Source organism: Miscanthus floridulus, chromosome 2 (assembly GCF_019320115.1).
Source record: "Miscanthus floridulus cultivar M001 chromosome 2, ASM1932011v1, whole genome shotgun sequence".
Lineage (NCBI taxonomy): Eukaryota > Viridiplantae > Streptophyta > Magnoliopsida > Poales > Poaceae > Miscanthus > Miscanthus floridulus.
The window spans coordinates 17,900,304-17,971,591 of record NC_089581.1 but is presented as its reverse complement, the minus strand read 5'-3'; the positions used below and the strand labels follow the sequence as shown (position 1 = coordinate 17,971,591).

The 71,288-nt window shown below is 43.5% G+C and overlaps 5 protein-coding genes across 9 annotated transcripts; 3 read left to right on the top strand and 2 right to left on the bottom strand.

Moving 5' to 3' along the window:
- Positions 1-29,406: 29,406 nt before the first annotated feature.
- LOC136538070 (pentatricopeptide repeat-containing protein At3g04750, mitochondrial-like) lies at positions 29,407-38,628 on the top strand. Of its 5 annotated transcripts, XM_066530057.1 has the most exons (4): positions 29,407-31,376; positions 31,468-31,734; positions 37,521-37,662; positions 38,260-38,628. In XM_066530057.1, the coding sequence occupies exon 1, from the start codon at positions 29,539-29,541 to the stop codon at positions 31,345-31,347; it is 1,809 nt and encodes a 602-aa protein (XP_066386154.1). In that variant the 5' UTR covers positions 29,407-29,538; the 3' UTR covers positions 31,348-31,376; positions 31,468-31,734; positions 37,521-37,662; positions 38,260-38,628. The 5 variants fall into 5 exon arrangements, with proteins under 5 accessions (XP_066386154.1, XP_066386157.1, XP_066386155.1 ...); XM_066530060.1 differs by lacking the exon at positions 31,468-31,734 and having other exon boundaries at positions 37,521-37,598; XM_066530058.1 differs by lacking the exon at positions 31,468-31,734.
- Positions 35,452-37,069, bottom strand: LOC136536166 (uncharacterized). Its single transcript, XM_066528547.1, has 2 exons — positions 36,632-37,069; positions 35,452-35,505 (listed from the first exon to the last, which is right to left on the bottom strand). Exons 1-2 carry the CDS (start codon positions 37,067-37,069, stop codon positions 35,452-35,454), a joined length of 492 nt encoding a protein of 163 aa, XP_066384644.1.
- A 7,320-nt stretch (positions 38,629-45,948) lies between the features above and the next one.
- Positions 45,949-49,333, top strand: LOC136538069 (probable histone H2A variant 3). The gene is made up of 3 exons (XM_066530055.1): positions 45,949-46,084; positions 46,260-46,412; positions 48,795-49,333. Exons 2-3 carry the CDS (start codon positions 46,296-46,298, stop codon positions 49,089-49,091), a joined length of 414 nt encoding a protein of 137 aa, XP_066386152.1. The 5' UTR covers positions 45,949-46,084; positions 46,260-46,295; the 3' UTR covers positions 49,092-49,333.
- Positions 49,334-51,764: 2,431 nt separating this feature from the next.
- LOC136518753 (calmodulin-like protein 4) lies at positions 51,765-53,806 on the top strand. The gene is made up of 4 exons (XM_066512444.1): positions 51,765-51,986; positions 52,954-53,111; positions 53,186-53,266; positions 53,344-53,806. Exons 1-4 carry the CDS (start codon positions 51,914-51,916, stop codon positions 53,494-53,496), a joined length of 465 nt encoding a protein of 154 aa, XP_066368541.1. The 5' UTR covers positions 51,765-51,913; the 3' UTR covers positions 53,497-53,806.
- Positions 53,807-54,364: 558 nt separating this feature from the next.
- On the bottom strand, positions 54,365-58,339 carry LOC136518742 (ATP-sulfurylase 3, chloroplastic-like). The gene is made up of 5 exons (XM_066512434.1): positions 57,476-58,339; positions 55,868-56,273; positions 55,183-55,443; positions 54,895-54,981; positions 54,365-54,810 (listed from the first exon to the last, which is right to left on the bottom strand). The coding sequence occupies exons 1-5, from the start codon at positions 58,045-58,047 to the stop codon at positions 54,670-54,672; spliced, it is 1,467 nt and encodes a 488-aa protein (XP_066368531.1). The 5' UTR covers positions 58,048-58,339; the 3' UTR covers positions 54,365-54,669.
- Between the last annotated feature and the right edge of the window lie 12,949 nt (positions 58,340-71,288).

The window sequence follows — 71,288 nt, the reverse complement described above, 5'->3', positions numbered from 1 at the left end:
GTGCACCTTTCCTAACCAGCACGGGCACATGAACAATCCCCCGGAGAGAGACCCTACCGTGCACCCATCCGGACGACCGGACCTCCCATCCCAGCAACACCCGGGCGTGCAATGCAAGTGCAAGCGGGCCTCATCATGCCTTGCGTCGGGCCAGACGCGCGGCGTCCACACGGACGCGTCGTACGTACGGGCGGGGCGCTTCGCCACGCCGTGCGCGCGCGGAAGCTGACGGGCCCGGCGAGCGAGCGGACGAACTGATGATGGAACTGGGATTCGGCCCCGCCGGCGCGCGCCCACACGCCACACCACCTCGAATCCTCGATCGACGGCTGGGTGGTGGCCTGAAGAAAGCGGTCGCAGCCGACGACGACGTACGGGCGGGCGGGCGGGCGCGGCCGACCGCCGACGCGCGAGTGCACGTGAAGCCGAAGTCCCACGCGGGCCGGCCGGCCGGCCGGCGGGCGGGCGGGCGCGAGGGGACACGCCCACGTGCGCCCACCAATGGACCATAACCTGCCGGGCATGGGCTACTGCCAACTGCAACTCCCGGCCAGTGCAGGCGTTTGCCGTGGACCACAGAGAGAGAGAGGGCGACGAGACGACGTTCCGATCCGATGGCATTTGCTGCATGCAGCCGGGGCCCGGGGCCCAGAGAATTCGACGCGTCGATCGTCTGCTCTCGGCCGGCCAGACCGGGGCGCGCGGCGGCTCATGCCGTCGTGCGCCGCCGGGTTTCCCGCTTTCGTCCCGTCGCGGCGGCGTCGCCTGACCCGAGACCTGGATCGCTGCAGGCTGCTGCAGCAGCTCACATGGTACGGTACCGAACACTGGCACCCGCAGTGATCGATATACCCAGGCCAGTCGGGCTGGCAGGCCATGGCCAATGGCCCATGGCCCATGGTGCGCCTCTCTCGAGTCTCGATCCAACGGTTTGTGGGCGGCGCTGACGTCTGATGGCGTGGTAGCGTCGTCGCTGGCCAGATGCTGACTACTAGTCCGAGCACGGGGCGGCCGGGCAGCTCCTGCAGAGGCCGTGTGTGATGACTGCTGAGTTCAGAGCACGAGCAGTTGAAGATGTTGCCTCCTGCAGCAGTGCTATCTGCATAGGATCCATCCAACTGCCATATATTCCGACTGGTCCACACGGACCACGCCCGCCATATAGCTTAAGCTACGGTTTGGAGGATCGGCGGACTGGGAATCGGCAATCGGGTAAGAAAAAACTGTGCATGACTGCTACTCCGGTGCATGTGCTCAACACCGGTGTACCGAACAGATATGCCTGCCCCTGCATCGTATCGCGGAAAGTCGGTGAAATCCCCGGTCCGAGTGTCCGACGATACGATTCTGATACTTGGATGTTTCTAATGTCGCCCTCTTGCACTAGTACATTCTTGGCAAAAACATCGTGGTCGGATCGGATACTCCCTGCCTCTCACTCTAGAGTCTATGACTTTGGCAGACAGTGCTATTTCTATCTTCCCTCCCTCCTGTGCCGGCATGTTACAGCGTCGACATCAGCGTGATACATCGAGGGGCCAGGTCAGTCGGCCCACATAGTCGCGTGCAAACGCACTGCGCCATGGATCGATGAACAGTGCCCGGACGGTGCTTCCATTCCCTGCCGGATCGGAACCATGACGAAGCCGGACACTGCCCACTGCACGCGGCAGTAGCCACCTTCCGGAGCTGGCTTGAACTGACCCATGGTTTCGATCCACACCTCTGAGAGACTGAAACGTATGAGAGCCACCACGGCTTGGTGGATCCGTCAGGACTCAGGAGAGAGACTGGTGTGGTTATGCTGAGAGGGACTGGTGCGGAGCACGCTCACCAGTCACCACCCCACTACGACCCCCTGTCGCCTAACCAACACGGTGGGATCGGAGGGAGGATCTCCGCGGCCGTTTGCTGCTGCCGATCTGCCATGCACGGCCCGCCGAGCGGCCGGCGGTTCTAGCATGCACGAGCCGGAGATCCGCGCGCCCCCTTTCCGCCGATGCGGTCGGGGCGCGAGCGAGAGCTCGGCGGCGCGCGTAATCTCTCGCCACATGCGTGCTCGATCCTGTGTGGTCGGCGGCAGATGCGTGCTTACCGTTTCAGACTTGCAGGGGATATGTAGCGGTTGCATGCAGAGACCTTGCTCTCTCGGCCGGTTGCAGCTCAACAAAGAAAGGCGACGATCGAGATCGAGGGTCCTTGCAATTTGCAACACACATGCCAGTGCCCAGTGCCTAGTGCTACCGCATGAGAGGATTCGGTTCTGTCGCAAAGAGAGAGAGAGAGGATTCAGTTCGAGTGACAGCAAATGAGAGATTCCCAAATCCAAATGCGTGGCGGATTCTCAGAGCGCATCTGCGCATGCGGATTATTCCCTCCGTCAAAAAAAAAAGTGCATTTCCAGAAAAGAATGTAATTATAGAATCCGTGTCGGTCAAAGTATCTAAAGTTAGATAAAGTTTATATCAAATAGTATTAATATTTATATCTTCAGATAAATTTATTATGAAAATATATTTTATAACTAATCTAATGATACTAATTTTACATAAGAATGTTAATATTTTTTTATATAATTTTAGTCAAAGTTCAAACTGATTGACTTGTCAGGAAGCGAGAATTGCATTTTTTTTTTTTTTACGGATGGAGTATGTAAGTGATGATGGCCGCTTTTTTTGTCACAGTAGATAGAACTAGATCGAGACATGCATGGCGGTTGTATTTTTGACTGATCTACTAATAGGTCCTCTTTTGGAGTAAAATTAATATACAACAGTCTAGAAAAAACTTCGAATTGGGGCAATCCTCCCGGTGAACTGACCAGGTCTCGAAATTATCACAGAGTGTCGTATAAACTTTGAAACTGCATATACTGCTTACCGTGCTACATAAACACATGGTAAATGTATCACGTAGGTTCAAAGCGCTGAAATATCACTTAATTTTCATCTTTGCAGAGCACGTTATAGTCACAAATGTCGACGCACACACAACAGACTCGTGAACCCATACAAGGCGGACCAGTAGATTTGAGATTGAAAATGACAGTTAAATAGACATCCAGGAAAACAAACAACATGCATATACATATCATAAAAGCCTTTTCAGCTACGTACCATATATTATTCCAATCTACTTCATCTCTGCAGCAATCTATGTAACCGGTTATCAATCCGATGAACGGCCAATGGCCACTTGAACGCACCTACAATTTTTTTCCACGTTTTTTCTACGGTCATACAAAGAAGTAGAAGTTCAGAATGGCAGCAATCTGGGATATCTCTTCTCTTTTAAGATTAAAGATTTGCAACTATAGCAGATTGACATTTTCGGTATTTCTAGATAGTATGCTTAAACCCAGTGCAATTTACATCCGGAAACACAGATAGGCTTAGACCTGATGGTCGGGCGGTCAAATTTTTTTATACGGATTGATTGATTGAAAATCAAACTTTTCAGCAGTCTTTTCCCTGAGTTCAGCGCTTCGGATGTTACCATTATCTGGAGACTGGAATAAGAGAAAAAAGGTAGAAAAATAAGCAAATGTTGATCCTTTAAATAGTAAGAATAACAGACATCTCGATTCATGTTCCCATACTTATGAAAAGCGCTACGGGCAAGGCCAATTTACCTCACAGCTTCACCATCACCACATGCTGAACAATGGGTCATGTGAACAATCTCCAAGTTGCAAATCTAAGGTTACTGAATCGGCTAGTCAACCCTACTTGCCATGGTACTAGTCGACAACCAGATCGACCAGTTGGTCCTAGTTTCTCATCAATGCATCATATTACAAACTGAAATGAAAAATCATAAAAAGTGGTCAGTGTGTGTGCAGGTGTTCTCATGCTCATGTGAGCTGATGTTGCCTTAATGAGCAGGTTCATTTTTATTTCACATTGTTTTGGGCATGGATTGTGTTGCGTGCTTGTCATCAATCAATGCATACACTTGTGTGAAATTGCAAACCCATTAAGGGGGTGTTTAGTTTCTCCTCCTAAACTTTAGTCGCTGTCACATCGGATGTTTGGACACATGCATGAAGTATGAAATATAGATTAATTACAAAACTAATTGCATAGCTTGTGACTAATTTACGAGACGAATCTTTTAAGTCTAATTAGTCCATGATTTGACAATGTGTTGCTACAGTAACCATGTGCTAATGACGGGTTAATTAGACTTGATAAATTCGTCTCGCGGAGTACTGACGGATTATGTAATTTATTTTTTTATTAGTATCCGAACACCCCATGAGCGTGACACCTCCTAAATTTTAGTCACCAGATCCAAACACCCTCTAACATTATCTGCTCCTCAACTAGGTTCAGTTAAATAGTCACACAACAAAGTTCTAGTTTTTTTTATAACAAACGACGTTTCATTAAGGGCCTGTTTGGCAGGGCTCTGACTCCTCTGAAAATGGCTCCGGCTCTGGCTCCTCTGAAGAAGCAGCTAACAAGGATAACATGTAAAATAACATTACCTACTAATAGTGTTGGTTAGACTACAATAACGTTTACAAAAGTAGGAATGATAATGAAATATCATCAAACTACGTAATCATGATGATCTAGAAAGGAAAATTGATCTAGAAACGGAAAAGGGCTAAATCAAACACCGTATGGGCCAAGGCCCAAAACGGACTGCACCACTATCTACCTACAAGAAGCCATACATTCTTCTCTAATCTAAAAAAAGTTGTATGCATCCTCATCCTCTCGTATACAGCCGCCGCCATCGCTTGATTTGCGCTCGCACCCGGCGCTTGCGCCGCCGCCCGATCTGTGCTCGCACCCCACGCAGCGCTTCCGCTCCCACGCCGCCGCGGGCTCTCCCATGAGATGCTTGCCCACGTCGCTGCTCGCCGGCACAGCGGTGCAAGCGTCCGCGCCGCTGCTTGCCGCTTCGCTCCACGGTGACGCATCACGCCGGCGTCGCCTCATAGCCGAGCAAGGAGCATGGAGGAGGGTAGCCGCGTCTTTTGCTGTCGTAATCGTCACACGAAGCCGCGAGAAGCCACGATTTGGGCTTCACCTTCGCAGTACAAAAGGGCTCTCGCTCCCCCATGCGGCTCCTCCGGTGAAGCTGTTCTCAGCAATGGCGTTTGGTATGGCTCCTCCAGGAGCCGGAGCCGGAGCCGCTTTGAGAGCCATGCCAAACAGGCACTAAGCACAACGAACTGTGTGGAGCCTGAAAGGCGACATATTTACAAAGGCCAGTGCATTCTTAACCGGGCGCTGGTATACATGAGCATGTGCTGTTATATTTGTGCAAGAAAACACACGCTGTGATGATGAAGGCTGAGACAGAAGTCTATATGCCTGCTAAGGGGGTGTTTAGTTGGAGAGGTGAAAATTTTTAGGTGTCACATCGAATGTGTCGGAAGGATGTCGGGAGAGGTTTTTGGATACTAATAAAAAAACAAATTACAGAACCCATCAGGAAACTGCAAGACGAATCTAATGATACTAATTAATCGGTCATTAGCACATGTGGGTTACTGTAGCACTTAAGGCTTTTCATGGACTAATTAGTCTTAAAAGATTCGTCTCGCGATTTTGCCAAGAACTATACAATTAGTTTTTTTTCGTTTACATTTAGTACTCCATGCATGTGTCCAAATATGCTCTTTTACTGTAGAAGACAAAAAAATTTGGAAACTAAACACTGCCTTAGCTAGAGAATGTGCTGTTATATTTATTTCTCTTGCTATCTTGTACACTTTGATTTGGTTCGCTTCAAGAGAATGTATGAAGTCTTGGGTGAGCGGTTTTATTCTCCGGTCCGGTGGCGTGGACAAACTGTTGTTGTTGAAGAAATTCACCAGGAGTTGATTATCTGTCAAGTAATTTGCCTGCTGAAGACCTAGAGCACGGGCAATTGTCGCTGCCAGAGCCATCGCTGCAGCTTCTGCCATAATCACTGAGATACATTGTCGATGTTGCCTTGGATGGTGATAGTTTGTGTTTGCTTGGTTTGTGTATTGATGATTAGAACCCCCAGGCCTGCGGCTCTGTGTGGTGCTGTAGTTTGATCCGTGGCTATTGAAGCATCCGTTAAGCATCTGGGACATGGAAGTAACGCAGGAATGGTGATCTTGTAATCCGGAGGTCTTCCCTGTTGGATGAGCTGTTGTTGTTGTGCTTTTTGTGTCGTCCTTCCTGCTATTAAATACATGTCTTGGTTCCAGGTTGTGGCTGGTGGTCTTCTTTGCTGCATTTGGCCTTGCTGCACTTGTTCCTGCATCGAAAAAAGCATACCTTGTGAAGGGGACCTGACATTGCACAATCCTTCATTGGATTGTTGACTTTGTTGTTGGCTGCTTGCATAAGCCAAGTTCTACTTTTAGCTAACCAGGACATGGATTTTCCAACAAATAAATGTGCAGTAGGAGAACAAATATTAAAATTACCTTCCTTGTTGAGGTACTTGGAGAAGGCACATTGCAGTTTAGTATTGCCAGAAGACGTCCTTTCTTCAGAGAAGGGCACAACCTTTTCCAGTTTCCTGGCTTTAGTGTCGACAGCAAACAGCCAACCATTCAGCTCGTGAAAACTAAACAACTTGGACGTCATGTAAGTATCATCATGATACATATCCAGTGTAGACCGTTCTCTTCTTCTTACGGACCCTCTGACGGACCCAGATCTCAGGAAACAGGTCAAGGAAACGTGGGTCCGAACGCGAGAGCTCAGTAGAGGCCACGGTGTGGCATCTGTCCCATTGCTCCGAAGAAATACTTGTCCTGAACATGGTGGCCCTCCATCGAAAGTCAAGCGGCTCGGTTGTGTCGCTATCATCTGTTCGATATAGATCCTCCATCTCGATGCAACTGAAACGGCCGTCTCTGAAGGAGACATCACGAATTGGATCCAGAGGAGGCCTGCAACCATCCAAACGCTCCCCGTAGAAGCCCTTGTTGCTGGGCAACAACTGGGGCAGTTGGATCAACCGTAGTTCGGGTTCGTCGTCAAGAACGTTGCACATCATGATACCATGCCGGAGATCAACCCAGGCCAGCGAGCCTCCTCCAATGGAGACCACCTCGGTGGGCTCAATCCGATGCAACCCGCTGCCGCTGCAGGTCCGTAGCCAGCCGGGTGACCTTACTGATAGTAGGATCATCTAGGTGTAGATTAGTGGGGTTTTTCTCTTCTATTCGAGATAAACAAGTATTTCGTCCTAGAGAGAACTAGAGGGAGGGAGAGGGATATAAGGAGGCAGACCATCAATGGGCTTGATCGGAGGAGGAAGCCATGACGTAGGTGTTGATGACGCGGGTGTTGATGTAGGGTAGCAGTGGAGTCCGGTGGTGGTGTCGAATGCGCAGTGGAGGCTCGGTTCAGTGGCGGTGGCGAAAGCAGTGGAGCTTCCCGTCGTTCACAGCGCGTCCTCTCGATCGGATTAGGGTTAGGATGTTGGTGGGAACTGGCAGCCGCGGTGAACCTTGTGTCTCGAGCCCCAGCCCCCACCTCCTATTCATAGCGCTGCGCGATGGGGGCCCACCAGCCAGGAGAACAGCTGGGCGCTCCTGATCAGGGCGCGAGTCGGGGTCCGACTCGGTCGTTGGACCGAGCTGGGTGGAGATTAATCTAATATTCTCCCCCTTGATCTCACCTTATGACTTAAACTTATTTCACTTTATTTCTTTCCCATTCCATCATAGATCAGTGCACAGAGCATATCTCGTCATAACAGTTAGTACCGTTAGATTAACAGCTACATATACCTCTCTGTTTTAAAACCGATTTTCATTTAGGCCCTTAGTATCCAGAAATCATAGGCTTTCCCGTAAACCCATGTCGACTGTGTATTCTCTGAGCGCACTGGGTGGTTAGCCTTTGGTAAGCGGATCCGCAAGTACTTGCTCGGTACTTATATGCTCAATGCTTTTAAAATGATTCTGGATTTTCTCATTTACAATATATAACTTAATGTTAATGTGTTTGACAGCACACTTGACCTGTTGTCATAGGAGTTAACTACTTTAAATGGTTATTGTTGTTGTCTACCATTGTTAAATCCGGGTACAAATTCCCTTAACCACCTTTTGCCTGTTCCTGAAGCCTCATGACAAGCTATACCATGGATATGCATCATTGATGATACTACAACGGTTTCTTTGGAGCTTTTCCACGATAAAACTCCAACTGCAATTGTTAGCTACTACTGTGGATTTCACTACACATCTCGTCGAAGTTTAATATTTGTACCCACAACTATTTGAGAGTACATGTTCTATCTTACTCAACATAAGCCCTACAATACTTCGCAAAATTGCAAGACATTTTTAACTCCATTCCAGTGATCTATATCTTGATTGAATTTTTGTTAAAACATCCCAGATACGTGAGCTACGTCAGGTAAGTTCTTACTTTACACTCATTAAGCTTTCAACAGCTGAAGCATATGGAACCATATTCATTTGATCGATCTCATATCGGTTCCTGGAACACCGAAAGTTCCCAAATCAACCCTTGACTATAGGAGCAGGCGTAGGTTTACTTGCATACATACTTTATTACTTTAGAATCTTTTCTAGGTATGCCTATGCTATATGTCTAATACCTCTTTTCTTTTATCTCGGTGAATTTCAATTTTTAGAACCAATGACCCTTCACCAAGATCATTCATATTGAAACTTGAGGACAAGAACTTCTTCTTCTCCAATGACAGATTAACATCACTACTAGTGAGTAGGATATCATCTATACACAGGATGTGAAAAATGAATTTTCCATTCTTGAACTTTTGCATAAGCGCTATTATCCTCCTCATTCTCTTTAAACCCAAACTTTCTTATTGTTTCATCAACTTCAAATACTATTGTCTAGAGACTTGTTTTAACCCATAAATGAATTTCTACAGGCGGCATCCCATACGTTCTTTGCTTCCACGATAAAACTTTTGGGTTGTGCCATGTAAATGTTTTTCATACAAATCCCCATTGAGAAATGTCGTCTTTACATCTATCTGATATAATTCTAAATTGTAATGTGCCACTAACGCCATTATGATTCTAAAAGAATTCTTGCATGAGACTGGAGAAAAAAACTCTTATTGTAATCTATTCATTCTCTTGGCATAAAGCCTTTTGCTACAAGTCGTGCTTTATATTTTTCTGCATTCCCTTTGGAGTCATATTTTATCTTATAGACCCATTCACAGCCTACTGTTTTGGCTTCATTAGGGATTTCTTCTAAGTCTCAAACATCATTGGTATTCATTGAATTCATTTTAGCTTCCATAGCTTCTTGCCATTTAGACGAGTAAACGCTTCTCATGACTTCTTCAAATGAGGTGGGATCACCCTCTATTTAAATTTCTTCACTAATATAGACTTCATAGTCATCAGAAAAAAAATTGGTTTACTAATTCTTTGAGACCTTCTAGGGCCTCAGCTACTGGCACTTTCATATGGGGTTGTTGTTGCTCTTCATTGCCAAAAGACAATTGATTCTACAGACTCCTGTATCACAAGATTCTTGTTTACATTATTCATCTTTTTCGAAGAGCTAACTACAGGTATTGTGTAAGTCATAAAACATCAACATGTATTGAGAAATTTGTTGCTCTTGAATCACTGGAGTGGACACGCAGTCCCTCTTCTCTTCAAGTCTTATGTCTCTACATACCTCCACATACCATGCTCTTCCAGATTATCTCATCTTCTATAAAGATAGTGTATCTTTAAATTTCTTATTTGGGTTTAATCTGTTAAAACCTTATATGGCGCTTTAAGTATCGCCTTAATATCTTTGTGGCTCGTCCAGTATGAATTCTGGCTGACTACGCTATCTTCCTATCGAAACTGTAAAAAGTTCAGGAATTTAGCTATTTTCTGCTTAGGGGTATCATTGTTGTGACCGTTGTACTCCTCCGATGATCACATTCATCTTAATTAATCTTTATCTCGCTCTTAATGAAGAGTATCTTTCTTAATTGATCTTTATCTCACTCTTAATAAAGAGTATCCTTCTTCATTGATCTTTATCTCACTCTTAATGAAGAGTATCTTTCTTAATTGATCTTTATCTCACTCTTAATTTCTCTCATAATCCTCCCCCTCGAAATATAGCATAAACTTTACTGCCATAATTTTGAGAACTATTCGGAAAACCTGTGAACGAGGAGACATTTATGACTTACTTCATTCACATGATTATGTCATGCAAACAAAGTTATTTCTTGATTCGTATAGGAGTACACTTTCCTCATTCCACTTTAAGAACTCAACGAGGTCTTTTATTAGCAGTACTTTTACAAGTCATGCTTGTACGTTTTTCTTATCCTTTGGTTAGTATTGATCATGACGGTGCTTTTCTATTATGCCATGGTCAATACTAGGATAGCATAAGAGCTACCCCAACTTCTCTTGCTATGCGGGATAAATCTATATACAAACACGCATGCTTAATCCAACGTTGGTTAAACTAGACATGTATGTTACTTATTGCAACTCTTATCATAATGATAGAAAAAATATATACTATTTACTATAACGAAAACTTAGTCATGACGACTAAAACATTCACTTATACTTTATTTTCCAATTAAATCTTCCAGTTGGTTCCAATTGAATCAGAAAATTAATAAACTAATAAAAATAGTCCAAAACTAGCTTAACTCAAGCCTTTTCATTCACATAGCCCAGCATTGCAGCCCATTGGCATGCAGCCGAGTGATCTCATCGGTTAAAATTAAAACATACAAGGTGCTTCTGCATCAATTCTATATCACTGTTGGGCGGAAAATAGAATTAATGCACAAAACTCATAAATTAACTTGAAAGACATGTAACTATTCTTCAAAATTAAATTCGTCCATTGGTTCGAATTTAATTAGAAGATAATCAACATCATTGCAGTGGAAACATGAGGATAAAATATATTCTATTAGTTTAGGAGCATTTCTGGGTCCTTATCTACTCTCTGAAAAATTGGCAACGTTGGTGTAAAATTTATTAGATATTTAAACTTCAAACTCAAACTCATAAATAAAAAATATAATATTGCTATCATCAACTTTTGTTAGAAAAATAACAATATCATAAATATAATATTCTTCTATATTAATTCTATATCACAGTTGGGCAGAAATGGAATTAATGCATGGAAAACTCATTAATCAACTTACAATATTGTTATCATTGATGTTGGTCACAAAATAACAATATCATCATTTAACTTAAAACAAATTGAACTACTCCTCCAATTTAAATTTTTTCGTTGGTTTCAATTTAATTAGAGGATAAACATAATCATAATTTACTGAATAAATATAACTGCTCTTCAAATTAAATCCTTCTGTTGGTTCGAATTTAATTAGAAGATAATCATCACCTTCTTTGCAGCACATACATGAAAAAAATCTTGAAATAATGCTTATTCAGAAATATCACTGTGTACTTATCTACTCTCTAAATAAATTATTCTGTTGATTCAATTTGAGTAGAGATGAAACATTAAAATAAATTCAACAAAATGTGCTTCTGAAAAGGATAAAACTTAAAATCAGTGTTTATTGTTCATTTGGCCTGGCCCGGGGAACATAGTCCGCGGCCCATTCCGTAATAGCAGTGTGTGGCCCAGCGAAACACGGTGGCCTAGCGACCTGCTTCGCGCGCCCGCTCCCCCATGCCCAGGCCACAATCTGGTGAAAGCTCTAGTTTGGTTTTGGTGAATTGATGAAACCCTAAGTGCTAACCTAGTTTATCAAGTGATTATGAGATAGATAGCACACTTCAAGTGGAGAAGCTAGTAAAGATCATAACATGACAATGGTGATGGCATGGTAATGATCAAGGGCTTAAACTTGAAAAGAAGAGAAAAACAAAAAGCTCAAGGCAAAGGTATAATTTGTAGGAGCTATTTTGTTTTAGTGATCAAAACACTTAAAGAGTGTGATCACATTTAGGTTAGATAGCCGTACTATTAAGAGGGATGAAACTCATATCAGAATACGGTTATCAAAGTGCCACTAGATGCTCTAACTCATTGCATATGCATTTAGGATCTAGTGGAGTGCTAACACCATTGAAAATGTTTGTGAAAATATGCTAACACATGTGCACAAGGTGATACACTTGGTGGTTAGCACATTTGAGCAAGGATGAAGAAGACAGAGGAGATATCAGCGTCGATCAAGTGACCGGACGCTGGATCTGAATGCACCGGACGCTGACTACCTATGTCCGGTCGCGCTGACTTGGCGGTACAGTAGCTAGGGTATACCACCGGACGCTGGGCTGTGTCTGGTTGAGGTGGACCGGACACGTCTGGTCGAGGAAAAACAGATTTGGACCCTTATTGTACTCGACCGGACGCTGGGGCTTCAGCGTCCGATCAGTTTTGCCGGAACGTCCGGTCAGCACTTAGCTGTTGTGATCTGACGATTTAGTTTTAACTCAGAGTGACACATGGCATAAATCAATGGACCGGACGCTGGGTCCAGGGTCCAGTCAGTGTGACCGGAGCGTCCGGTCAGAGCGCAGTGTGCCCAGTGAAGGGGTACAACAGCTTTATTTTGTGGGGTCTTCTATTTAAGCCCTATGGCCGGCTATGGCTCATATATTTGGCCATTTTCATTAATATAGTAACCTTGTGAGCTTAGCCAAAGGACTCCCACTCATCTCCATCATTGATTCATCATCATAGTGAGATTGGGAGTGATCCAAGTGTATTGCTTAAGTGATTGCATCTAGAGGCACTTGGTGTTCGTGTTTCGCTGCGGATTTCACTTATTACTCTTGGTGGTTGCCACTACCTAGATGGCTTGGAGCAGCGAAGATCGTTGAGCGGAGGTGGTGATTGTCTCCGGCTCCGGTCGTGGTGATTGTGAGGGGTTCTTGACCTTTCCTTAGCGGAGCACCAAAAGGTACTCTAGTGGATTGCTCGTGGCTTGTGTGATCCTTATCTTATGTTGGTTGTGCGGCACCCTATTGAGGATTTAGCGTGTGAAGCCAATTAGCGCGTGAATCTCCAAGTGAGTGAATCACCACAACGAGGACTAGCTTATCGGCAAGCAAGTGAATCTCGGTAAAAAATCATTGTGTTCATCAATAATTCCGAGGTGATTGGTCTTCATTGTTATTCATCCTTGTGATTGATTGGTTCCTTCCTCTACATGATGGTATAACCTTCTTGATCACTCTCTTTACTTTACCGCAAACTAGTTGACAAGCTCTTTAGTGTAGCTAGTTGTGAGAGCTTGCTTGCTTGGTTGGTGTGGCTCTTTAGTTGGCCTTTCAGAGCACACTAACATAGGGTAGTGTCATAGCTATTGTGTGAATAGACACTATCTAAATTAGAATTGTGGTAGGTGGCTTGTATTTTGAGTAGGCTAGCACAACACTTGCTTCGCCTTGTAATTGTCTAACCATTTTGTTAAGTGTTATTGTAGAAATTTTATTAGGCTATTCACCCCCCCCCTCTAGCCATTAGGACCTTTCAAGTGGTATCGGAGTCAAGGTCATCGTTATTTGAGGCTTAACAACCTTCGGTGTAGAAATGGCTCAAATCAACAACACCAAGAAGTCACCCTAATTTGATGGCACAAATTATCTCTATTGGAAGGCTAAGACGAGAACATATATCAAGTCAATCAATCGGAAGATTTGGAAGGTGGTAGAAACAAAAATTGAGATAGAAGATGAAGAGGCTCCCACCACCGCCAAAGAATTGCTACTCCAAAACAATGACATTGCTCTTAGTGCCATCCATGATGCTTTGGATGAGAGAACATTTGAGCAAATAAAGAATATTGAGAGAGCTCATGAGGCATGGAAGAAATTGGAAGAATCATTTGAGGGCACCAAGGCAATCAAGGATGCAAAGGCATATATTCTCAAGGATAAATTTGCTAGTTTCAAGATGAAGGAAGATGAGAGTGTACCGGACATGTTCCATCGGATAGAAGTGATTGTAAATGATCTCAAGGCACTTGGTGAGAAGATAGAGGACAAGGAATTCTCAAATAAGTTCTTGAGATGCTTACACTCAAGATTTGGTACATTGGTCACTATTTTAGTGAGGTCCAGTTTGAATACAATGACACCAAATCAAATCTTGGGAGATATCATGACCGATGATACTTATAGAGATGATAATGAGAAGGAAAAAAGAGGGAGAAGAAAGAAGAAAAGAAGGATGACAAGAAGAAGAGTGTGGCATTTAAAGCCACATCATCCAAGGGCAAAGCAAAGCAAGAAACATCAAGTGAAGAAGATGAATCATGGGATGAGGATGATGATGATGAGAAGATGGCTCTATTTGTCAAGAGATTTGGCAAGTTCATGGTGAAGAAGGGCTACCATGCTAGAAGAAAGAAGTCTTCATCTAAGAACAAAGAAGAGTCAAGAAGGTGCTTCAAGTGTGGAAGCAGAGATCATCTTGTTGCTCAATGCTCATACAATAGTGACCATGATGATGACAACAAGAACAAAAAAAGGATAAGAAGGAAAAGAAAGAGAAGAAGGACAAGATGGCCTTCAAGAAGAAGAAGGGTGGTTCATATGTAGTCACTTGGGATAGTGATGCTTCCTCAAGTGATGATGATGATGATAGTGATGATCACAAGACCACCAAGAAGAAGGTTCTTGCAAGCATTGCTATCAATGAGAAGCCTTCTCTCTTCGAATCTTCATCATGCTTCATGGCTAAGACCACTAAGGTATAATCTTGTGATGATAAAAGTAATGAAGAACATGTTGATGATAATGAACATGAAAATGAAAATGATAGTGATAGTGATAATGATGAACCTACTAAGGATGAATTATTTGATATGCTAGAAGATACTAAAGAACACTTTGACATTAAGAGAAGAGAATGCAAGAGCTTGAATAAGGAGATAAAAGCCCTTAAGCAAGCTCTTGATGAGCTCAAAGCAACTCATGAGAAGCTAGAGGAAACCCATGAGAAGCTTGGTAAGGCTCACAAAAAGCTTAAAAAGGCTCATTCTACTTTGCTTAATGAACAAAATAAAAAGAAGCATGTTCAAACTTGTGATATAGGTGTAACTTATGATTTAATTGATACATCACTATCCATACCTATCATTGTTGCTCCTACTAACCCTTCTTATAGTACTTCCACTTCTACCTCATCTAGTAGTGATGGTCTCACTTGTGATACCTCACTAGTGGTTGAGAATGAGAACCTCAAGAAGGAGGTCATTAAGCCAACTCACATCTTAGCTAAGGCTTATGGTGGTGAGGACCGCTTGCTTATATATTTGGGTAGCCAAAGAGCTTCTCTCTACAAAGAGGGATTGGGCTATACCCCCAAGAAAGGCAAGGTGACCTTTGCTCCTCACAAGACTAGTTTTGTGAAGAACAATGGTCAGTTTTGCACTAGTGTCATAAAGAGCAAGAATGCAAAAACAAAAGCAAAAATGCTAATGTATCCTCCATTAAGCTTGATTCATGCTATATGCTTACTAAGGGTATAAATGGTGTAAAGGCTAAGTTCATTGGTAAACCATAGATGAGCTCAAAGAAAAAAGCCATTTGGGTACCAAAGAGCCTAATAACTAACCTTCAAGGACCCAAGCAAGTTTGGATACCTAAAAAGAATTGATCTTCTTTTGTAGGTCAATTATAAAGCTGGAGGAAGGCATTGGGTTCTTAATAGTGGGTGCACTCAACACATGACCGGTGATGCAAGAATGTTCAACTCAATCAACACCAATGGCAATGATGGTTATGATAGTATCACATTTGGTGACAATGGCAAAGACAAGGTCAAAGGACTTGGTAAGATTGCAATATCCAATGACATAAGTATATCCAATGTATTGCTAGTTGAGAGCTTGAATTTCAATTTGCTATCCGTGGCTCAATTGTGTGATCTTGGATTCAAATGTATATTTAGAATAGATGATGTAGAGATCATAAGTGTAGATGGCTCTAACTTGATCTTCAAAGGTTTTAGATATGAGAATCTATACTTAGTTGATTTCAATGCTAGTAAAGCTAAATTATCTACATGCTTGTTCATTAAGTCTAGCATGAGTTGGTTATGGCATAGAAGGCTTGGTCATGTTGGAATGAAACAATTGAATAGATTAGTTAAGCATGACTTAGTTAAAGGCTTGAAAGATGTTGTGTTTGAAAAGGATAAGCTTTGTAGCTCTTGTCAAGCCGGCAAACAAGTTGAAAACACCCATCCAAAGAAAAGTATGATGAGCACTAGTAAAGCATTTGAGTTATTGCATATAGATTTGTTTGGGCCAACATAATACACTAGTATCGGTGGTAACAAATATGGATTTATGATAGTGGATGACTACACTAGATACACATGGGTATTCTTTCTAGTGGACAAAAGTGATGTATTTATAACATTCAAATCATTTGTCAAAGGCATTCACAATGAGTTTGAAACAACCATCAAGAGAGTTAGAAGTGACAATGGTAGTGAGTTCAAGAACACTAGAATTGATGAGTTATGTGATGAATTTGGAATTAGACATCAATTCTCGGCCAAGTACATACCTCAGTCAAATGGCCTTGTTGAGAGAAAGAATAGAACACTCATTGATATGGCAAGGTCTATGTTTAGTGAGTACAATGTTAATAAATCTTTTTGGGTCGAAGCTATCAACACGGCTTGCTATTGTAGCAACCGCCTCTATTGTCACTGATTGAAAGAGAAGATACCATATGAGCTCTTGAATGGTAGAAAGCCCAACATTGCATATTTTTGGGTCTTTGGTTGCAAATACTATATCTTGAAGAAAGACACTAAATTGGGCAAGTTTGATAAGAAATGTGATGAAGGATTCCTACTTGGTTATTCCACTACAAGCAAAGCATATAGAGTTTGAAATTTAGATAGTGGTACTCTTGAGGAAGTTCATGATGTTGAATTTGATAAAACTAAGGGTTCACAATAAGAGAATGAGAACTTGGAAGATGTTAGAGGCATTCAACTTTCAAATGCCATGAAGAACATGGATATTGGTGAATTGAGGCCTAGGCAAATAAATGATGATGAAGATGATCAAGTGCAAGTACTCTCTAACTCAAATGAGCAAGATGATCTAAATCAATCTAGTGCAAGTGACTCTCATAATATTGATCAAGATCAAGTGGCTAGTACATCACCTCAACCCAATGATCTAGCAAGTGCAAGCGATCAAGTTCCAATCCTCCAACCAACTAATGTTGCAAGAGATCATCCTTTGGACACTATAATTGGAGATATTTCAAGAGGTGTACAAACAAGATCAAGATTGGCATTATTTTGTGAACACTTCTCATTTATGTCATCCATTGAACCAAAGAAGATAGATGAAGCTTTGAAGGATGTTGATTGGGTGAATACTATGCATGAAGAATTGAATAACTTCACAAGAAATCAAGTATGAGAATTAGTAGAGAGACCAAAGAGACACAATGTGATTGGAACCAAATGGGTCTTTAGAAATAAGCAAGATCAAGAAGGGATAGTAGTAAGGAACAAAGCAATATTGGTAGCACAAGGATATACACAAGTTAAAGGTCTTGACTTTAGAGAAATATATGCCCCGGTTGCTAGATTGGAAGCAATAAGAATTTTGCTAGCCTATGCTTGTGCTCACAACATCAAGCTCTATCAAATGGATGTTAAGAGTACATTTCTCAATGGTTATATCAATGAAAAAGTATATGTTGAGCAACCTCCTAGTTTTGAAGATGATAAAAAGCCCAACCATGTATACAAGTTGAATAAGGCATTATATGGCTTAAAGCAAGCACCTAGAGCATGGTATGAGAGATTGAGGGATTTCCTACTCTCTAAAGAGTTCATAATGGGCAAGGTTGACACCACTCTTTTCATCAAGAAGATTAGAAAAGGCTTATTTGTGTTACAAATCTATGTTGATGATATCATATTTAGATCAACAAATTAAGAATTTTGTGATGAGTTTGGAAAGATGATGGCTAATGAGTTTGAAATGTCCATGATTGGAGAATTGAGTTACTTCCTTGGTCTTCAAATCAAGCAATTAAAGAATGGTACATTTGTGAGTCAAGGCAAGTACATCAAGGACATGATCAAGAAGTTTGGCATGATTGATAGCAAAGTCATTAGCACACCAATGGGAACCAATGGCAACTTGGATAGTGATGCAAGTGGAAATACGATAGATCAAAAGTTGTATCGGTCTATGATTGGAAGCCACTCTATGTGACCGCATCAAGGCCGGATGTCATGTTTAGTGTATGCATGTGTGCAAGATTTCAAGCCTCACCAAGAGAAAGTCATTTAAAGGCTACAAAGAGAATATTGAGGTACTTGAAACATACACCAAATGTTGGTTTGTGGTATCCCAAAGGAGCAAAGTTTGAGCTAGTTGGCTATTTCGACTTGGACTATGCGGGATACAAGGTTAAAAGGAAGAGCACCTCGGGCACATGTCAATTGTTGGGAAGATCACTTATTTCATGGTCATCAAAGAAGCAAAATAGTGTTGCATTATCGACCACCGAAGCCGAATACATATCCGCCGGTAGTTGTTGTGCACAAATACTTTGGATGAAGGCCACTTTGAGTGACTTTGGAATCAAGTTCAAGAAAGTGTCATTGTTATGTGACAATGAGAGTGCAATCAAGTTAACCAACAATCCAGTGCAACATGCAAGAACAAAGCACATTGATGTCCGCCACTATTTCATAAGAGATCACCAATAAAAAAGGGACATTTGCATTGAGAGTGTAGGCACCGAAGATCAACTTACCGATATATTCACCAAGCCATTGGATGAGAAAAGGTTTTGAAAGCTAAGGAATGAATTGAACATATTGGATTTCTCAAATATGTGTTGATGCACCCCCCCCACTCATATGGCATGCCTCTCCTTCGAGCAATCTAAGGTAAAATTTGATTGGCATGGCATACATCCTTGCTAAGGACATGTTTAATGCATCTAGTCATATTTTCAATCTTATTAGGACCTTTCAAATGGTTCTATTTTATTAGGCTCATTCATAAAAATCAAATGAATTTAATGTTTATATGGTATCACTATTGCTTCTATGCTTAATTTGATCTAGTGATAGCATATGATATGTTTATGGGCTTATAAACCTAGTGTTTGATCTAGAAAATGAGCTCTAAGTGTTTAACTCAACATGATACAAGATAACCCTTATTTGGAGGTGTGAAAAAGCTTGTCCTTGGATCAAACCGAGTTAAATATCTTTAGCAAATGATCTAGATTAGACCAAATTTGGGAAAATGATCCTCACCCTATTGATTGACATTGATAATCTCAACCCTACAAGTAATACTATCTATATTTAGAACCTTTGTGGTCATTGATGACAAAGGGGGAGAGAAACAAAGATAATAGTAAAAATAATGAAAAAGGGGGAGAAATATCATAAAGGGAGAGAAATATAAAGATATCTTGAGATATGACAAAGGAAAGATCAATTAAAATTTTGAAGCACACAAGTAAGGGGCTTGTATGGTGCATTTGTATGTGCATTTCATAGGTTTGCTTTCATGGCACAAGTATTGAAGTTAAATATCTATGCTTGTGTGATGTATGTTAGCTGTAAGATTGAATGATAAAATGAAATCACTAGATAACTTTCATTTTCAAGAAAATCTTTATAAGTGGTATCTTTCTAAAGTATGTTTCCAAGTGGTATTGAGCTAACCATGGTGCTAAGGATGGTATATTGGTGCACTCCGATTGGTATCACGCTTCAAAGGTCCATCTCTTATACCTTAGCATCATTTGGTAGACATTGACTCCTATATTTCCTATCTAAGCATATGTGCAAGCTATAATCCAAACTCTTAGCACATATATAGGTGGAGCAATTGCTACCATTTGGGGTTTATGAAACTTATCCATATCATTTTATACATAGTAAATATGCTTGGGCAAGCAACATGGATTCAATTGAATTTCAATTCATATCTTTGTATAAGAGTTGTCATCAATTACCAAAAAGGGGGAGATTGAAAGCTCTAGTTTAGTTTTGGTGAATTAATGAAACCCTAAGTGCTAACCTAGTTTATCAAGTGATCATGAGATAGTAGCACACTTCAAGTGGAGAAGCTAGTGAAGATCATAATATGACAATGGTGATGGCATGACGATGATCAAGGGCTTAAACTTGAAAAGAAGAAAGAGAAAAACAAAAAGCTCAAGGCAAAGGTATAACTTGTAGGAGCTATTTTGTTTTAGTGATTAAGACACTTAGAGAGTGTGATCACATTTAGGTTAGATAGCCATACTATTAAGAGGGGTGAAACTCGTATCGGAATACGGTTATCAAAGTGCCACTAGATGCTCTAACTCATTGCATATGCATTTTGTTTTGGTGATTAAGACACTTAGAGAGTGTGATCACATTTATGTTAGATAGCCATACTATTAAGAGGGGTGAAACTCGTATCGGAATATGGTTATCAAAGTGCCACTAGATGCTCTAACTCATTGCATATGCATTTAGGATCTAGTGGAGTGCTAACACCCTTAAAAATGTTTGTGAAAATATGCTAACACATGTGCACAAGGTGATACACTTAGTGGTTAGCATATTTGAGCAAGGGTGAAGAACACAGAGGAGATGCTAGCGTCGATCAAGTGACCGGACGCTGGATCTGAATGCACCGGACGTTGACTGCCTACGTCCGGTCGCGCTGACTTGGCGGTACAGTAGCTAGGGTATACCACTGGACGTTGGGCTGTGTCTGGTCAAGGTGGACCGGACTTGCTTCTCCGGCCCCGTTCTTTGCTCTATCAAGCTCGGGGTGAGCTACTGGTGCTTCCTGTGCACATCGAACCACTCATCCGTTGTTCTTTTGATCTAGCTTTATGCTCCAGTGCGTTCGGGGTGAGCTCCTGGTTCTTTCTGAGTTGTTTGTGTGAGCTTCTGGTTCTTTTCGAGTTGTTTGTGTGAGCTTCTGGTTCTTTTCGAGTTGTTTGTATGAGCTCCTGGTTCTTTCCGAGTTGTTTGTGTGAGCTCCTGGTTCTTTTCGAGTTGTTTGTGTGAGCTCCTGGTTCTTTCCGAGTTGTTTGTGTGAGCTCCTGGTTCTTTCCGAGTTATTTGTGTGAGCTCCTAGTTCTTTCCGAGTTGTTTGTGTGAGCTCCTGGTTCTTCCCGAGTTGTTTGTGTGAGCTCCTAGTTCTTTTCGAGTTGTTTGTGTGAACTCCTGATTTTTTCCGAGTTGTTTGTGTGAGCTCCTGGTTCTTTCCGAGTTGTTTGTGTGAGCTCCTAGTTCTTTTCGAGTTGTTTGTGTGAACTCCTGATTTTTAGCGGGTGGTTTGAAAATGAATTTTTCCTTTTTCAGAAATGATTGAATAGTGTTGTAATTTGTTATTTTGTGTAGATTTATTTAAAGCTCCAAAAATTATGAAAATTTTTGTGTAACCTCTCTGTGATGTATATTATTTAAGAAAAATATGAAATGATGTTTTTCAGTACTTTTTGAATGTGATAAAAATTGCTCAATTAATTAATAAATGAGTTTTCATGAATTTTCTAGGCTTAATTATTTATCCAAAAATTATGAAAATTGTTTTGCCACTTAGTTATCATGTGATGAACCTTTACAAAAAAAATTTAGCTCAATTGTAACAAGTTGATTTATTTCATACTTTTGAATTAAATAATTAATTCATAAAAGCAAATAGTAACCTTTAATGATTTAGGTTTTGATTGAGTTTTGGATTGAGTGATGACCTTGGGTCATTAGTTGGTAATGATCCTTGGCAATTGAAGTAAGTGTTACGAAAAAGGTTTAGTTAGTTTAACTTGTAACTGTACCACGAAGGAAAGTTGTATTTGAATTATTAATTTTACATCCATCATCAAGCATCATGTTTCGTATTCCGCATCATGTTAAACATGGCATTGTTACTACGTATAGTGAACGAAGGTGAACACGTGGTAGTTAATCAAGTTGCGGAGGAGGTTAATCTATCTATTGAGGTCGGATCGAATACTTATGGAATGTCGCAGGAACCGAACTTTTCAAGGCAAGCCCCGGATGCATACAACCCTACCTTATGTTTTACAAATTAATTTCACTTTTGCTTTTCTTTACTGCATTAAGTGATTAGGAGTTAAGTAAAAGCCTAATTAGTGCATTACCAACATTGTTTTTTTTTCCATATCTATCTTGTTACCAGATTTATTTTATAAATGACTAGTTATGCTTAGTCATGCTTAGCCGGGTGATTACCTGTCACCTGAGAATTTTAAATAGATCTTTGGTTACTTATGTTATCATGAGATATGAGCATGGGAAGAAATAAATCTAGACCGGGCGGACTCGGTGTGTGAGAGCCACAAGACATGGAGGTCTTGTGAGTAGCTTCTTTCTGCCTGTGTCAATTAAGGTCTGTACCATTGTTGAATTGCATGAGGTGAGACTTTGTAGTACTAACCACGTACTCCGGTAAGCCTTAACTTGGTGATTCTAGTATGAGAATGGCTACTCGTGCACTAGGAGTGGAGAGATGGCGGGAATAGCGTGTACCCACGTGGCCATGGGCTGGAATGGTGGAGTACTTTATTCTCAGGTGGCACAGACCTGTTCTTGTTTTAGAGGACCTGAGGGTAGGTTAGTATATGTAGGTCAGGGACCTGCATATGTCGTGTGGTCTGGAATTCCCAGCTGGGTTTATAATCGGTTCGAATCGTCGTTGCTCCTCGGTTATGGAGACTCAACTCACTGTTCATCATCGTAGTTTAATAACTGGAACTTGAGTAAGGTTTGAGAAGATGTTGTATATGAAGCTCATGATCTCATTACAGATCATGGCAGATTCATATGTGGTACTTATAAAGTTTTACATGTTAAAGTAAAGAATTTTGTTAAAGAGCTTTTACGCAAAAGAACTTTGACTATTGCTAAAGCCATACCTTGAATCCCTAAGCCTGCATTCCTGAGTCTTCTCAGTGTTATTTTGGTTAAGTCTTGTTGAGTACTTTTGTACTCAGGGTTCGTTGACCCTTGTTACAGGTGAGCCTCATGAGCAGATCTATTTTGGATCGTGCTGCATGATTATTGTTCGATCTGACGATGAGAAGTAAATGTGTGGTCCTTGGGCAGGGCAGTTTTATTATGTGTTTTGTAATATGTAATAATGCCACTCCACTACTAATATGGTTTGTAATAATTATCAAACTTAGTTTGTAAGGTTTGAAACAATTGGTTTGTAAACTAAGTTATCGTAAGACTTCCGCTATTTTACTCTGGTGTATCTATTTGAATAAACTGTTGTATTACTATAATGACTCTGTAATGGGATCCTGCTCGGAAATCGTGGATGATTCGGGGTTCCTCGAGGACACCCGACAGTCTTCTTAAGTTATCGGGAACATATGCATAGTCGTCAGAGGTCATTGGACAGTGACAGGTGCACGTGGGCCCTATAATTTAGGAGGTTCTACCACACTATTCATCCCCCACTAGCCATTAGGACCTTTCACCTGGGCCTAGGCTAGGAATTCTCCTTCCTGCCTAGGCCTAAAGGTGACCCACGCTCTACTGGCCGTCGATCACGATCCAACGGCCATACGCACCGATCGGGAGAACAAAAAAGGCCCCCCTCCTGGCCAGCCTCCCCCAAACCTAACCTCATTCCTCTTTCTCCCCCTCGACCCTCTCTCGCCGGCAGCGCTCAAAGACGACGAAGCGATGCTCGCACATGGTAGCCGGAGGAGGATACGGTGCCGCCGCGGGCCCCCTCGGCAGAGCGTGTGCCCTCGATTGGTAGAGCGCGCCACCATCGAGTGGCCTCGCACTGACGCCCTAAGCCTGCACGCCTGTGCACACGGCGCGGCGGAGTGTCGGCAAGCCAATGGCTTAGTCGGCCCTTTCTTCCCGCGCGATGGCGGTCGCGACAGCAGGGAAAGAACCTAGGTAGGTCCCTTCCTCCTCTCCATTCTTGTGATCTAGGGTTAGGGTTTAGGAAAACTTGAAAATATTTCATCTTCTTCTAATTTCTTTTCACTTTGATACCCCAGACTTGATCTACACACTAGGAGAACCCGCTTTGATACCATTGATAGATTTCTCAGATCATCTAGGCATAGATAAGTGAGGTTTTTCTCTTCTATTCGGAGTTTTTCTCTTCTATTGACCATAACGGTGCTTTTCTATTATGCCATGGTCAATACTAGGATAGCATAAGAGCTACCCCAACTTCTCTTGCTATGCGGGATAAATCTATATACAAACACACATGCTTAATCCAACATTGGTTAAATTAGACATGTATGTTACTTATTGCAACTCTTATCATAATGATGAAAAAATATATACTATTTACCATAATGAAAACTTAGTCATGATGACTAAAACATTTACTTATACTTCATTTTCATATTAAATCTTCCCGTTGGTTCTAATTGAATCAGAAAAGTAATAAACTAATAAAAAACAGTCCAAAACTGGCTTAACTCAAGCCTTTTCATTCACATAGCCCAGCATTGTAGCCCGTTGGCATACAGCCGAGTGATCTCGTCGGTTAAAATTAAAACATACAAGGTGCTTCTGCATCCATTGTACATCACTGTTGGATAGAAAATAGAATTAATGCACAAAACTCATAAATTAACTTGAAAAATATATAACTACTCTTCAAAATTAAATTTTTTTGTTGGTTCGAATTTAATTAGAAGATAATTAACATCATTGCAGTGAAAACATGAGAATAAAATACATTCTATTAGTTCAGGAGTATTTCTGGGTTCTTATCTACTCTCTGAAAAATTGACAACGTTGGTATAAAATTTATCAGATATTTAAACTTCAAACTCAAACTCATAAATAAAAAATTATAATATTGTTATCATTAACTTTGCTATCATCAACTTTAGTCAGAAAAATAGCAATATCATAAATATAATATTCTTCTACATTAATTCTATATCACCGTTGGACAGAAATAGAATTAATGCTTAGAAAAAGTCATTAATCAACTTACAATATTGTTATCATTGACGTTGGTCAGAAAATAACAATATCATAATTTAACTTAAAATAAATTGGACTACTCCTCTAATTTAAATTTTCTTATTGGTTCTAATTTAATTAGAGGATAAACATAATCATAATTTACTGAATAAATATAACTGTTCTTCAAATTAAATCCTCCCGGTGGTTCGAATTTAATTAGAAGATAATCATCACCTTCTTTGTAGCGGAAACGTGAAAAAATTCTTGAAATAATGCTTATTCAGAAGCATCACTGTGTACTTATCTACTCTCTAAACAAAATATTATATTGGTTCAAATTTGAGTAGAGATGAAACATCAAAACAAATTCATCAAAATATGCTTCAGAAAAGGATAAAACTTAAAATCAGTGTTACTGTTCATTTAGCCCGGCCCGAGGAACACAGTCTGTGGCCCATTCCGTAATAGCAGTGCGCGGCCCAGCGAAACACGGTGGCCTAGCGGCGAATCTCGGCCCTATGGCCTGCTTCACGCGGCGCCGGCGCCCACTCCCCCACACCTAGGCCGCAACCTGGGCTTGGACCGAGAATTCTCCTTCCCGCCTAGGCCTAAAGGCGGTCCGAGCTCTGTCGGTCGTCGATCATGATCCGACGGTCGTGCACACAGATCGGGAGAACAAAAAACACCCCCTCCCGGTCGGCCTTCCCCAAACCTAGACTCATTCCTCTTTCTCCCCCTCGACCCTCTCTCGGCGACGGCGCCCGAAAACGACGAAGCGATGCCTGCGCATTGTAGCCAGAGGAGGATACGGCGTCGCCGCAGGGCCCCTCGGCGGAGCGTGCATCGCCGTCGAGTGGCCTCACGTCGATGCCCAGAGCCCGCGCTCCTATGCACACGGCGTGGCGGAGTGCCGGCGAGCTGGTGGCTCGGTTGGCCCTTTCTTCCCGCGCGACGACGGTCGTGACAGCAGGGAAAGAACCCAGGTAGGTCCCTTCTTCCTCTTTGTTCTTTTGATCTAGGGTTAGGGTTTGGGAAAACTTGAAAATCTTTCATCTTCTTCTAATTTCTTTTCACTTTTCTACCCCAGACTCGATCTACACACTAGGAGAAATCGTTTTGATACCATTGATAGATTTTTCGGATCATCTAGACATAGATCAGTGGGGTTTTTCTCTTCTATTCGAAATAAACAAGTAGTTCGTCCTAGAGAGAGAACTAGAGGGAGGGAGAGGGATGTAGAGAGGCAGACCATAGGTGGGCTTGATCGGAGGAGAAAGCCATGACGTAGGTGTCGATGACACGGGTGTTGATGTAGGGTAGCAGTGGGGTCCGCGATGGTGTCAAAGGCGTAGTGGAGGCGTGGTCCAGTGGCGGCGGCGAAAGCGGTGGAGCTTCTCGTCGCTCACAGCACGCCCTATCGATCGAACTAGGGTTAGGATGTCGGTGAAAACTGGCGGCCGCGGTGAACCTCGTGTCTCAAGCCCTAGCCCCCACCTCCTATTCATAGCGCTGCGCGACGAGGGCCCGCCAGCCAGGAGAACGGCTGGGCGCCCACGATCAGGGCGCGAGTTAGGATCCGACTCGATCGTTGGACCGAGCCGGGTGAAGATCAATCTAACACTTAGTGCTCCATGACATTGTCTTGGTACAGAAGACTTCGAGAGAATAACTCATCCCACAGCGACCATGAGCCCGCTCAGGGATGACGACGAAACAATACTGGTTGGCGGTGTCGGCGAAGGCCAAGGCCAAGATGCCAACGACGGTTTTGAAGTGAAGGAGTAGTGGAAAGAGGCGCGGGACGAGATGGAGCGCTGGTGCCCTGGGGTTGGCACTGTAGACGAAGACATCGGGGAACATCCGTTTATCGCGCATGGGGAAGCACACGCGTATGAGGACGAAGGTGCCATCTGCGCCGATGACCATGGGCCGAACACTCGAATCGGTGTTCAGGTCGGGGCACTGGACGATGCAGCGTGAGAGACCGGGCAGATCGACGACCTCGAAGGAGACCTTGATGGGGCATAGGTCGCTCGTCTTTGCTTCGGCGGTGGTCGCGTTGTTGCAGTGCTCGATGGCGTTCTAGTGTCGAGAAGAACCCTGTCCGAGATGCCACCTGAGAGCAGGGACGTGGCGACGGTGGTGGTGGCGGCGGCGGCGGGTTCCTGCATGGCAGGCAGGAAAGAGGAAAGCGGTCGGCAGCCTAGATCTCGAGTCGAAGGGGCAGGAGTCGTCGTAGAAAGATTGGGTTTGGGACTTGATATGATAAAAAAAAACTATCCAGCAATTTTATTTAGGATTATATATGTCTATCTCTATATATGCCTTATATAGCACGTATTAAAAAGGGAAAAGTTCTTCTTCCTTAATTTTCTTGGCCCATTTAATCCGAGTCCGTTCCGATTTGTCGGTCTTTTTTTTGAAAAAAAAAAGTTCTGTGCATACCGGATGCACAGAGCCCGCAACATCCGACGCCCGCTGAGCACAGACGAGAGGCCGCAGAGCGCGTGAGAGCGCCTGGAGGCTGGACGCACCGTATGTTATATGTTGTACACGTGGCAGCAGATTAACGTGTGTATCCACTGAGCCCGGTGGATACAGTATCCATAGATTTTTTTTTTTGGCGCCTAGTATCCATAGAATTTTTGCTTATTTCTTCCGTTTCGTTTTTTGTTTTGCCTTTTTCCCGCCGGCAGTCGTCTCTTATACTCCGTTTTTTTTTTTACCTGCAGTCAGTTTTGACCAGGCTGGACCAAATTTTCAGACTCTGGTTTTTAGTTTAGTTTTTTGCTCGGGTTTTCTAACGCTCCACAAAAAGTGTCAAAACAAGAAAAAAGGGTGTTTGGACTGCTCCACAAACTCTATTCTACCAACTCCACCGTGGAGCAACTTCATAAAAAACTGAAGTTTGTGGAGTATCTCTTTATGTGCTCTCACAACTCTATCTTTTTTCTTTGAACATAGTGCGTTGAGTTGAAACTGTTTGGCTAAAAAATGTGGAGCGGAGTAGTCCTATACATCCCTTAAATATAACCTACTTTCAACCCTTCCTTCCATATTCATATCCATAATAAACACAGATTTGTAGATCGAGTTTTTCTTACCATTACACAATACAACTCATAACGCACGCATCCCTATTAACGCACGCATGCACGCAAACCCTTATGATCGAATGCACGCAAAATCCTTTCCCTATGAGCATGTTCGAAGACTGGGTCGGTAAATCCTCGAGATTGAATAAGTCATCACATGCGTCTCGTCGTCGACGGGAACGTGCGTACCATTGAAAACATAACGTTGTTAAATCCTGGAATATTCACTCCCACAGAGAGTCAAACACAGGAATTTCACATGAATCGCGCTGGAGTTTCACAGAATCAAATTGATTTTTACAGGGAATACATAGGAACATGAAAAAATTCCGGTATTTCAAACCAGGCCTAACTCGGTAAATGTAGCATGTAGGTTCGAAGCGCTGAAATATCGTTTATTTTTCTTTACAAAGCCCATTGTAGTCACAATGTTCACGCACACACAAAATTGTGAACCCATAAAAAAACTTGTAATATATAGATGTTTATTGAACTTGGGTTTGACTACTGGTGGGTTGAGGACTTGGGAGTACAATCACCTTCGTTCATCTAGACAATAATAACTACAGTATTTTCTGTTTCAACTTTTAGCCAATATGACATGTTTAACAAGTTTATAGAAATCCATGCACAATTCAAAGTTTATGAATCCATGAAAATTTAGGTACTTGCTAAAATTCAGGTGCCTGAATTTTAGTGTCCTTTTAGACGATGGTTATTACATATATTTTATACTAAAATTATAGATTTCATTTATTGCAATTTCTGTAGGCACAATCTGTAATTTTAGGTATTGAGAATAAAAAACAGTTAGACAAACCACAACCCGACAAAATCTAATTTATGTTGGCACAAAGACGATTAAAATTTATAATTATTTTCTATAGGCAGACGAAGACAAAAATTAATATATTATGACACAAAGACAAATATCAGATCATAAAAATAACAATTTACTTGTGCTAGTTGGTGGTATAAGAGTGTTGTCTGAAATTATTTTAAAATTCAGGCACCTGAAATATAGGAGAAGTCCATGTACATCTCTTGTGACCACCTAAGCGTCGTTAAGGCGTGTTGTATTAAATTTTTTCTCTATCTTAATATAAAGACGTATGAACCTTTTGCGTGATCTAGAAAAAATAAATATAGGAGAAGTAGAAAATTTAAGGAGCGCTCATGTATATGTATATTCTTCTTGTTTCCCATTCAACTGAATTTTTTCAATGACAACATGAACTGTCTCTGGCCCAGAACTAAATTGGGCCTCAATTGGATCAATGAAAATATCTGGGCTTAAAATTACTAGGCTCCTTGAAGGGTTCATCGTGCTGGCTGGGCCCATGACAGATTGGGTGCTGCAGCCTGCTAGACGATGCCTCGTCGTCGTCAGAGCCGACGCCGTCTCAGACTCGGCCGCCGCGGGAGCGCCGGCGGCCGGATAGCTAAATCTCCCAGTAGTCTGGTTGGTATCGACCCCCCTGACCCCTCTCCTGAGCACACGGCCACACGCCCCATCTCTCGCGATGGCGGCCTCTGCCGCCGCGGGGTGCACGTGGGACCCAACCGTCTCGTTGCGGCTTGGCCACCCTGCGTTGGTGCTCCTCGAGCGGTGCCGCGGGGCGCGGCCGTTCCGGGCCATCCTCGCCCACCTGCTCCGCCTCGGCCTCGCCTTGGAGACGTTCCCTATGAGCCGGCTCCTCCACTTCGCCACCGCCGTGTCCTCCCCGCGCCTCACGCGCGAGGCTGAGCTCCTCTTCCACCATTTCACGCCCCGCCCCAATCTCTACATCTATAACCTCATGCTCTCCGCGGCGGCGGCGGCCCGCGACTCCTCCTCGCCGCCCCAGGCGGCGGCTCTCTACCGTTCCATGCTCGCGTCGTCCGTCCTCCCCGACGAACAGACCTTCCTCGCGCTGCTGAGGTCGGTGGAACGCCTGTCCGCGGGGAGGCAGGTGCACGCCCATGTCGTCGTGAGTGGTTTGCACTCGCGCGTGTACCTGCGGAACTCGCTGATCAAGATGTACATCGACGCCGGGGATGTGGAGACGGCCGAGCTGATGTTCCGTTCTGTGCTGGTGTTGGATACCGTGTCTTGCAATATCATGCTATCCGGGTATGTGAATGAAGGGTGCAGCCTGAAGGCGCTGTGCTTTTTCCGTGATATGGCATCCAGGGGGATTGTTGTTGATCAGTATACAGCTGTTGCTCTGCTCACTTGCTGTGGGCGCCTGAAGACGGTGCTTCTTGGGAGGTCTGTTCATGGGGTCGTCGTGCGGAGAATGGATGCAGGAGATCGTGGGTTGATTCTGGTAAATGCCCTTTTGGATATGTATGCAAAATGTGGAAGAATGAACTCAGCAAAAAGAGTCTTTGGTGAAGCTAGTGAGAAGGATGGCATTTCATGGAACATTATGGTTTCAGGTTTTGCAAATTATGGCATGTTGGACCTCGCTAGCAGATTTTTTTCTGAGGCACCTTCCAAGGATCTAATTTCCTGGAATGCGCTTCTCGCTGGATATGCTAGATACAAAGGTTTCAATGAAGTGATGAAACTATTCCATGATATGCTTGCCAGTTGTGTAAATCCGGATAAGGTGACTGCTGTTACCTTGATCTCTGCGGCAGCAGGTAAGGGATCATTGAATCATGCAAAGAGTATCCACGGTTGGGTGGTGAAAGAATTTGGTCATCAGGATGCTTTTTTGGCATCAGCCCTTGTAGACATGTGTTGCAAATGTGGAAATGTTAAAGTAGCTTATTACGTGTTCGAGAAAGCCTTCGACAAAGATGTTACCTTGTGGACAGCCATGATCTCTGGCCTTGCATTCAATGGCCATGGAACTGAAGCATTGGAGCTATTTTGTAAGATGCAAGCTGAGGTCGTAGCACCTAATGGTGTCACATTGCTTGCTGTTCTCAGTGCATGCAGTCATGCTGGCCTGCTGGATGAAGGGTGTAAGATTTTTGATGCTATGAAGCAAAAATACAGTATTGAACCAGTGATAGAACATTTTGGGTGTATGGTTGATCTCCTTGCACGGTCAGGTAAGCTGATTGATGCATTAGCTTTGGCTAGGAGGATGCCGATGAGGCCAAGTCGGTCTATATGGGGTTCCATTTTAAATGCGAGTTTGGCTGGTCAAAATACTGAAGTTGCAGAAATCGCTTCAAAAAAACTCCTTCGTCTTGACCCAGCAGAAGAAGGTGGATACATCTTGCTTTCCAACTTGTATGCGGCTGGAGGTCACTGGAACCACAGTGACGAAGTGAGGCAGAACATGGAAAGAAAAGGAGTGAGAAAATCAGCAGGTGCTAGTAATTTTGGATGTTGATGTTGTTGCTTCAGAAGTTCAGATGCCAGGTAAGACTACCACTTATTATTTTTTTGAAATGCAAGCTTCTTTCTTCTAATGAATGGATAAAATCTTGTACATTTCATTAAAAATTACTAGAAAAGTTGGCGCAGCCTTGCCGTGCCCTCCTTTTCCAATGGGCCAGTGGTGATAATGATTGGAATGGGCCATGTTTTATATGCTGCTATAATGTCCGTGGAGGGGATATGATCCTTTGAATACGGGCAGGACTGTAGTCTCTCATGTTCGTTCCTGAATTGTGTCGCTGCTGGAATCAGTTGTGCCCTCGACATCTGTCGTGTGGGTGTTCACCCAATTGTGAAGTTTGTTCAGTCCAGTGTTTCCTGAAGGAGTTTGCCTGTCCAGGTAATCTTTTAAGTCGCTAATCTGTTGTTGACTAGGCTACATGCATATATATATGTGTGCGCTTGTATGTACATATGTATCCATATACATGTACATGTACTTATCTAGGAGCCCACGATATATTGGTTTGCATGCGGCAGTACATGTGATTGATCAGTGTGTAAGTATACTTACCATGCTTGTGATACTACAGCTAAATCCACTGCTGATTACCATGCTTGTGATACTACAGCTAAATCCACTGCTGATTACCATGCTTGTGATACTACAGCTAAATCCACTGCTGATTACCATGCTTGTGATACTATTCAAGGGTTATGGAATCAGCTTAGACAAGCCTATGTTTTGGATGAAATTGCATTCACTTCACATGGAGGGACACTAAATTTTCTTCAACCGGAGGGAAAAGGTCATGCTTATGTAGTTATATATGTAAACCGCAATATGGCAGTTTATAGTATAGCAAACTTGTAGTATGTATATGTTTTGTATATAATTTAATAACAACAACAAAGCCTTTAAGTCCCAAACAAGTTGGGGTAGGCTAGAGTTGAAACCCAGCAGAAGCAATCAAGGTTCAGGCACGTGAATAGCTGTCTTCCAAGCACTCCTATCTAAGGCTAAGTCTTTGGGTATATTACATCCTTTCAAGTCTCCTTTTATTGCCTCTACCCAAGTCAACTTCGGTCTTCCTCTGTCTCTCTTCATGTTACTATCCTAGCTTAGGATTCCACTACGCACCGGTGCCTCTAGAGGTCTCCATTGGACATGTCCAAACCATCTCAACCGATGTTGGACAAGCTTTTCTTCAATTGGTGCTACCCCTAATCTATCACGTATATCATCGTTCCGAACTCGATCCCTTCTTGTATGACCGCAAATCCAACGCAACATACGCATTTCTGCGACACTTATCTGTTGAACATGTCGTCTTTTCGTAGGCCAACATTCTGCACCATACAACATAGCAGGTCTAATCGCCGTCCTATAAAACTTGCCTTTTAGCTTTTGTGGTACTCTTTTGTCACATAGGGCACCAGATGCTTGGCGCCACTTCATCCACCCTGCTTTGATTCTATGGCTAACATCTTCATCAATATCCCCGTCTCTCTGTAGCACTGATTCTAAATATCAAAAGGTATTCTTCCTAGGCACTACTTGACCTTCCAAACTAATATCTTCCTCCTCCCGAGTAGTGGTGCCCAAGTCACATCTCATATACTCAGTTTTAGTTCTACTGAGTTTAAAACCTTTGGACTCCAAAGTCTCCCGCCATAACTCCAGTTTCTGATTCACTCCTGTCCGGCTTTCATCAACTAGCACTACATCGTCCGCGAAAAGCATACACCAAGGGATGTTCCCTTGTATGTCCCTTGTAACCTCATCTATCATTAAGGCAAACAAATAAGGGTTCAAAGCTGATCCTTGATGTAGTCCTATTCTAATCGGGAAGTCATCCGTGTCTCCATCACTTGTTCGAACTCTAGTCACAACATTGTTGTACATGTCCTTAATGAGCCCGACGTACTTCGTTGGGACTTTATGTTTGTCCAAAGCCCACCACATAACATTCGTTGGTATTCTATCATAAGCCTTCTCCAAGTCAATAAAAACCATATGTAGGTCATTTTTCTCCCTATACCGCTCCATCACTTGTCTCATTAAGAAAATGGCTTCCATGGTTGACCTTCCGGGCACGAAACCAAATTGGTTCATAGAGACCCGCGTTATTGCTCTCAAGCGATGCTCGATAACTCTCTCCCATAGCTTCATAGTATGACTCATCAACTTAATTTCCCGGTAATTAGTACAACTTTAAATATCTCCTTTATTCTTGTAGATCGGTATCAATATACTTCTCCACTCATCAGGCATCTTGTTCGATCGAAAAATATGGTTGAACAGCTTGGTTAGCCATACTATAGCTATGTCCTCGAGGCATCTCCACACCTCGATTGGGATACCATCCAGTCCCATCGCTTTACCTCCTTTCATCCTTTTCAATGCCTTTTTGACCTCAGATTCTTGGATTCTCCGCACAAAGCGTCTATTGGTGTCATCAAAAGAGTCATCCAACTGAAAGGTTGTGTCCGTATTCTCACTATTGAACAATTTGTCAAAATACTCTTGCCATCGATGTCGGATCTCATCCTCCTTCACCAAGAGATGCTTTCTTTCATCCTTAATGCACTTAACTTGGTTGAAGTCCCTTGTCTTTCTCTCACGAACCCTAGCCATCCTATAAATGTCCTTCTCTCCTTTCTTTATACTCAAATGTTGGTAAAGATCCTTGTACGCTCTACCCTTTGCCACACTTACAGCTCGTTTTGTAGTTTTCTTTGTCACCTTGTACTTCTCTATGTTGTCCACACTCCTGTCATGGTACAAGCGTCTATAGCATTCTTTCTTCTCCTTAATAGCCCTTTGGACTTCCTCGTTCCACCACCAAGTATCTTTAGTCTCGTCTCCACTTACTTTGGTTACTCCACACACCTCTGAGACCACCTTCCGAATGTTGGTTGCCATCTTCTCCCACATATTGTTTATGTCCTCTTCTTCCTTCCAAGAGCCCTATTTGATAACCCTTTCCCTGAATACCTCTGACGTCTTCCCTTTCAGTTTCCACCACTTTGTTCTTTCAATCTTAGCTTGTTTATCCCTATGGGCACGCACCTGAAAACGAAAGTCTGCCACCAAAAGCTTATGTTGGAAAACAACACATTCCCCTGGTATCACCTTACAACCCAAGCATGCTCGTTTGTCCTTTCTTCTTGTGAGGATAAAGTCAATCTGGCTAGAGTGTTGTCCGCTACTGAAGGTCACTAGATGAGATTATCTCTTTCTAAAGAAAGTGTTGGCTATCATCAAGTCAAAAGCTACCGCGAAGTCCAGAACTTCCTCCCCCTCCTGATTCCTACTAGGCTACTACCATACACAAAACCTCCATGAACTGCCTCGAAACCTGCGCTTGTAGTACCTACATGCCCATTAAGATCTCCTCCTATAAAAAGTTTCTCACTACTAGGTACAGCTCTAATCAGACCATTTAAGTCTTCCCAGAATTGTCTCTTAGCACTCTCGTCGAGGCCTACTTGGGGGGCATACGCACTAAGACCATATCACCAATGACAAGCTTGACTAAGATAATCCTATCTCCTTGCCTTCTCACTCCCACCACACTATTCTTGAGGCTCTTATCAATCAAAACCCCTACTCCATTTCTATTCGCAACTGTCCCTGTGTACCAAAGCTTGAAACCTGTATTGTCCACCTCCTTCGCCTTCTGGCCCTTCCATTTAGTCTCTTGAACGCATAATATATTTACACGACTCTTAGTCGCGGTATCAATTAATTCTCTTAACTTACCTGTAAGCGACCCTACATTCCAACTACCTAAACGGATACTAGTTTGTGGACCATGCTAGGGTAGAACTCATTTTTAGAAAACATTAAAGATGTTTGTCCTTGAGCTGTTATATTTAGGGATATAGAGATAATAGATTTGTGCTAGAGCTAGAGCTTTAATATTGAGCTGTCGCCCAATCTATACTGACAAAGGTTACAGTTACTCATAGATTGTTCAAGAGCTGTAAAGAGCAAAGTCTGTAGATAAGCTCTTGAGTAATCTATCATAGTGATACTATATTTTATGATTTTTACAGCAACAGATATGCATCTGCATTATCTGCTACCTGCCTACCTATTTACACCAAAAGATCAGCAGCAGTTCTGTGTTGTCAGCAAAAGATATGCATGTGCATTATCTGCTACCTATTTACACCAAAAGATCAGTAGCAGTTCTGTGTTTTCAGCAAAAGATATGCATAATGCATCTGCATTATCTGCTACCTATTTACACCAAAAGATCAGTAGCCACAAGCTTGATAAATGCACGATACAAGGTTTAGATATTGCAAGCTTAATCGAGTACTGATTTGATGGTAATCCAGACTAGTTAGATCTCTGGTCAAATTCCTACTAAATGAAGATTTGGGCTTGAGAAAGAAATCAAACACTTTCTAGCCAGGTGGAGCAATAATCTGATGGCAACCTACCATAGTCCAAATCAAACAAGTTTAAAAGGTGGTAGGTTATCAAATTTTTCAAAGCAGATGTGAGCTTTAATTTAACTAGCAGCTTGTATGACTCATTAGCGCTCTAATTGGAAAACAAAGATGGGTCTGATCGACAAGTGTTTTATTTATGTCCGTCTGGCAGACGAATTGGCCGGATTAGCACGAAATGGTCCATGTATACACAATATACAATCATTGCAAAACTTGTTGTACTTTTGCACATTGAAAGGTGGACACGTAGGTACAGTACAAGAACTCGTTACCAAACTGTCTGACGTACATATGGACTATATAGAAATAATAATAACCCTAGCTCATCTCTACGATTAGGATTACCGTCTGTAACAACACAGCCGGATCCAATGGGCGTGAATTACTGATGACGTGGGCCAATCAATAGCTCAAGGTTTGGTTGAGATTGCATATTTTAGAGATGTTTTGTCTTGATCGGTCAAACCAGAGGTGTTCTTTTTGGCCCAATCGAAGTGGTTGTTGCCTTGCAGGAATGCTTAATCGAGCAGTCTCCACCCCCCCCCCCCCCCCCCCCCCCCCCCCCGTTTTGATACCCAGGTAACCCAGCAGCTGAGGCAGAAAACTTAGTGCAGTATGCTCTACCTGGATTGAGAGGAAATCTGTGCTGCTTGTGAGCTGATACCTATTCTGTTATATGAAAGTTTTTTTTTTAGGGAATGCCATGTGGCGCACTTTATTGATTTTGCAAACATGGTTACATCATTTATCAGACTCTCTAAAATGAAACTAGGGGGTTCATCGACCCAAATACAAGAGAGTTTCAAAGAAATAGCTTCCCTAGCTAGTACATGCGCCGCCAGGTTTGATTCCTGGTCACAATGTTCAATACAGATGGACTGGAACTCCTGCCAAAGATGATTACATTCGTCGTATATAGGTGCCCCAGCTGCCACCGAAAACCCCCTATGTTGCATTGTTTCAACCACTTCCAAACAATCTGATTGGATTATAATTCCGTTGCACCCGATGTGCTGTGCCAATAGCAAACCATCCTTTACTGCCATTACCTCAGCCGATGGAGCATCAACCACATGCTCAAAATAAGAGCGCGAAGCTGCTATGAATGAGCCACTAGAATATCTGATTACAGCACCGGTGCTTCCACTTCCATTCTCTGGTCTGAAACTTGCATCAACATTGATCAGTAGTTTACCTTCTGGAGGTTTGTTCCACACTTCTTTCTGAATAGGCGACTTCTTCATAGCTCTCTTATAATTTGCCGTCATGGTGACAATAGATAAGGCCGAACGTGTTGGTTGAAATATACCAGGACACTGTTTCCAATTTGTTGATCTATGATAGTTTCAATGAAATATGCCAACATGTTCAGTGAACTCAATCATGTCCATAGTATTATGCTAATTGTGATTTAATAGCCCTGCTTTCAACTTTCGTTCTGAAATTTGGGAATAAATTTATACACTGTTTAGCAATGGTACGAGTCTGGTCAAATTATGTTATCTGCATGTTCTCTTGTGAAATATCTGGGTCCTTCGTGTTTATAAGAATTAAAGTCTTTAATTAACAATGAAATTTTTTATTGTGCTTGTAACAGGAGCAATTCTCCACGCTTGTACATTCAGAGGACCTTATTTATAGCCCTTCCACTGATAAGTGGTAACAAGATTTGCAACTAAAGTGATGTGTATTTGTGTTATTTCTTTTTGTCTGTTGCAGTTTCATGGCATGAACTGAATTGCTTGTTGACCTGATGCGGTGATTATGACTGACCAAGGCACCAACCATTCCGGCAAGGTGGCAATGCAGTGATCTGGAAATTACAGTTTACAATCGCATTTGATAATCAAACTGATTGAAGGCAATGATTTTCTTTGTCCCATTATTTTTCAGGAAAAAACAACATGCGATTAACTCTGTCCACACGATATACAGAAAATTACACCGAGCCATCACCACCTATATTTTTTTCTGGCTATGTATTTGACTGAACTAAAGGATTATGGTCGCCAATCTTCTAGATTTTCACTCAATACCAATTGAGCAGTTCAGTGGCAATGTCTTATTCCTACCACAATCTGGAAATTAGAAATATTGAAGACAAATTAGAACACCATGGGAAGTTATGGACTGTTGACTAGTATCCTGAACATGCACACACACACACAAAGAAGTGTTTAGTTGAAACTTCTTCAGACATTGTATTGTCCTTGCTAAAGTCAAAGTTCTTGGGTTACCAATTCATTTTCCAAAAACTTCCATAGACTGATTCAATATATAAGCTTCACCTGGTTGCACATCAGGATATCAACCCCATTGGAGTAATGTAGTATCTTTTTGTGCACTTGTGTGGTTCCTCAATGAAAAAATCATGATATTTGTGCTTTAATGACTTAAGTCAAAGCATATTGTTGCAGCAAATGTCTGACGTACTGTAATCCTTCTCAACAAATTGCAGGTGAGCATGCTATCAGAATTGGTGGTTCCTTCAGACATGGTGCCTTTCAGACGTGCAGCATGGATGATCGTGGGAGGGGAATGCGTGAAGGCATGCAGTTGATGACACAATAGAGTCCAGATGCCCTTAAACATGCACTGGAGAAGGGCCGTTCCTATCTTTTGGGAGGCACATGAAACATGTCAGAACCTGGACTGGAGAAGTGGAGAGTTACAAGATAGTTTTCCAGTTGTTAGCAGATTCAAAGAGGCGCCACTATAGGCTCTAGGCTCTACTCCATAAAGCTAGAGCAATTTAAAAGTTTAAATTCCCAGCTACCCTTTTTATGAACAATAATACGATTGTTACGTCAAGACATGAGATTAAAGCAGTTTGATTAGTCATGATGCAGTTGGAGGATTTCGAGCCACCAGTAGTTTTTTTTTACAACAAAGACACGCCAATAAGTTGATATGGACCGATGACATGCTTGTAGCCAGGTAATGCGTTTGGTATGTAATTGAGCCGTGTGCTTGGCGCCAGTCAATATCACTGGATGCCACATTCAATCAGATTAGGGACCTCCACTGTTTTTATCAGCTTAGGCCTAGTTTAGTTCCCAAAAATTTTCACCTCAAACTATTACATCTTATCTTACGGCACATGTATGTAGTATTAAATATAGACAAAAAAAAACTAATTGCATAGTTTGGTTGGAAATCGCGAGACGAATGTTTTAAGACTAATTAGTTCATGATTAGCCATAAGTGCTACAGTAACTAGCAAGCGCTAATGATGGATTAATTAGGCTTAATAAATTCGTCTCGCAATTTCTAGGCGAGCTGTGTAATTAGTTTTTTTTATTAGTATCCAAAAACCTCTTCTGACATACCAAAATATCCGATGTGACATCCAAAAATTTTTATTTCGCGAATTAAACACAGCCTTAGATGCCAATGTAGAGTACAGAGGGGTTAAATACCTTGGAGACAGCGGAAAGAGTACCAATGCACGTTGTCCTCAATCTTGCTGATCTTTGCATAGCCACTCCTCCAAGCTAGTGGTGACGGTCAGGGTCTCAGGGATGTTTGTCCAAGGACTCAGCTGCTTCCTACCTAGTGAATCGTTTCACTCCAGTCGCCGTCAAGGAGAAGATAACCCTGGAACAGTCGGTCGGATCGGTGCTTCTTAGACTGGCACCAGAGGCAAGCTGGGAGCTATAAAAATTTGTGTGGCGTAGCTACGCGGCTCCCAAGGTTAAGTTCTTCTGTTGGCTCCTCCAGGCCTCCAGGATCTCCTACAATGCAGAGCCAATTTGCGGCGGCACAATGTGATTGATGATGACACTTGTGAGATCTACAATGGAGCCTCTAAAACCGAGGATCATCTCGTCAGCGAATGTTGCCTTCGCCCAAAGCTTCTGGTTGCACCTTGGATGGAGCTTGAAAAACTTCCCCAAGGTCAATCGCCATGCCGGACCACGTTCCAGCGCCGCTCCTCTCAAATATGGTGTTGCTTTACTGCTGGCATTTGCCCGCCATGACGGCGTCTTCAGAGGCTGATCGCCATGCGCCCATGCCTGAAGAAAAGGCAATAATCTACGGATAATCTAATCTCCTATTTCCTCCTTGTGTAGCCATTCGGACAATTGATGTCCAGAATAGCCTAGTAGAGGGTGGAGATATGCATTGGGATTTGGCAACTTAAGATTTCGTTTGTAATTTCTTATTTGATATATTCACGGTACAAAAAGGACCTATACGGGATGCCAAAATTGACCTATTTGCATGGCATTTCATATCAAACGAGATGTGCCACTGCTTTTTCAGGTTGAGTAATTAATACTACCTCTGTGCATGCCAAAAAAAACAACAACAAATGTTTTAGTATTGTTCTAAGTTAAATTATCTAAAATTTAACTAAATTTATACGATAGAGTCCTAATGATTATATTATCAAATAAGTATTATTAGATTTGTCATGGAATATTGAAAGGATCAAGATGTCCAAGAGGGGGTGAATTGGGCTAATTCTAAATTTTTGCAATAATTAAGCCCTACACTTAGCCCATTTTACCCCTTATGTCTAGAATGTGTTTCTATCGTTCTCCCGAATAAAAGTTTTACACCCTAGGTTCCAATCCTACTTTAGCATGACAATTCTAGGAATGTAAATACATAAAATGAATTACTCAAATATAAATGCTCAAAATAAAGAGAGGAAAAGAAATACGACGATGTTTTTTCCGAGGTATCGGAGAGTCGCCACTCTCCACTAGTCCTCGTTGGAGCACCCGCACAAGGGTATAACTCCCCCTTAATCCGCGCAAGGATCAAGTGCTCTCTACGGACAGATTTTTTGACACTCCGTCGCGGTGAATCGCCCACAACTGCTCACAAAATGACTTGGGTCATCCACAAGCTCCACCGGATGATCACTAATCTCCCAATCACCACCGAGCCGTCTAGGTGATTGCGATCACCAAAAGTAACAAGCGCAAACTCTCACTTGATCAAAATAAACCTAACGAGTAAGGTGGATGCACACTTGCTACTCCCTATGCACTAATGAGGTCCTTAATCTTGGATTATCAAATCTCAATCACCCCACTAGGCTCTTGCTCTCCCTTGCACTCTAAAAGTGTTTCTCAGCTGAAGAAATGGGCAATAGACCTCAAATGGACGAGTGTGATATGTATTTATACCCCCCCACATTCAAAACATAACGGTTGAGGTCCAACTCAGCAAGTATCGGGATGACCGGACGCTACGGTCAAGGTGACCGGACGCATCGGTCAGTGTAATGTGTCAGTGTGTCAGAAAGAACCGTTTGCTCTGATCAGACTTTGGCCTGCGTCCGATCAGCACCCACCGGACGCGTCCGGTCATCAAAAACCCTCTCCGAAACCTTACTGATGTTGACCGGATCCTGGCACCCAGAGTACGGACATTTCTCTGTTCAGGGTCTGGTCCATGGTCAACAGCCTGTCCACGCTGCTATAGATACGGCTAGCGTCGCGTCCGGTGAGCACCGGTATCCAGCGTCCGGTCGCACTCTGACTGCTGCTGCCGATCAAATGAACTGACCGGACTCTCTAAGCCGTGTTCGATCACAACCAAACCAGCGTCCGGTCAGTCATTCGACTCTCCATTTACTTTCAATTTGAAATTCTTTGTGAATAAAGTTGACTTCTATCGATCTTAGGACTATTCCTGAGCTACCTAGTACTAAGTTTGACAAGTGTGCACCACACCTAATTCATTAGACTCACTTAGGTTAAGCTACTAGTCCATATCCTCCTTAATAGTACGGTCAAAGGAAAAACAAAGTCCTATACTACTCTAAGTGTCTCTTCAACACCACACGACACTTAGAACTAGTCCTTCCTTAACCTTGTCGTCCATCCTTTGAAAACCGAAACGATTTCCATCAACAGGGCATGATTACCATGATTGTCCAATCAATTTCCATTACCATGACATAACTCAAATTGTCTCTATAAAACACACGTTAGTCATAGTAATCTCGTGTCGTCATTAAACACCAAAACCCAACTAGGGGCCTAGATGCTTTCAAACATATTTTCATAGTATAGCTATTTGGTGTTATAAATATTAAAAAACTATTTCTATAAATTTGATCAGACTTAAAATAGTTTGACTTAGGAGAAAACTAAAACATCAAAAAATTTGATAAAGTACATGTAGACGTCCCTAAATTGAGAGAAGTTCATTTTAACCATCCAATTATTATTGAAGTTTGATTTTGGCTATGGATCTCAAACGACAGAAATCTCCAACCATCCAACAATCAAAACCATTCACATTGGCCCATCCAACTATTTTGATGAGTGGTTTTGCTAACGTGGGTGACATTTGGCAGGCCCACATGCTAGCTTTCACTATTTATACCCTCTCTCTTTCCTCTCTTTCTCTATCTCGTCTCTTCCTTCTTATGTTCTCTTTCTCTTCTTTCGTGCCATTCCACTCCCTGCTACGGCCAATACACATTGCCACCTCCTCTGCCCTACTTCCATCGTTGAGTTCCACAAGCCCAGTCACAAAACTCCTAGCCGAATCGAGCTCCACGAGGTAGGGAGGATCCATGGCAAGACTGATCGAACTCATGGCAAAATCCATCTGAGACCCGTGAGCTCCGTCGGCGATCTCTGTGGTGAAGTTGGACGTTAGCTTGGGCGGATTCACAAGCTCTACCACAAGCTGCAGTGATTAGCCAGGCCAACCATCAGCAATGGTGCTCCTCCACAAGTGAAAGGATGTATGGATAGTTAGAGATAGGTGAATAGTCTAATTTAAAAATTCTACATAGCATAACACTTGGCAAAGCATTAGAAATAAAGGAGCCCTAATAAGCACTACACTAGCTATGACCTTACAAGCCTAGGGTGAGTCAATTACACAATCCTAATAATCAAGAGAAAAGCAACTAAGGCTATGTCACTAGGAATTGTAAAGCAAGCTAGGCAAACACCCTAAGATGTCAATCCTAAAAACTTTACACTAGGAATTGAAGAGAACAAAGTAAAGCACAAATGTAGAGTGAGCAAACTACAAAAAGATGATGACACAAGATATATCCATGTGGTTAGATGAGTTGCCAGTCACCTTCGTCCATGTTGAGGCAAGCTCAAGGATCGTTGACTCTGTATCAAGACTTAATCCCATAATGTTTGTGGATTTCTTGTGCTTCCAAGGGTCCATGAATGGACATACGCTGAGTGGTCTGGATGCACCGTTCATGCAATGAAGATGTCAAGTAGCTAAGAGAACATTTTTATTGCTAGATTCGGCTCCCAAATAATGAGTTCTTTGTGCTAGTCAGCCTCACAGATTCTTAGCATCCCAGACAGTCATTTCTATTATTTTTATCATTCCAACAAGTCCGACATGGCTTTCTAGGTACTCTGTCACTTTGTGGTCTTAGGTAGTTTTGGTCCATTCGACGTCCTCAACCAATTTTCATGTTTCTATTAGATCTCGTGAGCTATAGCTCATGAATTCCATACGTTTTCTAGGGTCTGGAGAACAACCAAGAGATATGTGGTGTGGATGCATTGTTCATGCCACCAAAACCAAGATGCAACCAAAAACCAGATGCGTTTTTTTGCAAGTTTTGGCCCTCGAATAATAATTATTAGGGTTTTTATGCCCATTGACCCGTCGAAGATCTGGTGAGATCACATATTTCTTGCATCCTGGTATTACTTTCTTGTCATTTGAGCATGACTTTTTAGTCACTTAGTTCTCAGATACTTTTGGACTGTCATGTGTTGGGTCGTCTTAGTGTCCGAACGACAGGATAGTACCCCACGCCGATAATAATTTTCTCGCCCGTTAATTTTCCGCCTGCCCGCCCGCGCTGATTTTCCCACCTGCTTGCTCACGCTCGTAACCTCGTGCCGATATTTTTCACGGACTGCAAACCTTTTTTCGATAATTTCCCATGGGTGCTTTCTTAAGAAAAAGAAAACAACAAACATTCACAAAATAGTAAAAAGTAGTGAGGGTGCAAGGGTTTGAACCTAAGACCTCATGGTCTAGGTTTCATTCGCCTACCACTACAATATATTAATGTTTATGATAAATATGGAATATTTCCATTCTTAAACCATATTAAATTAGAAAAAAATATCACACAGCATCTTCATGTGTACTATATGAATACTAAAAAAATAATCATAGAACATTAACATCATATATATACTATGTGAACATCATAAAATATATCATAGAACATCATATGTATGCTACGTGAACATCAGAAAATACACCATAGAACATCGCATGTAAACTACGTGAACATCAGAAAAATACATAATAGAACATCACATTTATACTACACGAACATCATCATAATATATCAAGAACGCCACGTGTATACCACGTGAACATCACAAGTATACTACGTGAACATAATAAAATATATCATAAAACATCATATATACACTAAGCGAACACCACATGTATCTATGAGAACATCATATTATCTCATGAAATAAAAAATAAGAAGGTAAACATGAAAATACAAAAAGAATAATTATAGTAAAATAGAAAATAGAAAATAAAAATATATAGAAAACATAAAGAAAAGATAAAGGGAAAATGGAAGAGTAAAAGAATAAAAGATAAAAATAAAATACAATAAAACAAACAAAACAATTGATTATAGTAAAAACAAAAAAGAAATAAAAGAAAGATAAAAATACAATAAAATAGAAACACTATGTTATAGAGAAAAAAGTAAATAGAATCATTACACAACTACTAAGTGAAAAAAAGAAAAGAAAACGAAAAAGTAACATAAGAAAGAGAAAAAAATAAAACTAATGTAACAGCGTACCGGAAGTTAAGGGAAAAAGGAATATAATAAGAATGAAAAAATGAGAAGCTAAAACGTGTACCATCCTACCGAGAGTTAAGCAACAAAAGGAATATATAATAAGTAATAGTAATATAATAATTAAGAAAAAAAAGGAAACGTCTCTGCGATCTGTGGGCCGTCGCTGCCTCGCTGGGCCGTTCCTAAAGATGGCAACGGGGACCCGATCCCTGATTCCCCGCGGGGAATTCCCCTATTAGGGGACGGGGATGGAGTCAAATATGCCCCCACGGGGATCTAAACGGGGAGAAAACGTCCCCCGTCGGGTTTGGCGGGGACGGGTCTGGGAGAGCATTCCCCGTCCCCGATACCCGCATCCCCGCCCCGTTTATATACAGGCTTTGCTCTCTTTCCTGATGGCCCAACCAGCCCACGAAGGCCCAATGTCTTCTGAGTATATATAACAGCAATAACCCTAGTTCTACACATTTGTGATGATTAATATCCTGCTTCTTGCTATTTAGCTATTTTTGGATTGTGATTCGTGGTGTACTCTAATATTGTGTCGATGAACTCATGTGAATGATGATGAATTAACCTGAATGGTGATGAACAAATGCGGGGACGGGGATCCCCGACGGGGATTTTTCCCCTCGCGGGGGCGGGGATGGGGGAGAAATCGTCCCCGTGAGCTTTGGCGGGGACGGGGACGGGGATTTTTTCTCCCCACGGGGACGGGGATGGGGAGGCAACCTCCGACGGGGAATTCCCCATTGCCATCTTTAGCCGTTCCTACGTTCGATCACCGAAGCGCGCCAAATCACCGCGGGAATCATCGGCGCGGTCTTCCGGCTTCGTGGCTATTTTTTATATTTCTACCACGTTTTGTGAGTTTAGAGTTCATAGATTTCGAGTGTTATAGCTGTAGAAACGGTGGGTGCTATTTGGCTTGAATAATGCACCGTTTCGTACAACAAAGATGTCGAGTGAGTGGTACAATTTTTTTGAACTTTCTGTCCGTACTCCGTCGGACTCTCAAAGATTTGTGGAATTTGGATCAGAAATTTCTGGGGTTCGCGGCGGCTCGTTTCCATGGTTTCTGCCCTGGCCCGCTGTCCAGCCACACAATATTCCAAGGGCAGCAGTTACGGGAGTCCGGCGGCAGCATTTCGAAATTTTCGTCGCAGGCAGGAGTAACCCCGCGCGCGCAAGCACCCCGCCAGCCCGCGCCGTCCTCACGAAGCAACGAGCAGGGGACCTGAGCTTTTCGCCTTTTTACAAATGCCACCCCACTTCTTTCCCAAACCGCACACTCAACCACAGTCTCTGACCGAACTCCAAAACTCCGAGCTCCTACGCCTCGCTGAAAATATCTGCGTAGTTAGAGGTGCTGGATAGAGTTCTCCGCCTATAAGTCCGTCGGCCGCACCCACCCAACCCCACGCACAAGCGCAAAAGCAATCTCTGTGCCTTGAGGAGCCGGAGTAGGAGGAAGCCGAAAACTCAGGTAAGGGCTTCCGCCGCGCTCTGACCTCCGCCTCCGTCTTATCCGAACCCACTCGGCCCGATTCGCGCGATTCGCCGTTTGATTTCCCGAATCGGCGGCGAGATCCGCCCGATTCGCGCCTCGATCTGCGCTGATTCGGCCCGCGCGCCGTCGGATTCGGTTTCTTCTGCCGCAGGGTCTCGAGTTTCCTCGGAGCGGAGCGGAGGAGGCGATGGCTGGGAAGGGAGGAAAAGGGTTGCTCGCCGCGAAGACCACGGCGGCCAAGTCCGCTGAGAAGGATAAGGGGAAGAAGGCCCCCGTCTCACGCTCCTCCCGCGCCGGCCTCCAGGTGACTTGCGCCCTCTCCCCCCTTCCTTGCGCGTGCTGTGCTTTCCGCTCGCTTTGCTTTGCGCGCCCCACGTTCTAGGGCTCGCTCGTTTGGATTTGAACTGCTGCGGGCTCGCGGGCTCGCGGGCTCGCGCGCGGGCGTAGCTGCTGCGTATGAGATTTGTGTATTCTACGCGTATGAGATTTGTGTATTCTATGGGGGTCGTGCGCGTTAGGTTTGACCATTTCAGGTTTCGTGTGTTCTGTGAATGATATCGACAGGCGTTAGATTCGCGTGCGAGTTGGATGAGCTGCGGCTTTGAAAGGTTGCGCGCGCTAGTTGGTCATGTTTTTGAAAATTTAGGGCTTCTATTGTTCTGCCAAGCTTGTAGATCTAAAGCAGAGCTTGGTCTGTCTTGCTGTGTTATGTGAGCTACCGTGCACATGGCTGTGTCTGTTCTCTTGAGATGACTCTCTCTGTTCTTTTGAGCAATTGTAGGTTCTGCTAGGTTATGATTTCAGCCTATGTTAGGGTTTTAAAATTGGGTTAATTGGAATGGTGCCATTACAACTTTCATGTTTATGAGAAACGCCATTATAATTCATCTATTTTGAAATATACCATTATAATTCTGTCATTCCTTAAAATACACCATGCTATACGTATGATGCAGCCCTGGACCCAGCTGCAGGGGGACAACTGCATACAGTATTTTTGTATAGACCGTGATGCCCTTTCCTCTTCCTTCTCCCTCCCTCTTGTGCTTGCATGCTCCAGTGGCGTCCATACCTCCACGGAGCTCCCACATGCCAACCACCACCCTCATCTCCACCCCTGTGATCCCGTGCATCTAGGAGCTTGCCTAGGGAGGAGCTTGGCGAAGGGACCAGATGGGGGTGGAGCTGGTCAAGGGAGGACTTGTCCATCGCCGCCATGGAAGGCCGTGTGTCATGGAAGGGGAGCAGCTCGCCCAGGGACAGTGAGTGTCGCATGCCCCACTCTCATGCCGTACCACGGCCTCATGCGTGACGTTCGCATTGCGGCCATGTGACCGCGCCGCCCATGCCTGCGCTCGCCGTCGCGCGCGCCGAGCCACCTGGGCAGGCGGGCAGCATGCCTGCGCTTGCCACTCGCTGGTGACTGAGCTTGCCATCGCGCGCTTCGAGCCCCCCAGTAGCATTCCTGAGCTCGTCGCTCACTGGTGACCAAGTTTGCTGGTGACGGATCTCGCCGTCGTGTGCCGAGCCATCTGGGCAGCACGCGTGCGCTTGTCTCTCTCCGATGACTGAGCTCGCCGTTGCGCTCCGAGCCCCCTCCGCCCCCTTCAAGCAGCACACTTACGCTCGTCGCTCGTCTCTCGCCGACGACCACTGCGTGCTAGTGACCAAGCTCGTCGTCCCACGTGCCCAAGCCACCCGAGCAACAGGACGTGGCCCCGTGGCAGTTGCTAGGGTGTGTGGTCCGACTCAAAGCCCACGGAGTCACTGGCGGCTGTCCTCTCTTCCCCAAGTGTGGTGAGGAGAACCGGCAAGCATAGAGGCCACGGAGAAAGGCCAGTGGAGGAAGAAAGGTTATTTTGGGTCCATACAAAACTGTGTCACCCTGCAGCTGAGCCCAAGACTGTGTTATACGTAGAACATGGCATATTTGGTGGAGCAACAAAATTATAATAGCATATTTCATATTAGGTGAATTGTAATGGCGTTTCTCATACCCACGAAAGTTGTAATGGCATCGTTCCAATTAACCCTTTAAAATTTGTGGTGATTCTGAGGCAGTGAGCTATTGACATGTGTCTGGGCAGTCTAGATTTCGTGATGATTGATTGATTATGTGGTCAGAGCTCCTGATGAGGAAATGGTACTTCAGCAATCCTTTCCCTTGCTTGGAAATGGGTATTTGGTGGGTGACAAGATGGAAAGGGAAATCTCGTGGGCCTGATCCATCAATAGTGCTAAACTACCCTCTGTGCAATCTGTTGTAGTACTTTGTTTTGGTTAGGTCTTGTGTTGATGCATCATTTTCACTCGCGGTGGAACATATTTGTCGCTACATGTTGCTGCTGACCAAGCATTTCTTATCGATTGTCTAGCCTTGATGCTTATTCAGCCTATTCGCTTGTTGGTTTCAGCCAGCCCAAACCAACCAGCCAACAGTGTTTTCCTCTCACAAAAAACCAGCACCAGCCAGCCCAAACCAGCACCAGCACCAACCAGCGAACAGCCTCATTATTTGTAGTCACTAGATTCTTTGAGTTTATGGTCTACTGTCACAGCTTTGATATTGGTGTGGTTTTTTCATTAAGTGGTGCAAATGCACAAGCTCTGTTTTTGTTGTTATTCTGTGGCTATGTAGAGTTTAGCTTTGATATGTGATTGCTAATTTTCACTGTTGTGCTTTCAGTTCCCTGTTGGACGTATCCACCGTCAGCTGAAGCAGAGGACTCAGGCCAATGGCCGTGTTGGTGCCACTGCAGCCGTGTACTCTGCTGCCATCCTGGAGTACTTGACTGCTGAGGTTCTGGAGCTGGCTGGGAATGCTAGCAAGGATCTGAAGGTGAAGCGTATCACCCCTCGCCATCTGCAGCTGGCCATTCGTGGAGACGAGGAGCTCGACACCCTCATCAAGGGCACCATCGCAGGTGGAGGTGTCATCCCGCACATTCACAAGTCCCTGATCAACAAGTCCTCCAAGGAGTGAAGACTAGGGAATGTGCATCTTTAGTTTAAACTGGACTTCTGTGAGTCCCTGTCGTCGTGTAGGTTTTAGTTGAGCTATCAGGTTGGAGTGATCCTTCTGTGTAACGCTTGCCTGGTACTGCTTCAGTTATTTGGACATTGTGTTTGTGATGAGTTGTTAACTTCAGGGGTGCAAACCTGGATGCTTATTTAGTTATGTGACTATCTGCTATTCGGTTTATGCTGTGGTTCGTTTTCATGTTTTGCATTTTTTTAATCTTGTTGCAATTATACTTTGAATATGTTGTGGGTGGGGTACTGTGGGGCAGTGGGGGCTCATTGTTTGGATGCCTCGTCAGGACCAGAGCAGTAGTCTGTGGCAGTGTTCGGCTGGCTGGCTGGCTGGCTTCTTTTTTCAGCTGGAGTCGTATTTTTCTCTTACAAAATCCCAGCAAAAACAGTGTCAACTTCATATTAGCCGAACAGTAAATTTCATCATGAACAGGCCCAGAGCAGACTGCTGTGTGGTTGTGGTTCCGTTCTGTTTTCTTTTTTGGCTGCCTTGTAAGTTGCTCTGTGAATGGATGGCATTTAGAACCGTCGCGTTCTTTGTTCTGATTCTGAATGACAGTTATATTTATGTTTGTTCTCTGCCGGCCGCAGTGTAGTCCTATATGGCTATATCCGTGGACCGTGGTGGATGGCTGGATGCTTGCATTGCCGCTTCAGCATAAGGTCCCGTTTAGTTCCACCCAAAAACCAAAAATTTTTGTGCAGTGTTCGTCACATCGAATCTTGCGGCACATGCATGGAATACTAAATGTAGACGAAAAAAAAAATTAATTACACAGTTCGCCGAGAAATCGCGAGACGAAACTTTCGAACCTAATTAGTCCATAATTAGACACTAATTGTCAAATAACAACGAAAGTACTACAGTAGCCAAAACCCCAAAATTTTTGGATCTAAACGCGCCCTAAGCAAATGAAGCAGTCACCTTCTCATCACCTATGTAGTTGAGCAGTTTCTCCAAGAATTCCTTGAAAAAGTCGGTATTCTTTCTTCCTGCACTACAAAACTCCAGACTCCACAGACCACAAGTACGTACGAATCTAGATGTCTGGAACTGGAATAAATCACTTTATTGACGATTATTTTTCTTACTCCAGGGTGGTCTGGTGTTAGGGCTGCTGGATGTGGAGCAATCAAGGAGCCATGCGACACCATATTACGGGCCTCTTCGGTATGGATTCGCTGGATCCGGCTCCGGCTGACACGAGCACTATACTAGCTGAAATCTGTTTCTCTGTCTCATCTCGCTCACTCTCACTAACACAAATGGAGCAGCAGGAGCCAAAAATTTTGGCTTCTCCGGCTCCCGCCGGCTGTCTGAGAGGGAGAGGAAAGAGAGAATTTGAGCTCCCATAAACAGAACTGATACAGTAAATTGGCAGTGGGAGCTGGGCATGTTCGCTTGAATTTACCGGCCAGAATCTACAATATTTTTCTTTAACAAAGAATTAACTTTAATCGATTTTAATACAAGCCGAACCGAAGCTAGCGAGATCCCTCCCAAACGGACCCTAAGTAATTAGAAGTCAAATTCCAACCCAACCAAACAGGTTATCCCGAGAAACTTACTCTGTACTTGCATCCCGGGACAACATCTCCAATCTCCATCACCGCCTCTCGCTGCTCTCTTGCTGCAATTCACCTGCTCTTTACAACGCCACAATTCCAGCAAGGCCTTGCGTGGCACAAGTGGTAGCGCCTTTTCCCTCAAGCTGCACTACGTGTTAGCTGCCTGGACAGTGGCCGCCGCTGGCTCGTAAAGATGGCAACGGACCCGATACCCGACGGTTATTTGATCCATTAGGGAACTGGGATGGGATCATATCTTTACCCGTGGGCATCTAAATGGGCAAAAATCCATCCTAACGGGTATAACGGGTATGGGTATGTTCCCTATTTACCCGTACCTGTTACCCGTTGGGGAACCCGACTATTTGAGCTGTCATGTGAGTATTAAGCCCAAAGAAGCTCAACATAGGTATTTTGATCCAAATCTGAACAATCATATATATAGTTTGTGTGTTCTAGGAACCCTAGTTCAATTTTTCCTTACCATCTCTGCCAGCAGCACAAGCACGCCTGTCTCACGAGCGCTCGTGCCCCTCGTTTCCTCAATTCGGTCTCTCTGCCACCTTTGCTCGTCCTCCTCGCAACCTCGCTCTTTCTTCTCGGCACCTCCGAGACTCCGACACTTATACCCAGGTGAAGAAGAAACGTCTCCGATTGCAAAGCTGCGACCCCAAGTGTCCTTGTTTATCGGGTATGCAGTACCCGTCGGGTATCTGTTACCCGACCGATGCCCGACGAGTACGAGGATGGACAAGAATTTATACCTGAGACAGTTAACGGGGACGAGAACATGAACATAATGAATTCTCTATAGCAGAAAAAAAACGTTCCGACGATACCCGATGGGTACATCCCATTGGCATCCTTACTGGCTCGCTGTGCTGAGTCGGAGGGGCGGGCAAAGCGCCGGAAATGATTAGGAAAACCACGAGGACCGCCGTTTTTTCCACAAACCCCAGCGCAGGTCATCTTTATTTACTCGTACATCGGTTTCCAATCACAGGATGCTTCCACCCTGCTTCCCTTCCCTCCTCCCCGCCCCTCCTTCCCTCCCTATATCTATGTGCTTGCTCCTCGCACCAGCATACATACCTCTTCACCTACCTTCTCTCTTTCGGTCTCTCCTGGCAACTGGCATTGGTCTAGTGACCAGTGGTGTGGGCGTGGCTAGTTATAGCTTTGCTGTCAGGGATTGGCAGTTGCATGGACGGGCTGACGGACGAGCAGAGGCTCGCGTTCCAGGAGGCCTTCTCGCTCTTTGACAAGAACGGCGACGGTATTATCATTACCTCTCCTCTGGTCTTCTCTCAGACTCTCACCATGGCTTAGCTTGCTTTTGATTTGAGTTGGTGCTTGTTCTTGAGATTGTTTCTTTTGGTTTCCCTAGCTCGGTTAGACTTGTAGTTGCTGGGTTTTGGAAGCAATGCTACTCTTCTGCATGTGGGTAGCCTTATACAGTATGTCCAATCCAGTGCTGTTCACAGTTCGTGATTGATAAGATATTAACCATGTTGGGCAGAATTTTTATTGCATCCCTATACTTGAGGCCCGGCCTTTTTTTTAGAAAAAAGGAGAAAATTTGTCAATAGAGAGCAAGGGGCTCTAACCTGAATGGCTGAATCATCAGATGGTTTGGAGTTGTTGTTTTTTAATGTACTGTTCTCGTGTAACTTTGTGTGCTGTCAACTGTCAAGCAATAGCGTTCAAGAAAGCAATAGATGGACCACCGTATTTTGCGGCGAGATGCTTCCTTGAAAGTTCTTTTAGCTATGTAGTAGTGGTGACAGAAATGTGTTGTATTACTACTAACTCTTTTAGCTTACTTTAGTCAAAGAACCTTTTTTGGTTGTGACAAAAAAAAGGTTTACTACTGGCTCAGTTTTGCTTTCCAGAAGGGTCTTAAATCTTTCCTGTGAGTTATCCGCCTGATTCCTTTAGGGAAAGTTGAAGTAATCCTCGTCACGTCTTTGGAAACTATATTTTGTGATGCTTGTGGTTGAAGTGTTGATATTATGGGTCATTTGCTTTATGATCACCACATAGCTAAGTAGCCAATCATACTCTAGCTTTAATTTGGACATCTCTATCCCAGTCAAAAGTTCTGACCAAGCTTTTCACTTGTCGTCTCGCATTGGACTCCTGATCCTACGCTTGGATTTGCTCTGAGACCTGTGTGCGTGCAATCACAGGCTTTTCTTTTCTATGAGCAGTTGACAAGTGGAATGTAACTTTGCCATGTGTAGGATGCATCACCATGGAAGAGCTGGCTGCAGTGACTCGCTCCCTTGGTCTCGATCCGAGCGATCAGGAGCTCAATGACATGATGAGCGAGGTTGATACGGATGGCAATGGGATCATAGATTTCCAGGAGTTCTTAAGCCTCATTGCCCGGAAGATGAAGGTGAATTTCTCATTTGCCTATTACGAATACTTCAAAATTATCTCTATCTGAAAGTTGACAACACCTGCTTGCAGGATGGCGATGGCGATGAAGAGCTCAAGGAGGCCTTTGAGGTCCTGGACAAAGACCAGAATGGCTTTATCTCCCCAATTGAGGTGATCTCTTTGTGCCTCAGCAAGTTCAGATCATGCTGTTTTCATTCGTTCTTACTTGTTCGTGTTGGTGTGTGAAGCTGAGGACAGTGATGACCAATCTTGGGGAGAAGATGACCGATGAGGAGGTTGAGCAGATGATCAGGGAAGCAGACACCGATGGTGACGGGCAGGTGAATTATGATGAGTTTGTGCTTATGATGAAGAATGCTGAGCGGAAAATATCTGGGTGAAGGGCGCAATGTGAAACTAGTCGTCCTCTTGATCGGATTCTTCTGTCACAAATCTAGTACTGTAAATTGCAGTTGTGTGCTCAGTATTATGATTGTGTTATTCGAAGTGTTGTATACCTCTGTAACGAGGCTAGCTTGCCGTGTGTAACGTTTTGCTCTGTTTCAGACTAGACTGTTAACTATGTAACATTAATTTTAGATTTCTAGAATTTCCACAGATACCCATGTTCGTTGGTTCTTGAAGTTATGTTAAGAATCTATGTGGTCTTTTCCGGTCATTTTGACGTTCAGCCATTTTATTTCTTCTGAATCATGAATATTCCCTCTTTGTTACTGCCATCTAACTGTCTAAGGCAATGTTTGGATACCCTCCGATTATAATAATCGAATTATATAATCAAACTTTTTTATCCAAATAAGATTGTTATATGATAGATTATTATAATCAAAACTCTTAATTACCATAATCCCGTAATCTAGATGAGACCATGTTATATGGGATTATGGATGCTAAAAGTCCAACTTGCTTCCCAACTGACTGTTCAACTTGCCAAACTATAAAGAATAATGTAAGAATTTCTCACTTTAACCAACCATAATCAATTGACCTAAACACTCTAAATATTGTAATCCATTATTCTGATTATAATAATTCTATGCATAATCCAAATTATAATAATCCAACTGTGATTCAAACAAGCTCTTGCAAATATTGAATTCAATACCAAATGTGAAGTCATCCCTAAAAGGTTGCGGCTTCCAAAAGATCCAAACCATGAGGACATGAGGTTTAAGCCAATAACTTATGCTCGATAAAAGTATAAAAAAATTGATGCTTAAAGAGAACTAGTGATAAAACAGTTCATCATTACGAGCCTGAACGGCAGAAGACAGCTTTTTAATTAATCACCACAATGTATATGTACAATCTGGCAGATACATAGCCTGTCCTTATTGACACCAAACATTTGATGTGCTCCAGTGCATGTGCAACACTGCCAGCAGATAGGGCACACCACACACCAGTTACAAAGCACACATTAACGTCTGAACCAAGCCCAGTGCTTTTAAGTCTTACAGCCAGTATACAATCATATAACATCGGTTCTATGTCGCAAAGAACCGCTTGCGTTGATATAGTAGGATTTCCTTATCTGAAGCACTTTCCAGATTTTAGGCTGCAACTGGTTCACGCAGCTTGCTGCTGCCCTCAGATGGCACCAAGCTGTCATAGTATTCGACGAGTACTTTCCAGCCACCCGGGCACATAAAACCATCTGGGGGATTCTCGCGGTTCTTGGCAAGAGTGCGCATCTGAATAAGGCATGATTTGTTAGGGTTTGGCTACAAAGGATTGGTGCTGAAATTTACAACATCCTAGCAACTGTGAAAACTTACCTTTGTGCCAGAGATGAAGAGGAAATCATCTTTCCTTGATGGATCGAAGAAATCCATTTTCTTTTGCTTTGTGTCATATGCAGCCACCTGATCCAAAATAAGAGCCAAGAAACATGTCAATAAAACAGAAAAACAATAAATGTTTCTATTTTCTTGTTAATTAAATGACGTACATGGGATCAAGATTGACATGTGTGATGTGAAGAAAAATGTTAATTCACAATATGTTGTTCTTTACTTACTGCATATGCATGAAAGGAAGAAATCTGGTCAGGAAGGATGACATACCTTGAAAGGAAGGATGTTGAGCCTCTCAAGGCCAGGAGCCATGCTCAAAACCTTCTTTCCGTGATCTGCATCATAGAGGTCCCTTTTCTCCGTGGGGTGGCTCATACCAGCAGGATCCCTTCCAACAATATAGAAATTTGCACCAGCATTAATACGAGCCTTAGCATGCCACTGCACCTCAGTTGGCCCAGCATAATGCATTGGAGAGGGGAAGATCGCAACGACAGTTGATTCTGGGTTGAGGACACCTTCCTCAAGAACCTAGTAGAAATCATCAGTGTTAGAATGGTACAAGAATCAGAACTTGAACATAGGCTAGTGAACCCATCAAATCACCTGTTTCATTACAGGAAAAGACATCACTCAATTTGTACTGGAGTTTAAAGTAATTGTTGTACTACAATCTAAGTGATGTTCTGGAATTTAGATAAACTTTGGCTACACTTTTCGGGAAGATTAGGCATATTTCTCAGTGCTAACAGCTATTCCCATCCAAACATAATATCTCAAATTCTTGGACATTATTGCTGCTATTGACAACAAAATTGTTCAATGCTGACATGGCAGTTTCCATCAAAACAAGATGTTTAGTTCAAGGACATAGCTGCTACTACAGATTAAACAGGAACTCAATTATTGGGAATTTGAGATTAAAGTAAAGAGTAGAATTACCGCAGTTGAATACCTTCTCATGTTGCTTCATTCTCCAACTAAGAGGCACGTCATCTGCTTTTGTGAATCCTCCCAGTGGATGGAGCAGAAGAACAGGGTTTTTATAACCCATCTCAAGGAGGCGTTTGCGTGTGTCGGTCATAAGCAGAGCATGCCCATTGTGTACAGGATTGCGAAGCTGAAAGGCAAATACCGCATCAGCATTGCGCCTGGCAAACTCTTCACGCAGCTGTGCTGGAGACAGGCGATACTGATCTAGACCATCATTATACTTGATTGGTTCTATAACCTCCAGGTCCCCACCAATCAACCAGTCACCAGCATTGGTAATTGCCTCCTCGACGTAAGGTAACCCAGGAGCAGTTGTCCCCCATGTCCTTGCTATTCTTTCTTCCTTATTATGCTTATAGATCTCGATGCTGCAAAAGAGAGGAAAGAGTGTTAGGTTTGCTAAGATCGTGGTGTTGTATCTCTCGCTTCCTCTTAATGAAAGACGTGCTCAGACACATTCATGAAGAAGAGAAAAGAGTGTTACAGCAGGGAGTGAAAAAAACTGACACTCACTTGTGTCATGTCAACAGGCTATGCAATACATTTAAGAAGAACAATAACATCATTATTTTCATTAGCAATCAGATAAGTATCTACAACAAAGCATGTGTTTTCCTTGTGACTTGAGATTACAGAGTCACAGAGACGTACATGGTTGACGTTATTATGTCACCATAGTACCATACACATTTGATAACTACACCTGTAAAACCGACATTCTATTCCCCTCTTTTCTTTTCCAATGATTCAACACCTTTAGTAGTTTGTGACCAAGGATGAAATAAAATTATTAGCGTGACATGTGAGGATATTATCACGCAACACTTTTAAATGAACATACCTATAATACTGGGACGCGGCGAAAATGTGAAACACAATATTATTATTAGCGTGACATGTAAGGATATTACCAAGTGACACTTTTCAATGAATATACCTATAATAATGGGACGCGGTGAAAATGTGAAACACAATATCTACTAGCGGAAGTGATCTAAGTTTTAGAATAATATAGCAAGTCCGAGGTCCGAGGTCCGAGGTCGAGGGTATGTCTACTGGCCTACAACAACTGCGACTTGGCTGATAACGACCGTATACAAATATCTTGATATAGTATGGCGCTACTTCTCACTGTAATAGTAGAACTGACAAAAGAGGAAACCGCATCCTATAAAAAATATGTTGACGTCAAGATGGTTCTAATTGATAGAAATTTCACCTTAGAACAGTAAGCTCTACATTGGTAACAGAATCAGTGCTAACATAGTAACATTATGGAAGGCACCTACACATTGTGGAGGGTCAAGCTCTGCACCTGATGAAAGAGGGAAGACATGTACGTTTTGAATCCATGTCTGTTTGTAGCTAAAGAGGTTATTCATGAACCTAATTAGCCAGAAGTACAGGCTCACAATTCCAAACCCAGCTGGCAACTAGCAGCAATTAAGTCTTTTGTGCAACCATAAGATCCTAACATGTTCTATTCGATCATCTTCAGTTACCAATGCATATAGAGGAACAGCGACAGGACAAAGAAACAAACAACAAAGGGGAAATCTGTTTGTCTTACTCGCTGAGGACGGCGATGGGGCGGTCGCGTTCGTCGACGAGCGCGACGCGCGTGGCGCCGTCGGCCTGGATGGTCCTTCGCTGTGCGTCCCCGACGGAGAGCACGATGGGGACGGACATGTTGACCATCCTGCCATCCTGGCCGCGGATGGCATTAAAATGAAGTGTTTGGAGGAACTCATCCTCGCGCATGAACCCTTGCAGCGGGCTCGCCCACCCTTCGCTGAGGACGTGGACCCATTCCTTGTCGACGCGGCTCAGGCGCAGGCGGTGCGGCAGCTCCGCCGCCTCCCGCCGCAGCGCCGCGCGCCGCCCGCCCTCCTCGGGCGCCACCAGGTCAACCAGCCGCCCGCCGTCGGGCTCGATCAGGCTGGCGCGGCACCGCACCCCGCGGCGCTGCGCCACCGCCGCGGCCTCGGCGGTTCCCGCCTTCACGCCCACCCGCACACCCACCTTGGCGCTACCCACCGACGCAACGGACACCCGCGCCGGCGCAACCGCCACGGCGCGGTCGCGGCCGGGCTGCGCGGCGAGCTGCGAGAACCCCGCGAGGAAAGCGGCCTGCGTCGCCATGGGCAAGGTGGGAGGGCTGCTGCTGCTGCTCGATTCGGCTCGGCCGGTGGCGCGCCTCGTCCACCTCTGCCCCTTCCACCTCACGGCGTGGTCTCCTCTTTATATAGCGGGTGCGTTTTGTTTGGTTTTGTAAATTGGCGACCACCACCGGACCTTCGCAGTGGCTGCGTGGGTGATTTGATTAGGAAAAGGCAAAGAGGGGAGGCGGGTGTGCGCGAACCTGGATGGCATTGCGGGACGGAAGGCCATGGGCGCGGTGAACATAGTCTGCGGAGCGGGGAACGTGGGGGCAGGGTTAATGGGGGTCGATGAGGATGGACCATGCCTGCTTGGCTTTTGATGTTTTGTTTAGGATGGTGAGCAGGTTGGATTTGGACTGCTGTTAGTGTGTGTGATGACACCTTTCCAACGTCCGAGCCTATGTGTCTTTGGTGGTGAGGGATTCTCTACGGAGGATAGGTCTGTGGCACACTGGTTATCATAGCTATCGTTGATGAATTGAGAAAAAGATCAAAAATGATCTGGGTGAAGTTTTCCCTGTGCAAAGGTTAGCAAGGAGTTGGATGTATTTCTGAATTTCACATACCTTGTTTGTATGTATTTCTCTCCTTATTACAAAAAAATACTAGTGAGCCTGTTCGGCTGGGCTTATACGATCGTGGATTATAAGTTGGAACAGTATTTTTCTCTTACACCAAACCAGCTAAACTAGCCAGTAGTAAATAATCCATGATCATTTACGACGAAACGAACAGGCTGAGTATCTCTGAACGAAAAGTTCAGCTTTTCTTTTTTATACTTCGACTCTTATTTGTTAAAATCAGTTTCAACCTTTACTCTAAAGCATCACAAATGTACCTACAGGGTTCGAGGGTGCAAACAATTCAGGTTCCATTCCATTCTGTTGTCTCGTAGTTTGTAGCATCTTTGAATTCTAGTTGCCTTGTTACTGTAGTATCGCTGGTTATGTTTTTTTACTTCTCGTTTAACGCTCTCTTTGTTTCAAATTATAAGTCGTTTTAACTTTTTTAGTTCATCAATTTTGTTATTTATCAAGACATATTATTTATCTATATGTATTATAAAATGAATGTACCAAAAAGTTAAAACGACTTATAATTTGGAACGGAGTCTTGTTTTCCTTAAAAAAAGTCGGTTCTCACTGTCACATATTGTACAAATATCATTTTATGATTTGTCAGTGAATCCGTGATCTTCAGCCTCCTATCCTTTTAAATGGTGTGATGCTTAGTTCAAAATGTACTAATGTATGAAAATAGCACTCCTATGTTTCATGAAACAAAACAACAAGCTGAGATGAATCGTACCTCCACGTAGAGGATCCTCCATGCCCTTTAAGTTATTGGCAGCCTTTTCCACCTTTCTCAGCACGATTTCTTCGGTGGGTACTTGTTAACAAAGTCTTCATTCACTTGCAAAGGTATTCCCTCCGTTCAAATTTATAATACGTTTTGGTTTTCAAGGTATATTAATTTTACTGTATGTTTAAATATAGTGTATATCTAAATATATAACAAAAATAATATATTTAGAAATATTAAAACAGCTTATGATTTAGAACAAAGAGTATAGTGTAGGACGTGAGAGATATACGTCGATCACATATAAGAATTATATGGATAGTCTGGCAAACTTATTTGTGCTCAAGTTTTCTTGTCTAGGGGATTGACGCAAGGTGATGAATGAATAAAATAGCTGATTTTTTATGAGGGGTGATCTAAATAATGATAGTAGTGGCCGGGGAGACTTTTTCTCACCTTAGTTAAGCTAGGCGTAGACAAACCTTTGGCTAGGATTGTGAATGTTTCGGTGGGGGCTGGGAAACGAGAGGAATTTTGTGTGAAGTATATGAGAAGATCTCTAGGTTTTGTGCTCTCTAGATCTTGTTCGTACCTAACCTATTTGTTACCTTTCACTTTGTGCATGTTTTGTATGACACTTACTTTTCTAGATTAGTTTAGAGTAGCTGATAGACTTGATTCTAAGTTGTTAAACTCTCATATGCTCTAACTTACCTTTTTAACTCTCGTGTGCTCTGACGAAGAAGAGGTTTTTTTAAAGGATGGTGGGCCTCTTCTTCAGAGCTAGAGCGTGTGCTGCTTCAAGGGCAGTTTGGCTTTTTTTTTTTTTGAAAAGCGCCACCTTGGACGCGGCCATCTTGGAGGCTCAATTTTTTTTACAATTTAGTCTCTTTTTTTTTGAAGAAAATTTATGTTTGGCACCCTGGAGACGTAAACTCATCTTTGGACCCTTGGGGTCGGCGCCAGGACTCATGGCGCCGAGATAACACGTCTCAGCGCCACAGATCTTGGCTCCGTGATGCCTGGCCGAGCACAGCAAGGCATCCTAGGTGGTGTTGACGTGGCTAGTACCTCGGCGCCAGAATACATAGCGCCGAGCATGGATTCTAAACCCACGGCCAAGTTTCCTTTGCTGAGGCTGCTCTCATTACTTTCTCCCTCCTCTCGGTTTCTTGCTCTCCCTAACCCGTACAATCTCTTAAATCGACGAATTTGACCTTGGATACTTGGATTTGATCCATATATCTTCGCGAGCAAGGTATCCTCTCTCCCCTTATTATTTTTACGCATTGATTTGGTATATTTTATGTCTATTTTGCAACCCTAGGTACATCCATACTTAAAGTGCATTACATGACAACACAATGCAAAGTCTAAGATTAGACAACATTGTTCATGAATAAACCATACAACTAGCAAGTCATGAAGACTACTGAGTGCAACGAGGCCACTTTTCCTTTCTCTCGGCATTGGGATTCTCCTCCATCGCTGCCTTCGCTCAGAGCGCACGCTCAAGCTTCCTCTCCCTCTGCTCCCTGTACGAAGCAACACACCTCATTTCCTCCTCTTTCTTATACTCCTTTTCTAGAGCCTCCTCTCTGCGTCTCTTCTCCATCATCTCCTTGTCTTTTGCCTTCTATCGTAACAGTTCTGCATCCACTCCTTGTCTTTCGACTTGATCTCAGTGTCGATCCACTGCTCAAAATCATAGAGCGGTGGAGGGGTCTGCAACAAATGCAATTGTTATAAAATAAATAAATCATGCAAGACTTCATTTTACACAAAATAAATACTCCCCCATTCCTTAATATAAGCCATATAGTTTTTAGCACCAATGTTAACGCACGGCTTAAGGAAGGATGTGAGACCGAGGAAAAAAAAAGGAAAATCAGGCCATCTTCTCTCTCCCAATCAGATTGCTTCATAAATCTAAGGGATTGGTTGGGACATGTGCTATGTACGGTGGGAAAGTTTCCAAATTAATCGGTGTGGGAGCTGATACGTACGTATATTTTGGAATTTTCTTTAGAAATCTATATGGCTTATATTAAGGAACGGAGGGAGTATTAAACAACATGAATTTCTCACCATCTTGTTAATGCGGCGTTGAAGTGTAGGCTCAAACGTAAAATTGGCACACATCCAATACCTCTGCCTATACGTGTCGTCTTCATCGGACTTGGCTGCCTTGCAAGGATCGCCGCAAAAGCGCATGTGTACTGGAACACCACTAGGTAGAGGCAACGGGTCGAAGACATTTCCGGTCATCCGACCATAACTACAATTGAACTAAATTTGTTCTAAGAACCGAAAGCAATGAACATTAAACTCTAAACTTAGGGTTTTCTATTTGTTGCACATAAATGAAAACATAATATAACACGATGATAAAAGATTACCTTGGCTTACTAGCTTTACCATGCCTTGACATCCTACCGTTACATAATACAAAAAATAAAAAATCACTTCAAACATTAGGTAATAACGTATCTAGGGTTGCAAAATAGACGTAATATATACCAAATCAATGCGTAAAAAATGATAAGGGGAGAGAGGATACTTTGCTCGCGAAGATATATGGATCAAATCCAAGTATCCAAGGTCAAATTCATCGATTCAAGAGATTGGACGGGTTAGGGAGAGCAAGAAACCGAGAGGGAGGAGGAAGGAATAAGAGCAGCCTCGGCAAGGGAAACTTGACCGTGGGTTTAGAATCCATGCTCGGCGCTAGAATATATGGCGTCGAACTCGGCGCCAAGATCTGTGGTGCCGACCTCGGCGCCATGTATTCTGGAGCCGAGGTACCGGCCACGTCAACACCACCTAGGATGCCCTGCTGTGCTCGGCCAGGCACCTCGGAGCCAAGATTTGTGGCGCCGAGACGTGTTACCTCGGCGCCAACCCTCAGGGTTCAAAGATGAGTTTACATCTCTTATGAGGTCAAACATAAATTTTCTTAAAAAGAGATCAAATTATAAAAAATTGGGTATCGGAGGCCACGTGCAGTGCGTGGTTCGAACCCGTCGGCTGCTTCCCACCCTTGGGAGCTAGCCACTGGACCATTGGTCCGTCCGCAATTTGGCCTTGTTTTTTTAGATAAAGGATAAAATATTCGGCTTCATCTATCCAATGATAGAATCAGGCTAATTATTACAAACTCCAGACGCGTTCACAAAGTACGGTTGCAGACAAAACCACCAGTCTCGCAACTAACAGAACAAGTAAAAAGTTCTTGACTAAACAAAACCAACATGTCTTTGTGAAAGCCATCCATTAGAACCAAATAATTGTAGAGCCGACTTCTCAAGGTGTTGAGCCACAGAGATCATTTGATTTTTTAGATCTTCATGCCGCTGCAAGTTGGCCCATTGACGTAGCCAGTGTGTCCCTCGGAATAGTACCTGCAAAAGAAATCTGGGTTTGCATTTGTCAAAAACTACCTCATTCCTTGTTAGCCATATTGCCCACAGTAGTGCTGCAGCTGCTGTTAATAACAATGTGTTATACTTTTTGTTACCCAATTTAGACCAATTAACAAACAGATCATCTATGTTCGTGGGAGGTGAAATTCCAAAAAGAATATGTATAGAGCGCCACAAAAATTTGGCATAAAAGCAATCAAAAAAGAGATGGTGAATTGACTATGAGAAATAGCAGAAACAACACGACTTGTCTCCAGCCCAATTTCTCCTAACTAAATTATCTTTGGTTAGAATCACTCCTCTTTTTAAATACCATATGAAAACTTTTAGTTTCATGGGGAGCTTCATTTGCCAAATATTTTATGATACTCTCACCCCATTGTTAATTAATGCAGCATACATAGACTTGACTGTAAAAAATCTAGAAGCCTTGAAGCCCTATACAAACACATCCCTTTCCTGTAGTAAATTAATTTGTTGTAAAGAAGCAGCTATTCTATTCTAGTTTAATAAGTTCACACCCACCAAATTTCTACGAAAAGAGATATTTAGTTCGGGGGAACTCAAAACTGTAGTAATAGTGTCCTGTTTTCTTCTTACAATATTAAACCCAAAATTTCTACGAAAAGAGATATTTAGTTCGGGGGAAATTTATCCTTGAGAGGTTTATTGCCCAGCCAAATATCAACCCAAAATCTAGTCTGTGACCCATCTTTGACATTAAAATGTCCTAACTTCAAGAAAGTATCTTTAATATTCATGAGGCTTTTCCAGAAATGCGAGTCCTTTGGTTTTTTTTCACAACTTCCTAGTGTCTTATTCTTAATATACTTATTTCTTAATGACTCTTGCCATAATCCGTCTTCATTTAATAACTTAAACAACCACTTACTAAGCAAACATTTGTTTTGGACCTCTAAATTTTGTATCCCAAGACCTCCCTGGTTCTTAGGCTGACACATAATTTTCCATTTGACTAATCTATACTTCCTTTTATGATGGTCATTTTGCCAATAGAAACGAGACCTGAAACAATCAATTGTTTCTAATACTCCTTTCGGTAATTCGAAAAAAGACATCATAAATATCAGTAAGCTAGACATCACCGAATTTATAAGGACTAATCGACCACCGATTGTTAGCAGTTTACCTTTCCACCCACTAAGTCTTTTCTCAATCCTCTCTTCGATGCTCTTCCAGTCTTTATTATATAATTTCCTAAAATGCATAGGTAGCCCCAGGTAGCGAAATGGGTATTTACCAATGGCACATCCGAACAGCTGCGAATAAAACTCTTCGTGATCTTTAGCTTTTCCAAAACAAAAGATTTCACTTTTGTGGAAGTTTATCTTTAAGCCAGATAGTTGTTCAAATGTACTTAGCAACAATTTCATATTAACTGCCTTTTCAACATCGTGGCTCATGAAGATCACCGTGTCATCCGCATACTGAAGGATGGACAAACCATCTTGAATAAGATGGGGATAACCCCTTCTATCTGCCCTGCCTCCTTTGCTCTGGCAATTAGTATGGCCAACATATCAACCACTATATTGAATAGTATGGGTGACATGGGATCACCTTGCCTAAGTCCTTTTTTAGTCTGAAAGTATGGCCCTAGTTGGTCATTAACTTTAATATTTACATTGCCTCCTTGTGTAAAATTCTGTACCCATTCACACCACTTTTGTGAAAAACCCTTCATCCTTAATGTTTGCTGTAAAAAGCTCCAATTTACTTTATCATAAGTTTTTTCGAAATCTATTTTAAAAATCACACCGTCTTGTTTTTTAGTGTGCAGTTCATGTAACGTTTCATGTAGTATCACTGCACCCTCCATAATATTTCTTCCTGGTAAGAAAGCTGTCCGAGTCGATCTTATTAATTTCTAGGCAATAGTAGTTAGTCTATTTGTTGCAACTTTTGTGAAGATTTTGAAAGAGACATTCAACAAACAGATGGGTCTGTATTGTTGAACAACTCTTGCATCTTTCTTTTTGGGCAACAATATAATGTTTCCAAAATTATGACGATTAAGAGGTACTGTTCCATGATGAAAATCAGAGAACAAAGCCATCAAATCATCTTTAATTAAGCCCCAGAAAACTTGATAAAACTCCGGTGGAAAACCATCAGGCCCGGGCGCCTTATTGTGTTCCATTTGGAAAATTGCCGCTCTGACTTCCTCTTGTGTGAAAGGCTCTATCAAGAACTCATTTTCCAGATCAGAAACTTGAGGTATGTCCTCCGTCCGAGATTCATCTAGAGATATTAGAGAATCATCAGATGGGCCGAACAGGTTTCTATAATAACTAGTAATATGCTCTTTAAGCTGAGCATCACCAGTTATAATACTATCACCATCTTCAAGCTGGAAAATACGAGTTTTTCTATGTCTACCATTGGCTAGCAAGTGATAATACTTTGTGTTCGCGTCACCTTCAAGAAGGTGTTTCACTTTAGCCCTTTGGTACCACTTGAGTTCCTCTTCTCTTAGTAACTCTGCAAGCCTTTCATTAAACACGTGCTTTAGATCTCGCTCTGAGTCATTGAGCATGGTATGTTCTGCTTTCTTATCTAGATCATCTAGTTTGTTTAAAAGCGTTGTTTTTTCTTTCTTATACTCGCCACTCACATGCTTCGCCCATCCTCTAAGATGCTGACGAAGTCTTCTGATTTTCATTTGCCATCTCTCGATGGGTGAGCTTGAAACTAGAGTGTTCTGCCAAACCTCTGAAACCATCTCACAAAATCCGTCCCTTAACAACCAGCCTAATTCAAATTTGAACTGAGGTTGATAAGTTGAGGACAAGTCATTTGTAGAAAAAAACAGAGGTGTATGATCAGAAATTTCTCTGATTAGGCTATGTACAGTTGAATAAGAGTATTTTGACTCAAAATCTGTACATACTAACACCCTGTCTAATTTTTCAAAGGTTTGGTTACGCAAATTGTTATCCCAGGTAAACTTTCTTCCTGACAACTCAATTTCTCTAAGATTTAAGGCATCAATTACTGCGTTGAACATAAAAGGCCACCTATCACTGTAATTTTCATTGTTTTTCTCGTCTGGTCTACGAATAATGTTAAAGTCACCACCTATAATAATAGGTAAGGTTTCCTTTGAACATACCCGAATCATCTCAGACAAGAAATTTGACTTAAACTCCGCCTGGGCCGAACCATAAACTAAAATAAGATTAAATTTAAAATCATATTCTTTGTGTCGTAGTTTAAAACGGATAAAAAAATCCCCTTCCTCAATTTCCCCAACGTCAAAGGTCAACAAATGAACGCCTAGAATCAAGCCACCGGATCTGCCATGTGGAGCCATACAGTGCCAAATAAAATCTCTACCAGCACAAATGGTGTTAAGAGTATTTTGTGGAAAGCTGGCTCTACCCGTTTCCGATAAGACGATGAAATCTAGACTTTTGTCCTTTGTTAAGTCAGACAAGAATCTGTATTTTTTACCATCCGCGAACCCATTACAATTCCAGAAAATTCCTTTCATCTTGAACAACTTTTATTACTTTTTTTCTTTTGCCTAGGGCGCCCTCTTTTACTTTGTGATACAGGGGTTTGTAAAATCATAGGATCACAACCCCCATCACCTAGCCCTTCTGCAATTTCTGAACAAATATGGTTTAAAACTTCTAGATCTGTATTGTCATCATTACAACCAACAGTTGAGGTATCTTCTACTAAAACAAAACTGTCCTCCCTTAGTTTAGTGTTCTCGATCAATCTATTGTACTCAATGTCTTTCAGGGATTTTAAATAATTAAAAATGTCATGGTCATTGCTACCTAAAACAACTCCTAAAGATTTTGTTGAACTAAATAAAGAAGAATCATCTCAAGAAATAAAAGAGTGAGGTTGCTGCGTTTTACCTTTATCAGTCGCGGACTCGAGGTTCTTCTTTGCTTTAAGCTTAGCCGCCTTCTCGGTGGAATCCAGATCCACAGTCTCAGCATTCCTCTTGCTAGATCTCACTGGAGAGACTGTCCCTTTGCTGAATTTTTTGTTAGGAGTCCCAGAGTCGGTCTATGAAGGCAACCCAGTCGCTTTCCATGCTCCAATACCATCTAAAGCTCCAGCAGATTGGGAGAGGAGGACCCTTGGTTTGATGTTTGGCTTGTTGGTAGATACACCAATCTCCTCCATCTGTGCCGCCCCATTAGGAGCATTCTGCTGTCTATTAGGTGTAATCTCACCATTGCCATTACCAGGTGATTTATCATCTACATCCATTTTTTCCTCTGGAATTCCCCCATTGGGGTTATCATCTTTTGGACCATCTCTCTTGGGGTCCTCCTCCTTAGGCTCCTCCTCCTTGGTAGAGTCCAAGTCAATGAGTTGTGGCTCACTAGCGAGGGTCTCTTCCTCCACACCAAACTGTAGCTCATAAGCATAGTCCCCAATAACCACATCCACAAAATCTGGGATGAGTTTTGGGTCCAGCACTGCTACTTTCAACCTTGCGCTGCCAGTGTTCTTAGTAAAGACAGTGCAACAGCCCAAGGGACGCCCAAGATAGTTCCAATTGCCCAGATAACTAGAAACTCTTTGAACTCTCTAGGTAGTCCTTTAAATTGTACCCACACCTTGTCAATCTCGCGTTTGTACACCTCATTATCAGTTCCTTTCTCAAACTGAATCCTGCCCTAAACTGCCTTAGCATCCATAGGGCCCCAATTAACCACCGTATCCAGTAGGTCAGTTGAACGGAAATTAATGATAAAGGCACCAGTGCCTGTTGTCTGAATCTCCCATTTATGATTCTTGTCTGGTCGTAGCCTTTCCAGTTCTACTGCCAATTGCTCGACAGTAAAAGAACCTTCCAGAACACGTACCACAACTTTTGTTTCATGAGCATTAACTTTTGGGTTATCAACCACTGGAATAAGATAGAAATCAAGGCCCTCCACGACATATCCACAAAGAATAGCACTGGCATTTGTTTTTTTTACTATTTGGGCACATCTTAGTTGAATGATCTCTATGACAAAGCTCGCAACAAAGCACAACAGTACATTCATGAATTGTATGCCCTTTAGTGCGACAGCGATAGCAATACGGTTTGCCCTTATTTTTTTTGCTCCTTGATCAGACGACTCTGGGATGTCTAACACATTACCTTTCGGCCTAGGAGCCAGTGGAACAGTCTCCTTGGGAAGTTCTGGAGCCTTCACGGACGTCGAATCCACCACCATCGCGGTGGCTGGCTCTGCCCTTGCCACCTGGTGCCCCCCCTCACCTTGCGCAGCCAGGTTGAGATGCAACCCGGCCTATGCAATAGGAGGAGGGCCGCCACCGGCCTGCTGCTGCTGCTGGGGAAGGCCTCCATCGGCTAGCTGCTGAGGTTGCTTTGCGGCACCCTGGTACTGAGGGTGGCCGCCAGCGACCTGCTGCGACTGTTGGGAGCCGGCCTGCTGCAGCTGAAACTGGCTGCCACTGGCCTGCTGAGGTAAGCCGCCACCAGCCTGCTGCTGGAGATGGCCACCACCGGCATGCTGCTGCAAGTGGTAATCGCCACCGCCATAGTTGGGCACTGGGCCCGTGTTCTGGCGATGCCTACGTCCAGCCCATGGACGACGGCCACCGGCATAACCTCTTCTTCCAGCATATGGCCGACGTAGCGGCCCTTGATTGTAGCCGTACCCGTAGCCACCATATCCCCATCCATTGCCACCATGTCCACGGTCATGGCCCCTAGGGTGGAAGTCGCGCCCGCGGCCACGACCACCGAACCCTGGGGCAAAGCCATTGAACCCTAGGTTGAAAGGTGCGCCTCTACCTCCGGCTTGGTCACCATAACCACCACCCGGACCCTGCGACGCCATCGGTGATCCCTCACGTACCACTTGCGCAAAGGTGCGATGTGGTGAGGAAGATCGTGCTTCTGGCGGTGCAGTACGAGAGAGGTACAAGGTTTTGTTCCCCGTACGAGAGAATAGCGCACACAACCCTTTACTGGGCCGAAAAAATTTTCCTGGCTCAAGTTCGATCCGATCTGGGACGGGACACCGGTTGTTTTTTCCTTTCAATGCTGCACCGTTCGCGTCACAACCGGAAACGACCGAGGAAGCCGCACGGATTGGCGAAAGGATACCGTGTGTTTTGTTTTTTTTAATTCAGATCCTTGTCCTCCGCTATCACGTGAACTAACCTTCCGTTGCCCCCCTCCACACCGCACACGTCACCCGCGATCGAGACCAGGGAAGTCGCGCCGGCCAGTGGAGGAAAAGGAAGATCGGCGTTCAGCGTAGTCGTGGATTCAAAAACTTTTGAATTTTTAACCTGATCAGCCGTGTAACACTTCAACGGTGATCTAGAAGAAGAGCAAGATCGAACTCGACCCTTTGAATTGCTATGGGTAGCCTTGGCTATGGCATCACCCAGCGTTCTCGGAGGAGACACGCGAGGTTCGGGTAGAGGACCTTGCCATGGCTCCACTGATAATTTCTTTTGAACCATCTTTGACAAAATGATATTGGGAAGGAGACGATCGGCAGAAGAAAATTTCGTACCAGAGTCCAGTACCTGTTCAGCTTTGAGAAGCTGATTGCACGTAAAGCCTGCGTCCATGGCTTCGTTGATGAACTCCTGTGTGGATGGAGAGTGCATCTCCGGCTTCTGTTCCATCGGAGACGAGAGTGTAGTATCGTCGTCGTCGGAGACATCTTGATCTTTGCTCCTTGCCCAGAACTTGTACTCGATCGGTTGTGCCTGCTCCAAAACGCCATGTACCACCTTTGGCCGATGACTCGCCGCCGCAGCCAAGGCCACGACCTTGGAGAGTTCTTCTCGCCCTTTGTTGCGCCGTCGCTCCAAATCCTCCTCCTTGTCCTCATCCTGGACCTGCGAGGAAGACCGAACCTTGTGCCAACAGGGCGCAAGAATGAGACGGCGTACCCCTCTGCCTGTGCGCTGCTGCGGCGGCGGGGGTCTGGTGGACGCGAGCACTTCAATTTCACCGCCACCTTGGGATCCATCAGAGAGGACCGAAAGAGGGCGCACGACCATGCGCTCGACTGGACTGCTGGTATGACGAGAGCTAGACCAATGCCATTCAAGCCCCTTGAAATTGCCACCTGCTTGGCCTTGTTTAATGAAGTAGATTCTCTGTAAGAATTGCTCCTCCTTGGCAAACAGTAAAATCCCACCTGAATTCCGATGAGAGCTAAAAAAAAATCTACTCTCTCTTGTTCAGTTGCTACCAAAATAACTTTAAAATCGATTCTCACCTATTTTTCACCTGTCTTTAATCAACTAGACTCGCTCCAGCCCAGAGAAGAATAGCTTGGACTGGAGCTAAGCCCATCGGTGTCAGCATCATCACTTCATCAGGCCTGCAGCCTGCTGATGCCTTGAGAAGATGTTGGAGCAAGTACGGTATGTGGACTCGGAACATGTTCCTCTCTCGACCACGTCACGGTGTGCGGTAACCGACTCCGGTGCAACAGGGGATCTTAAGGGGCTCTGTTCGGCTGGTCTATAAGTCGCTTGTGCTGATTTGTACGGCTGATTTGTTGGGAGAGAAAAATACTATACCATGGCTGATAAACCGGCTTATAATGGCAACCGAACAGAGCCAAGACCCCTGTTGCACCGGAGTCGCTCAGAAAATGATATGCCTCATTGATGAGGACTGGTCAATAAAAACCTTCTGAGTAATGATAAAAAAAACCTTCTGAGCATCTTTTTTATTACTATAATGCTACCACTACCATTGAGACGTCCAGAAGGCCGAACGTCTCGCGCCGCTCGTCTAAAAAAACCAAATCCCCACAGAAGCTCATCTCCCCCATTACGTGCTTGTGTGTCACGGCTTCACGGTGCCATGCGGCCGTCCGACCATCCCAATCCATCATGCTTCCGCCGCCCACTCCGGCGCGCTGCCACCGCTCGCCATCCCACGCGGCACCTGCGTCTCCCGCGGAGAGGAGGAATCCTCTGCGTAAGGTATGCTGCTAGCCGCCCCACCAATTGCAGTTGTCACCGGACCCGGCCGTCGGCGCCTCGCCCTCCGCCTCCAAGTTCCATGCGCGTGCTTGACGAGTGCAACGGCCACTCCGTCCCCCGCCGTGCTCCGTCCTTCGTCATGCCCAGGCCAGGTGGCCATGAGAGGGGGGCATCGTTGGCTAGGCCCAGGCGTAACTAGCCGCTGCCAGGCCACACCACCATCCTCGGCCGCCGGTTGGCTGGAACTGGCCGTCCCCCGCTCTGTGCTGCGCTGTACGGAAGAAGGGTGAAAAACGCATGTTGCAAGCGTCTGTTTCAATTGTTTCAAATATTTTAGAGGTATGTTGCAAGTGTTTCATACGGATATTGTAAAAGTAGATCAGGACGTTGCACATATTGCAATGATTGTACACGTATATTGTAAGCTCCTATTCTCAATGTTTTATCTTTTTTTCGACGTATGTTGCAAGTGTGTTTATCTGGATGTTGCATATGTTTTCACACATATGATGCAAAGTATTTTATCTAG

Bases quoted from the DNA above. Each gene is read 5' to 3' on its own strand.
- LOC136538070 (XM_066530060.1), top strand. From the start codon at position 29,539: ATGGCGGCCTCTGCCGCCGCGGGGTGCACGTGGGACCCAACCGTCTCG.
- LOC136536166 (XM_066528547.1), bottom strand. From the start codon at position 37,069: ATGACGGCAAATTATAAGAGAGCTATGAAGAAGTCGCCTATTCAGAAA. The intron at 35,506-36,631 runs GTACTAGCTAGG...TGGTGTAAATAG, and splicing joins AATCAAACCTGGCGGCGCAT to GTAGCAGATAATGCACATGC.
- LOC136538069 (XM_066530055.1), top strand. From the start codon at position 46,296: ATGGCTGGGAAGGGAGGAAAAGGGTTGCTCGCCGCGAAGACCACGGCG. The intron at 46,413-48,794 runs GTGACTTGCGCC...TTGTGCTTTCAG, and splicing joins CCTCCCGCGCCGGCCTCCAG to TTCCCTGTTGGACGTATCCA.
- LOC136518753 (XM_066512444.1), top strand. From the start codon at position 51,914: ATGGACGGGCTGACGGACGAGCAGAGGCTCGCGTTCCAGGAGGCCTTC. The intron at 51,987-52,953 runs GTATTATCATTA...TGCCATGTGTAG, and splicing joins CTTTGACAAGAACGGCGACG to GATGCATCACCATGGAAGAG. The intron at 53,112-53,185 runs GTGAATTTCTCA...ACCTGCTTGCAG, and splicing joins TCATTGCCCGGAAGATGAAG to GATGGCGATGGCGATGAAGA.
- LOC136518742 (XM_066512434.1), bottom strand. From the start codon at position 58,047: ATGGCGACGCAGGCCGCTTTCCTCGCGGGGTTCTCGCAGCTCGCCGCG. The intron at 56,274-57,475 runs GTAAGACAAACA...TCTCTTTTGCAG, and splicing joins CCCATCGCCGTCCTCAGCGA to CATCGAGATCTATAAGCATA. The intron at 54,982-55,182 runs GTATGTCATCCT...ATTTTGGATCAG, and splicing joins TCAACATCCTTCCTTTCAAG to GTGGCTGCATATGACACAAA.